The 70,742-nt window shown below is 43.4% G+C and overlaps 5 protein-coding genes across 5 annotated transcripts in view; 2 read left to right on the top strand and 3 right to left on the bottom strand.

Moving 5' to 3' along the window:
• The first annotated feature begins 11,926 nt into the window (after positions 1-11,926).
• Positions 11,927-22,629, top strand: mapk6 (mitogen-activated protein kinase 6). Its single transcript, XM_084541217.1, has 8 exons — positions 11,927-12,047; positions 12,969-13,904; positions 13,995-14,312; positions 18,626-18,770; positions 19,129-19,293; positions 19,423-19,618; positions 19,883-20,000; positions 20,173-22,629. Exons 2-8 carry the CDS (start codon positions 13,668-13,670, stop codon positions 21,259-21,261), a joined length of 2,268 nt encoding a protein of 755 aa, XP_084397343.1. The 5' UTR covers positions 11,927-12,047; positions 12,969-13,667; the 3' UTR covers positions 21,262-22,629.
• A 15,612-nt stretch (positions 22,630-38,241) lies between these two features.
• usp8 (ubiquitin specific peptidase 8) lies at positions 38,242-49,053 on the bottom strand. The gene is made up of 19 exons (XM_084541299.1): positions 48,769-49,053; positions 47,892-48,067; positions 46,964-47,108; positions 46,750-46,835; positions 46,327-46,462; positions 45,949-45,991; positions 45,645-45,816; positions 45,354-45,516; positions 45,120-45,261; positions 44,472-44,758; positions 43,901-44,377; positions 43,588-43,662; positions 43,151-43,449; positions 42,512-42,733; positions 42,205-42,415; positions 40,914-41,150; positions 40,513-40,655; positions 40,273-40,405; positions 38,242-39,909 (listed from the first exon to the last, which is right to left on the bottom strand). Exons 2-19 carry the CDS (start codon positions 47,993-47,995, stop codon positions 39,751-39,753), a joined length of 3,234 nt encoding a protein of 1,077 aa, XP_084397425.1. The 5' UTR covers positions 47,996-48,067; positions 48,769-49,053; the 3' UTR covers positions 38,242-39,750.
• A 6,536-nt stretch (positions 49,054-55,589) lies between these two features.
• Positions 55,590-59,415, top strand: hdc (histidine decarboxylase). Its single transcript, XM_084541250.1, has 12 exons — positions 55,590-55,778; positions 55,916-56,088; positions 56,217-56,330; positions 56,416-56,538; positions 56,649-56,786; positions 56,866-57,009; positions 57,399-57,465; positions 57,582-57,744; positions 57,826-57,916; positions 58,001-58,099; positions 58,239-58,340; positions 58,648-59,415. The coding sequence occupies exons 1-12, from the start codon at positions 55,751-55,753 to the stop codon at positions 59,410-59,412; spliced, it is 2,007 nt and encodes a 668-aa protein (XP_084397376.1). The 5' UTR covers positions 55,590-55,750; the 3' UTR covers positions 59,413-59,415.
• Positions 59,416-59,417: 2 nt separating this feature from the next.
• LOC311485682 (long-chain fatty acid transport protein 2-like) lies at positions 59,418-64,959 on the bottom strand. Its single transcript, XM_084541249.1, has 10 exons — positions 63,010-64,959; positions 62,182-62,391; positions 61,896-62,054; positions 61,546-61,670; positions 61,239-61,433; positions 61,038-61,128; positions 60,756-60,954; positions 60,402-60,499; positions 60,016-60,146; positions 59,418-59,923 (listed from the first exon to the last, which is right to left on the bottom strand). The coding sequence occupies exons 1-10, from the start codon at positions 63,473-63,475 to the stop codon at positions 59,750-59,752; spliced, it is 1,848 nt and encodes a 615-aa protein (XP_084397375.1). The 5' UTR covers positions 63,476-64,959; the 3' UTR covers positions 59,418-59,749.
• Positions 64,960-65,059: 100 nt separating this feature from the next.
• LOC311485681 (long-chain fatty acid transport protein 2) overlaps positions 65,060-70,742 on the bottom strand; it is a 13,428-nt gene continuing 7,745 nt past the window's right edge. The window contains exons 9-10 of the mRNA XM_084541248.1: positions 70,529-70,659; positions 65,060-69,687 (exon numbers count right to left, since the gene is read on the bottom strand). Of these exons, the coding sequence (XP_084397374.1) occupies positions 69,511-69,687; positions 70,529-70,659 (308 nt within the window). The 3' untranslated portion in view covers positions 65,060-69,510. The remainder of the gene's footprint in view (positions 69,688-70,528; positions 70,660-70,742) is intronic.

Here is a 70,742-nt window from a genome sequence, read left to right as displayed (position 1 = left end):
GAGCACAAGACACTACCGCAGAGATAGATATATAGATAGTTTCTTAAAGGATTTACACTAAGATAGAGGTTTGCATGAGTGAACACTGTATTTGTCAGATTTTTGACCATTCATTCATTCATCTTCTGTAACCGCCTGTTCTGTGAAGGGTCACGGGGGTGGCTGGCCTTTCCCAGCTGTCATCGGGTGAGAGGTGGGGTACACCCTGGACAGGTCACCAGTCTATCACAGGGCTAACACAGAGAGACAGACAACCATTCACACTCACACGCACACTTACGGCCAACTAACGAGCATGTCTTTGGACAGTGGGAGGAAGCCGGAGTACCCGCAGACACAGGGAGAACATGCAAACTCCACACAGAAGCCTTTCTGTCCAGTTGGCCTGATTCGAACCCGGAAACTTCTTGCTGTGAGGCATCCATGCCGACCACCACGCCAGTGTGCCGCCCAGATTTGTGACCAGCTTATACCTATATATTTTGTTCTGATTCAGAAGGTAACTGACACAATATATTGTTACAATATTACATTTAACACTGACTTGGTTCGTCTTCACAGTGCAATCGAGATAAAGCAATCGAGACAAAGTTCTGGTGCATCCTCAACATCACACCTCAAATAACAGAATCCTGTGGGTACTGGCATTTACTGCTGTTCTGTTATTCATGTGCCGATATTCTGCAGTGTTAATCTCTTCACCTCAGAAGGAGAAGACACGCTCTGGAGGCATGCACCGACTTATCACCTTAAAGGCACAATCAGATAAACTGCTTGGTCATATAATTCTAAGCTTATCAATAGTAGGTGTTCCACCACCTCCACCTCTGGAACCACCCTTTTTAACCTGTTTCAGCTCCATTCCTGGATGGACTGCTGTTGTTGCACGACTAGCAGGCGATGATGTAATTAATAAAAACACAGTGGAAAGTAAAGCTTTTTTGACCTGAATACATATGCAGAGAACAGACAGCTTATGCGCTACCTACTGTGCGCTGCAGGTATGTATAGCCTGTATAACAACAGGCTGCAACTCAGCACCATCAGTAGCATTTAATAGTACTGCACAGCATGTTGTAAGATGAGATAGTGTAGCCGGGTTAAAATAAATTATTATTATTTCTCTGAAGCCTTCTCCGTGTACAGCAGCTAAAGGTCTAAAATAACTTTAGACAACGAAATTCACCAGCGAATTGTTAATGTGCAGCCTCCTCTGCTAGCGTTAGCGGATGCCTTTTCAGATGAATATACATTGATTGCAGTAGCACTTTTGTTGTATTTCAGAAATGGCATGTCACGGTAGTATGGGCTTCATCTTTGGTGAAGTATTTCCACACACTTGATGAACCGCTGCTAGTTTGCTGCAATGACCCACTGGGCTCCTCACCTGTCTTCATGGAGGCGTCCATGTTGTTACTGTGATGTGATCAGGGATTAATCGACTTGATGCTTAAGGCGTCGACTAGTCGATGTAACCCCTATTTCACATAAACCCAAACAAACCAACCTGGGGGATGGGATAGTCATGAAAGACTGTAATAAAGAACTCAGGCATAAGGCATCAAGTAAAGATGAGAGAGTAAACCACGTTCCAGAGTCATCCAATCATTCTTATTTTGCATGTTTTTTTTTCTAGTCTGTAAATGTCAGTGTCCTAGCATGTGCAGATGGTACACACTGTTCAGTCTGTCGTGTGCAGCACATTAAAGTAACATGTGGGAGATCTGGCAGTTCTGCTCGGTTGCATGCACCGGCGTGAGAGGACGGTGAGGGCTTAGATGCTATGAGACAACCGCTGCACACGTTTTTTATTTTTTTTCCCTCATCACTGACCGCGCCACATTCACCAGCTCGCTCGCCGGTTCTGTAAAGTCTCACGGCAACAAGAGCTCAGGGCGCTCTGGGGGGGAGGAGGAGGAGGGGTATGTTCATCTGCAACAAAACAGGAGTAGCTCCCGGGCCCAGTGTACTCACCTCTGTCTCTGTTGTCTCCTGCTGGTTGCTCTGTGTGGCCCTCAGGTCTTCATTAGCGCTCCGGAGGTCACATAACGCACACACAGCCTGGAAAGCCGACCCATGGAATAACTTTGATTTATATCATGATCTGTATTATAGTCGAACACAGAATGTCAAGACACATGAATATATCAAGCGTTAAGGGTGTGCTGTGAAGTAAAAAAGGGTTATAAGATGGTGTCTTCTGATTTTTAAAATGTGTTTCCACATTTGAGGACAGGCATACACAACGTATTTGAGTTAGATAAAGGTGACAATTGTTAAATACAGCTTGTAGATAGAAAATATAGAGTTGACACGAATAACTATCTACCCAGTTACCACCTGCAGCTCAAACCTTCCTCAGTGACCCATGTATGCATCACTTTTTTAATGTTTCGGTTATGTGAAGATGCTATAAACTGCTACCAGATGATTATCTGTAGGTTTGTCACTTTGATATCAGATACACTCTCCTTGCTTGGCTAATTACATCTTACCAACATCACATTTCTGCACATTCAGTGGACACAAAATTTAATGGAAATACTGCAGAAATAAAAAATATATATATATCTGTTACAGCTATTTCCTCAAAGGTAACGTAGGAAATAGAGAGCAATAGATTTGCATGTGTGTCGCTGCAGAACATGAGCACAAGAAGAACATTTGTTTTCTCCATAAACCGTATCCCTTGAGTCCGTCTCTAGCCGACAGACATCCTCGTTCCTCTCTCTCAAACGGAACAGAGCATCATATTCCTTGAGATATTACGATGCAGAATCAGAGAGGTTTCTAACCAAGCCTCAGGCCCTCACAAAAAGCAAAGTAGATTCCTATTATCTTGACATGTCAGCAGAGAAACAAAGGGAGGAACCGAGCAGAGACAGAGAAGCATCGAAGAGACTTTTAATGGCTTCTTGAGGAAACAAGCGTCACCCAGAGCAATTTGCATGCGCATCTAAAAAAGTAAAAAATAAAATTGAGGATCCCACGCAACTTGGATTTCTCCTCCGTCTGTTTGTGCTTCCTGCATTAAACTCCGCATCAGACGCTTCTGTTGCTTTCCTCTGCTCTGCAAGCATGAGAAGGAACACAGCCTTCAGAGTTTAGCTGCTCAAGCGTGATTAAGATGAGTTATACAATTAAACAGGAGCATCCTCTCATATCTATCTGGATGCACAAAAGTGAATACAGTGGATTTGGATTACTTAACCAAGTTCTTTTTTTTTTTTAAACTGTCATAGCAATCCATGCTGCACCATCAACCCAGTCAGAGATGTTAACCACATTTATATAACCACGTCAAACAAAAAAAAAAGTTATAAAAACTAAAACTCACTAATTCACATGGTTTTATCAGTTATAAAACCATGTGAATTAGTGAGTTTTAGAGGCTGTGTTTCCAGTCTTAATGCTAAGCTAATATAACCAGCTGCAGCCTTACACCAAACAGATATTTAAGCAATGACCATCGTCTTCATTTAAAACTCAGAAAAGGTGTATTTTTAAAAATACTGAGCTGTGCCTGTACGGAGGCTGGGTGGTCTTTCTGGGCTCCGCTGCAGCTGTGCAATGCAGGCTTTACATAACTGTGGTCAAAATTCAAATAGATTTGAATCTAGATTTAAATATGCAGACGCAGGAACAAATTATCTTTAACGTCTCTAGCTTAGGTGCGTGCCGCCCTGAGCCTCTCCTCCCACCCTGGGAGGATTTTTACAGCAGCGACAGAAACAGTCCTCACTTGTTGCCTCTGCACTGGGTTTTATCTGAAAGCCCGGTCGGCCGTTCATCAGCAGATATAAATAGAAACATCCATGCACACTTTTCCACATGTACCGTACACATAGCCAACTCTGTGTATCGATCCGTCATTAGTGGGGCACTTAGGCTCTGACATCACAGGAGGTGTGTTCGTTTAGACAGAGAAATGGTTCAGCGGGATGTGCAGGGGGGCAGAGGGGAGGCAGTGGCAGAGCCTCCTCTGTCTTCTACTGTTACGTAACCATGGGAGTAGGATATTCTATCCCGAATTCTGATGCGCCCTTAAAGGGATTTCTGGGTGAACTCTGCACTGTGCTATTATACAATCTAATCCTTCCTGATATAAAGTGCGCAGGCTGCAAATAAGTATTCAACAAATGCGAAGAAAACCCCCCTCATCCTATTAGATTTGCATTTTTTTCTTTGCAGTATATTCTTCAGCACTGCCTGCAGAGGAGTGGAGATGAACTGAACTGCAATGACCTATCCAGTAAAAAAAACTTTGCACCAACCTATTAACCCACACTAGGGTGTACTGTGGAGCGTGTAGTGCAGCTGGGAAAATATATAAGCACATAAACACACGTAGACGTCAGTGAACACGCACCTCAGTTGGTCCAAGAGGTGGAGCATTCCAGGGTACAGGGTTACATGTTATTGCAAAACAAACCCAGAGTTCAGTGTCCTCTCATAGAGGAAGGATGCAGTGCAGAAAGGTGTTTTTCCACCGTCCAATCACATTCTGCCATAGTAGTACAAGTTAATAATTGATGCTTTACACAGCTCGGTCGATAGACTGCTGTCACAGACCTGCTGGTCTTGTGACTGGAAAATCCCGGTTTCAAAGCTGTGTCCACGGTCACTAGAGAAGAAGTCATATTGACTTTTAAACCCTGGCGTGTCTCTGGATGGCTCCTCTCAGATAGGGACCCGGTGATGTCACGCCAGAGATGGAGATAGCCAATCCGAGCGGAGTCATTGTGAAACCCTTTTATCCAATAATTTGTATGAGAGGGTGGGCTGGTGCCAGTGACAGCTTGGTCAGGTCAGGCCAAGATTGGCCAGACAGGCTCTCCGTTAGACCTGCCACTCTGCTGATAGAACTGAACATTGTGTGCTTTCCCCCCTTTGCTCTAGTGCTGCATCGATCTGCAGCGACAGACACACAGAGCCAGAGCATGGAGGCTGACGAAAGCAGCCGCAGCACTATTCACTGACTTTTGTCACATTTACAAGACAGGCCTGATCCCACGCTGGTCATCCTAGCATCGCTGGCTGCCGGCTGTCCATTATTGCTGCCCGTCACTTCAGCGACCACTCTGCAGTCCTCCTGAGTTAACCCGATGGGAAACCGAAGTGGGACGACACTGAGCCATCTCTGAGTTTCAGGTTCAGTTGTGATCAGTCTGGAAATAATGCTCCACTGACACACACACTGTGACAGAAGAGGGCCAATCAATCCTATACGCACACTACCGCATGATAGGAGCAGCATCATACACACTACTTGCACAGATAAAGTCCCGAGAGACAAAGACACCCTCTTTCGCGCCAGCGTTTACATGCAAACACACAATTAGTCATGCACTGACACCACACACATGTGCAGATAATAAGGTAAACATCTGATAAAGGACCAACAACATGCAGAAAACAGACCGAGGGAGACAAAAACAGGAGTTATGAAATATGTCCAGACAGCAGAGCGATGATAATGATGATACAGGATGTCCTTGATCTTATTTCAAACCCAAATATTATGAGTAATAAGACCGTGCGGACAGTGGAAAAGAGACTGAGAGGACGGTGTCGCGGTTGTAATATTACCATACATATAGGAAGAAGATATTACACACGTCATTTTTAATTGTAGGTGTTTTATACTGCATTTATCAAGCTTGGCCTATCTACACTATCTCTGCTGCTCTCTGCGACTCTCTCCTTTTATTGTAAGGCTTTAGACGGTGTGTTCTTGGTGTAATCGCCAGTTTTATGGTCCCTTTCAGACATTGAACAGTGAGTTTTTCATGGATTTGTACCATCACAACTGTGGAAGTAATCGCAATCAGCTTCTAACTTTGACCTCGTTTCTTTAATCTTTATGGTTTTATTGCCGTTAAAAGTGGGAGAAAAAGTTTCCACCTAATTTGGTCATCGAACTCTTTGGAACTGCGTCACCAAGAACTGGAAGACGTTTCTCCGAATGCTGCGTCTCTTGCTCAAGATGACGTTTTCTTCCTACGGCCGATTAATTCCTGCCTTCCAAAAAACACCTCATCAACTAATCTCGGAAACCGGGTCAGGACAGCGACTTCGATGGCATGTTTGTCAACCTGTTGAACGGATTAAAGCACATGTGCACCCAACGGTGAACGGCTCCCTCAGGTGCTAGTCCTGCCAAGAAACGTCGGGATTCCAAAGCTTGTGATCCTCTTGCATCATCACCCAGTTTTTTTTTATCTCTGACCCCATATAAACACAACCAATCACAGCAAACACAGCACACACAGTGTAATCTCGTAATCATTTCTTTTCGGAACATTCCAAGAAATTGCCATTTTATTATTTCTCTGGGGGTTGACGAGGCGGGATAAACAGATCACATCGTAGAAAGAATGACTCGTTACCCCAACACGCACAGATGGTGAGAGGATGGCAAAGCAAAGGCAGATGGTCCTCTACTCTCCCTCCCAAAAAAGTTGTGTAATGCAAGGATGCTGATAAAACAGGTTACAGCAGATACACACTGATCATGCATAACATTATGTGTGAGTCTCCCTTGTGCCTCCAAAACAGTGACTCATCAGAGAATGGACATGGGCCTTCTGAGGGTGTCCTGTGGTGTCTAGCAACACAATGTTGTTAGTGGGGGGTCTTTGAGGGGAGGGGCCTCTGTGGATCATCCCACAGATACTTGATCAGTTTGGGATCTAGTGAATTTGGAGACCAGGTCAACACCTTGTGCTGTTTTTCATGTTTTTTGAGTTCTTCCTAAACAGTTTTTGTGTGTGTGTCTGTGTCAGGCTGCATCCTGCTGGGGATGGCTGCTGCCATCAAGGAGTGTCATTGCAATGGGGTGGGGGTGCCTGGTCTGGTCTAGGTGGGTGCTACATGTCTAAGTAACGTCAACATGAATGCCAGGTTCAAAAGTTTCCCAACAGAACACTGAATTGTCACAAGATGGCCAGTGTCATGTACTTCTCCTGTCAGTGGTCATAATGTTGTGGCTGTTCTGCACAGACTCTTTGGTCATTTGGTTTCAGTACAGTGTCCTCCCTGTACTTAGAATTCATAATGACCATGGAGAGCCATTCAGCCGTCTCTGATAATGATTTAAAAGGAGGAAGACGCGCCGCTGCCGTTACATCTGTTTGCATTAATCTGCGTGACTGCTCACTCTCTGCCAGAAGCCGGTCTCATTTCTCTCAGACGAGAAATAAAGCGCCAATCAAAAGAGCAGGCTAATTCAGGCCAGCGATGGCGGTGACACTATTTTGTGTTGCATAATACCGCTGACATACTGTCACGTCCCGTTGACACTCTCCCCTTCAGAGTAAATCGTTCAAACGTCTGAGTGAGATCATCTGTCCTGCACATGAATGTAACTGTCATGCAGGCCCTTGTGCACATTTGCTGCTTCACCCGCTGATCTTCCCTTACCACTGAGCAGCAGAGCACTGACATGAAACAATCAGTTTACTCTGAGGTGATAAGGAGCGTGTTTTTTTCCACAATTTCGCCCTATGAGGGAATTGATCACAAATGAGTAGAACACCATGTGATAATTTCAAGATAGTCTTGAGGGTTATCTCCACACATGCAACAGCAAGTGGGATGTCATCACACAAACATGTTTATCTCCTGCACCTGGGACGCAGTCTGAGTGGGGAAAGTGTACTAACACTTGCTCTGTGCAGGCCTCTTTCACAACACTGTGAAATACCTGAGTTGCGTGGTATCTGACGTGAGCGAGGTTAACATAGCTCCCGTATGGGTCAAACGGTCATTCACGAGGGTGCAAGAATTCATTTTGATCCGTTCTGCACCTTGGCTTTAGGTCTAGTGGGATAGACTGTTATATAATGGCAGCCTCTGAACAACAGCAGCATCAGAGATCAGCGGTGGCCATTCTAAGTAAGATCAGACTCTATTCCTGCTGTAAGTTGTGTTATATAACGGTCTTTTACTGTACTCACTCAGGGAAATTAGTGGACAATGCATTAATTATTGTGTTTAACAACGAGTCTGGCGAAGCAATTATCACTGCAGCGTTGGTTACAGTAGATTATCTGAGCAGTAAGACCAAACAACCACACATGTCTACACTGCAAGTGCCACATGTCATCAATTAATCTCTTAGAAAGTAGTAAGGAATAAATAAAAGAGCCTCAAGAGGAAAAGCAAACCCACAGCTAGCCCTCATGTCCTCATACATATGTCCATTCAAATATTTTGATAACATACAGCCGGTCCAGACCCTGCAGCAGCCTGGTTTGAATATCAAACATGGACACACGCACACCCTTTCTTACAGTCCAAACATACCAGACTGTCAAGGAGCGAGTGCTGCCAGAAGGACCAGTCCCACAGGCAGAAAGTGGCAGACCCTGTGTGATACTGTGAATAGAAGAAAGCAGGTTTCAGGGAGGAGGCGGAGGAGAAAACTGATCGAGGGGGAAGGGGGAATCAGGCAACTGTCTTTTTCTACATGCATCAGCACGGACTCCTCTCTGGCATTTCACAACTTCATGAACCCCCTACTGATGCTAATCATTAAAGAGGACAATAAAGCACCGAGACAATGAGGTGCAAACACATAAATGTGTTTTCTTGTGCAGGCACACCGCAGGCTCCGTTTTATCCAAATCATCAAACTAACAGTGCATGCTCTATAAGAAAAAAAACTATAAATGTGTATTTTTAATACTTTTTTTTCATCCTTTTATCAAAGCTGACAAAAACTAAGTCTGAATTCAAGAGGGTCTCTCCCAGCACAGGTTGCAGAAGATTATCTTTTTTTTCCCCCTTTCTCACAAAACAATGGATTGAGTGAAGAACAGAAATTATTTTTCAAAAGAAAGAGAGAAGGGTAAGACAGGATTTGTGGGAGAGAGAAAAGGGAGAGAGGGAGAGAGAGAGAGGTGGTGGCAGTGGACTCTAGTTAGTCTGACACACTGACAGGCCAAGCCATACACAGAGAAGTCTCCTCCCCTCCCCGGCCTGGCCTATATTAACTTTCCATGGAGCTCCACCTCACAACCAGAGGCACATGGAGTAGGATAACACATCGCCAAGGCTCCGAGATTACATCCACATACCCGTAAACATACAAGATACTGGACCGGCGCTGAATCTCTTCACCTGTCTGTCTCTTTGGATTAGCAGCGTTGGATATGCGGCACACATTCTCCTGCATGGACTATTAACTTCTGCACAATGTTGCTCCGCTCGGAGAATTTCAGCCTCGGTAAGTGTGTGGATTTCTCTATAAAGGAACTAGAAGGCATGAATATTTTAGTTTTTGTGTAGAGTTTAGACATGAAGAATGGGAACAGGTGAAACATACATCATAAAGACACCAGCAGGTGAACATGGGTAAAGAGTGTGTGCACACATGAAAGAGATACTCTGTGCCCACACACAAAAAAAAGGCTCTCGGATTGCAACAGTATAGGGTTTGGTTTGAGATTACAGCACTTTTTATGATGGGAAGTGGCAGAAATAGGTGTCACTGCAATCTCAAGTTAAGACTTGACGTCAACATGTTGGTCTCACGATGTGACAACAGCAGAGGACGTTTTCATGTCTACTTCTAACCGGGGCAAAACGCGAGGTGATCAGGACCATCAGAGATGTGACTCATGACCTCGATTCGGGGATCTGCATCACAGGGCAAAGAGCGCTCGTGGGGCAGGCATGCACCTTACCTTACTAGTCTGATCCTTAATTATTACCACAGCTCGACTCTGAGCACCGTAGTAAAGGGAACTTCACTTCCTCTCTCTCTTAGCTTCTGATTTGTGGAGGATGGAGAGTGCCGTGGCTGCAGGGAAAAGTGCCAGTTTAGACAACTCAGCAAGGGGGGGACACGGGTTCAGGATGTCTCCTCATGAAACATCTGCTCAACTCGAATGCCTTTGAGCAAAGAAAGCTGCAACACTGAGCTTGGAGTAGAGAAAGGGGGATCAGATCTAAAATATTTACTAAACTGCAACCACATGAACGAATGCATAAAAACTGAAACTCATTTTAAATTAGTTAGTTAAATTAGTAAAACATTGCTAATGTAGAGCATTACAGATATAAAATGGTGCATTACTGACATCTCAAGTGTCTCTTTAAAATCATATCAGCTTATTAAATAGACTCAATATTACATAACTTGGTATATTTGGGAACATTTATGCATGGGATAAAAATAAACTAGGACATCCCTAAGAGCTGCCACGCTTCTCTCAATCTTTCTTCCCCCGCCTGATCACCTAGACAGAGAGTCCCTCTCGGACTCTGTCGCATCTCGCATGCAGTTTCTGTTCTCCATCGCAGAGCCCATCCCGGCCTGAGAGAGGCATCTGCATTCTCGGACACATGGGCTCTCACATGGTCTGCCTGCGGATGCTGATGTAGACTGCTGCGGCTGTGATGCTGCTGCTGCCTGCACACCCACCCACCAATACGCGTCCCTACATCCCATTCACAGCTATGAGACAGGGCCGGGCACCAAGCCGCAGTCTGAATGAGCGATTAGAGCAGATGGGGAAATAGTGGCTTCCTTGATCTCTCGACTTTGTTTTGGATGCGGAAGCCTCGCGGAGAGGTGCTGTGAGGGCAGAAAGAGAAAACACCGTGCTCGTTTTGGTGCCAGATGGACTTCCTAAATCCGCAAGCCGCAGTGAGTGACCCGTCCGGGGGATTTTCTCACTGACACGACTAATGCAATTCTGCGTGTCATAATCTGAAGACAACATTCCCATCAAAGGCAACAACAATAAACAGACAGGGCAGATAGCCTGGTGGGGCAATGCACAAAACAACAGCTTTGCACAGAAGAAACAAACAATTACAAAAAATGCATTATTGCGTCGAGATATTGACATACGTATTTTTTGTTTGGAAGCATGCAAAATGCTAATTAGTATATAGAAATAAAATATAAACATTGGAGTTTCATCTTGTCTGCAGCATGTTTTTTGCAGCATAACCAATCATGTTCCCAGCACTCTAGGCCATGGCATAAGACAGATACAGGATGTTCCCCCTTGTCATGGCTCATTTACATTTATACGCAGAAAAATAGTACAAAGTGGCAGAGAAAATGAGGTTTGTCTCTACTGGGACGGCACATATAAATCATTAGTCTAATAGTATATGACCATATCTGTGATAACTGTGTTTCCAGTCAGGCTGTAAATGAACTTTGTCTTAAATATGTTATGGCTGCACATAAAAATCATGTTTACTATAACTCATTACTGGCATTTATACAATGTTGTTATCACTGGGTCTGATTTTGAATCTACCGCTGTCGCGTGATTTCCAGCTCGAAATAAATGTTTTGAATGACTCTTGCTGCCTTCACGTACCGCTCGGAGATCCTGCCAAAGTTCTCGATACTGAGACAGGATTCAATATCTGACCTTTAGAGTCTTGCCACCGTGTGCAAAACTGCAAAATAAGCCTGCACTGTTAAAATTAGCTTTTGTTTTGTTTTGTTTGTTTGCGTACTGGACAAAATAACAGAATATGTCTAGGATGAGGTTGTAAAAAGTTTGCAGATATGTGGGGTAATGTAAACAATGACTGACTTGATAATTAAGCAGTAATTTTTTCACGTCTAAACTAGTTATTTTTCCTTATTGTTAGCCTCTAAATAACATTACCCACTAACACTAATGGAGGCTTCATAATAGCCTATTTGTTTTTTAGCTACAGACGATTATAGTCAATGTACCAATGTTCAAACTCAACTGTAAGTAATAGTAAGTTAATGTAAGTTTAAAATAAGTTGACTAATTTGTAATATAGCATGTGTAACAGGCCTAAATTCAGCAACATACCGCTAATAACCGCTTCCACGGATCATCTGTGAAGGGCTCCGACCTTAGTGGTAATATTTCCGACAACCCCTGAACGCGGCCTCCTGACGTCACCGCCGCCGTTCATAGCTCTGCCCAGCCTAAATGGCGATTGCAACAGCGCCGCAGAGCTCGAGGAGCGGACCGCACTCCATCCTTCGCCTGGGTTGTATTTAAGATATCTCCGATCTAATGCGAAGGATACGGACTGTAAGTAACGCGTTATACGTCGGGTTTACCTCCCGCACCGTGTGGTGTACGCTGTATGTAATTTTACCGCGGATTCGCTGCCGTTTTGAGCGGTTTAACCGTCGTCGGCTTTGTGCTGCTCACACGTAGAGCCGTACCACGTAGCCAGAAGAAGCCTCCGCCAACAACGGCTCCTTTGTTCGCGCTGTCGGCGGATTTCTCATCAACCATATGGTTGATATTTAAGAAACACATACCGTGTTTAGATTAATGTTTTCGGTTTTATTATCTGTGTGTGTGTTTATCTAGTGGCTGTGGTTATGTGCTGAATTAAAACCAAAGTCAGTAGCTTGCCGTTAGGCTTTCAGCCCTGGCTTTTTCCACCAGCCGAGTCAACAGACCGCCGGGTGAATGCGCCAACAAGACGGCGTAAACGGAAATTAAAAGCAACTCTTTGTCATTTTAATGTGTTTATTTATTCTTTTCCGTATGTTAATTTTAAAGTAAAGCATGTGTCGTTTACCTCGAGGGGGTGGAAAAATATCGATACCCAGAAACCGGAGTAGCAAGCGCATTAACCGGGCGGGGGAGGGGTTAGTTTCTCATAATGACACCGCGCTTCTTCTGAGACGCTCTGTTGCTTTGGTGAAATCCCCACCGCACATCTTTAGCCTTTAAAAACACTTCCTTAAGAAATACAAACCAACCTAGCTACATAGTCACATCATCCTTTTCCACAATGAGTTTTATCTTTCCATTCCCCTCTAATTCAGATTCAGACTATACTTTCCCTTGCTGTTGTTTTTAGTGTTTAGAGGACTGAGACAAAATTGCACCGTACAACTTGTGTTCTGCAATGACAATAAAGACTATTACTGGCCTTAAAACCCCACTAAATTGGCATTTTCTCACTGTTTTGTTCTGTTTGCTCTTGTCTTTCAGGTTATACCCAAGTAAAATGGAGGATAGTTTTGATTGCGACTGTGGCGAGCTTGAGCCACCTGATCACTGAGGGCAAACATTTACTTTGAAGACTTCAAGGCCAGACTCATTTCAATTGTAGAGATCGGGTGACTTGACCGGAATATATATATATATATATATATATTATAAAAAAATAAAAAAAAAAAAGAGAAAGAAGAAGAAAAAATAGTGCGTTACAGCACATTTCACATGAAGCTGCTCAGGACCAGTCATACACTGAATGTATCTGCACTGTGAGGATGCAACTGCGTGCTTTTATAGTTTAACATAGTCCTAGTGCTTTTTAATTGGCCTCAAAGTCCATTCCATTGCCGCCTATAAACACTAGTTTACTAAGAATTGCTTTGTTTAAGACATCCACTTGTACATGATTGGAGGAGTAATTTTGTCTTTTAAAATTTTCTCTCCTTATGCAAAATGGAAAGGAAGTTTGACTACACATTAGTGCCCCACATCTGACAGTGACGGCTAGCCAGGGGGACTCTGTAGTCTTCTGTGCAGGGGTTAGTTGGCGCATCCTCTGAAGCAGAGGGGGGAATTTGGTAAATTCCTCTGTAGGTGTTAAAGCTGAGCTTGAAACAGGCCAGAGAACAAGAGTTAGAATAGCAGAAGCTTGGTGGAAAACCCTATTTAAAAAAACAAAAACAAACAGTCGTCATGGCAGAGAAGTTTGAGTCGCTGATGAACATCCATGGCTTTGACCTGGGTTCTCGCTACATGGACTTGAAGCCTTTGGGCTACGGAGGGAACGGGCTGGTGTTCTCAGCGGTTGACACCGACTGTGACAAGCGTGTAGCTGTTAAGAAAATTATCTTGACCGACCCGCAGAGTGTGAAGCACGCCCTGAGGGAGATCAAGATCATCAGGCGCCTTGACCACGACAACATTGTTAAGGTAAGCTGCAAGGCCGCACCTGTTGTTAGTGTGTGTGAAAGAAAACAAGGGCATATTGGATTAATTTGATTTTTTTTTTATCATCATCAGGTGTTTGAGACACTGGGCCCCAATGGGCGCAGGCTAACTGAGGATGTGGTGTCCCTGACGGAGGTTAACTCCGTCTACATTGTGCAAGAATACATGGAAACCGACTTATGTCAACTACTTGAGAGGGGCCTTCTGTCTGAAGATCACGCCAGGCTTTTCATGTACCAGCTCCTCAGGGGCCTCAAGTACATCCACTCCGCCAATGTGCTGCACCGTGACCTCAAGCCCGCCAACCTGTTTGTCAACACAGAGGACCTGGTACTTAAGGTCGGGGACTTTGGGCTGGCGCGCATCATGGACCCCCACTACTCTCACAAGGTAGGACCAGTCTCTTGAGTAGCTGCTTCAAGTAATTTTTATTTGCGGAGAATTTTTAGAATTGAATTTTTATGGGGTTTCACAATAGTGGCTACAATTATTACACAGTCTGTTGGTTTTAAGTTCAAACGTCAGTGTTTGTACACTGTCTGCTCAAGGATCAATGCTCTGTTGCACCGACACAAGTTGTTTGTTGCCCAGTAATGTGGTGCTCCCCAGGGTGACGCAGTCGTTCGCTGCAGGAAGTAAACAAGACAGGATGTGGTTCCTTGAGAGGTAACGCCTCTGTTTCCCTTCTCAGGAGAAGTGAGGCTGGAAAACAGAACCATGGGAACGTTATTTTTTCTTTTCTTCCATTACACTATAAGTGTAAACGATATGAAGTGAAAATTAGTTATTTTTTTTGATCCCCAGTCAACTGGGGGTTTCTGATAATGTGCCTTTAATAAAGTTGAAGATAAGACGCATTCCCTGATGGAAATATTTGAGATTTGCATGCATAGATTATGTCTTAAAAAAAAAATACACTGCTTTCGTTGTGTTACCAACTTTTCCTTGATTCTCATCAGAAAAAGACGCGCGTTGTAAACCTGGGCATTAAAAGCCAGATGTCGACGTACTATTTAAAAGGCTCTCTGTAAACTGTTGTATTTTGTTTAGTGAAACGATGTAATGGCAGCAATAAAGTAGGTCTTTAGTATGAGAAGAGTATGTATCACCCTGTCTTAATTGTGGCCAGGTGGAGGGCTTGGGTTTCCTTTGTGTGTGTTGCTGTCACCTTGTAAAGGGAGGAGGAAATTCCAGCCGATGGCCATATGGTGGTATGATGTGAGGTAAATCTAGGCTGGGAAGTCTAAACCTCCCTCTGTCTCTGCATGTAGAGCACAGTCAGATGCTTACACGTGTCTCAGATTAGTCATCGGAGGGTTTTGAAGCGAACTCACGTGACGTGACCTCGCTGGCTGGCTGGCACGGCCTCATTCATATCCCTTACACAGCCAGGATCCTGCCACATTATACGCCGCTCTGACACAGACTTGCAGCACACCCAACGCTGCTGTTTTTTCCACGAGGCACGTCGCACTTTTCAGCACTTGACTTCTGTATTCTCATATGAGTCACGTCTTTGTTGAAAGACATAATGTCACAATGCAATAGGAAGAAGGAGGTATGGGCTCATAGTTGCTGGGAAGACGCGACAGTTTCTCAGACTGTTGCCAGCCGCCCTTGTTTTTGGCATGTGGCCGTTTTTCCTGATGGGGAAACGTGCAGGCAAGTGGTTATTGAAAAAGCTGCTTGCCTGGGGTCAGTTCTCTTGAGTTTGACTATTGTCTGCTGTAGTAGCACTGCAGACTACTGCTACCGAGTTGTTGTCTAGGACACAAACACTGTAGTCATGTGGTGAGACAGGCTCTAGCAGATTTTAGCAAAGTTCTCAGTCCTGAACAATGTTCCTGTGTTTTGTCTGTCCCCCACTGCGATAAGAATAGTGTGGTGCGGGAGGCTGAAGTTGATATCTCTGCGGACCACTTTTAAATGGCACCTATCGTCACCCTGATGTGTGTGTGTGTGTGTGTCTGGTGCCTCAGACTAAATGAGGCGTGTTTGATAGTGAACTCATCAGCCCCACAAGACGTTATGGTGCCGAATAGAGTGCGGAGACATTTTAAAAAAAACAAAACAAAACTATTGCTTTCCGCATTGGCTGGGAGCAAATTTACTTTCACAAGCACCCTCTACTTCTAGCAGGCAAGGGTGTGACACAGCAGCTGGGGTGGCTGAGTGCATGTTATTTGAATAACGTCGTTTCTAAATAAAGAAGCGCTCTATTCCAGCGAACCTGAGTTTCTGGCATAGTTTCAATTATTTGCTATGTGGATTTATTCATCAGAGACATTGGCTCAAGGGATTTGTTTCACCGGTTCCGCCCACATACATACTTTTTTTTGTAACGCTTGTGTTAATGAGACAAAACCTCTCATGTTTACCTTTTAGACTTTAATTAATCCGGCCTGGCTTTGTTTTAAGTGTGAGTACCTGTGCTGTCACTGTTTGGAAAAGGAAAGCCAACTCTGCCGGTGTGAGCGCTCAAGGTTGGGCCGCCGTGGTGGCCCGGGCTCAAGAATGCCAAGAATTCACGTGCACTCATCCAACTTCTCCAACCCCATGTTCCCCCTCCCTTTCCCAGGCATCTCTTTGTCTTGCTGTGGGAGCCTTTGCTCAAGGCCTTATTTGAAGCTGCTGATCTAAGGCTTGTGTTCGTTTTCCAGTTGTGACCCGCCCTTTAACACAAAAATAAAAACACAACAGAGATTGAAACGGCAGTAGTTTGACTGAAACATGCTGTTTTGTTTTAAATGAGAGTAGCTGAGGCCATAAGATACTTCTTTTAGTGGCTCTTAGCTAAATGGTATCAATTCCACTTCGTAGGTAAAAATCAATCTAACCTCAGCAGTGACACATTATTTCCTTAGAAAGCTAACATGCCCCGCCTGGTATGTTTTTTTTCTTTTCAGAAGTGAAAAACAAACTTGTCACTTGTCATACAGATGATTTACAGCTGCAGAAAAGGATCTATTTGAGGGTCACTGTGTTTGAGGTGCTGTAGGGATAGCTGACGTTTTCAGCACTGGCACACAAAGAAGAGTTCACAGAGGTTCATTCTGCCACACAAGCTCCAAACCACAACTGCTATAACACACTCACACATATTTGACCTAGTTGTTAAGCCAGCAACAGGCCTGCCTGGCACCAGGCTTCAGCAAAAAAAAACACCGGGCAGCTCTACTTAAGGCTTGATGAATTACAGAAGTGGTTTCGCTTATTTTCTGAAATGAACCCTCACTTCTTTTCACCCAGTTGTAGTTTATTTATCCTCTCCTGCAGTCTCAAGTATCCACAATACTGTGATCAGCCACTGACCAGGCTGAAATACGTTTTAAACTATGAATTTGTTTCAGCATTGCATTAATTTGGTAGAGGAGGAAGTCTGTTGCATTAGTAGTCACAAGCGTTACAATGGAAACATTTACAGAGCTATCAGTCTGACTCTATAATAGCCTCCGTTTCTGGTCAGACCTGCCTCCGTTTGCTGTGACTAACCGCACGTGGCGGACGCATTGAGAGCCTAGCATGAGTCATTAAGTGATGGCTTGATCTGATCGACAGCAGGTGGTTAGGTTATTCACCCACCGTTGCCTGAGGTGTTTTTTTTTTAGATGGTGTGTCTGTCTGTTTTCAGTGGTATACTTCCAAAATCGGTAAAAGAAGCGAGCTGCGGTGTTAACCTGATCCACATTATGCCCTGAGCTGATTTGGCAAACTTTAGTCTGTTACTTTTTAAGTTCAGAGTCCATCGTACACAGAATTGTGCTTATGCAACGACCTGCCGCCCCTTCAGGCTAACTTTATTCACATCTCTGTTGGCAATGCTCTGCTAATCTGGTTACCTTTTAACCATAACTACAATCACACAGATCAGCTTTACTAGCCGTTTCTCAGAATGGGTGCGTCAGTGTCATGTCTTTCTACTTTTTTTAAAAAAAATTCCCCTCAACAGATTAGCAGATTACCTGAAGGAAGGAGATCTATCTACGGTTTACGTATCATTTATGCGTCTGCCAAAACAAGGGCTTGCTGAGCGGTGATAGACTACAGGATAGTGTGACATCCAGATGCTAAATTAGGGCAGAAACAGGAGCCTCTCTCAGTGGTGAGATGACCATTTTGGTCCCACCACACACTACCGCTGCATGTGACTGCATGGGGAGGTGAGGGCGGCGGCAGCGAGGGTGTTGTTTTACCGCTTACCCTCCCCCAGCGTCCCAGAGTGAGGGAGAGAGAGGTCAGTTTCCTTTGTGTCCGTGTCCTCTTGGCCCTGTGACTGGTCAGGCACTGGTTGAGAGTGCAGGTTGGTGTGGCAATGTGTGGCACTGAGGGATTATCCTGCTCTCTCAGACTGCTGACAGGGCCTGCACGTGTCTGATCCCCCCCCCCTTTTCATCTGTCTTTTCTCTCCGGGGTCATTGTCTCCATGCTGTGTTGTGTACGGCGTCGGCACAAGGAGAGAACACAAGGTTTAGGAAGTTTAGCTCAGACCAACAGACGTGCTACAGATAGCAGATATGGAGGTAGTACATAATGTAAGGGCCACATCAGACTCATGAGCATCTTAACTTGAGGACAGAGCTGTTTAATAATCATTCATAACCAAGGGGAAGCATTTAAAAGAAAATTACAAAAAGTACTTTACTGTACACTTAGCTATTCTTTGTAAGTAGCTCCAACGCATGTCTTGTCTCCCACTATCGCAGGGCCATCTTTCCGAAGGTCTCGTCACAAAGTGGTACAGATCTCCTCGTCTGCTGCTCTCTCCCAACAACTACACCAAAGCCATCGACATGTGGGCTGCTGGCTGCATCTTTGCTGAAATGCTCACAGGGAAAACCCTCTTTGCGGGTAAGAGTTGTCTTAGTGTGTGTGTGACTCACCTGACGTACAAACATAATGGCAGACAGCGACTCGAAGGAAAATGTGAAGCATATTGTCTGATGAGACGTGTTTGTCTCGCTGGACATATCCTTCTAGAAATAATCCTGTATGTTCTTAACAGATATATTGACCAGAGTCAGCTGTTAATCACAGGAGAGCCTGACTGTTTTCCTTTGTTAAAACTGCCTTGAGCTGAGCACAAGGCAAATATCTCCTGTTCCCATGATCTGCCACGCTCGGCCCTCGATCGCACACTCGTGCTGATGTGGAATGTTTTGTAACTCCTATAAGAAAATAGCCAACGTTTGTCTGCCTGGTGTTTCAGGAGCCCACGAGCTGGAGCAAATGCAGCTGATCCTGGAGTCCATCCCCGTACTGAGAGAGGAAGATCGGCAGGAGCTCCACAGTGTCATCCCCGTCTTCATCCGTAACGACATGTCCAGCCCTCACACACCACTGGCCAAATTGCTGCCTGACGTCAGTCCACAGGGTCAGTAACATGTTATGAGTTCACAAAGAACTGTCAAAAACACAGACCAATAAGAACATACATAATGTCACGTCTGTCATGCATCTTCTGTAACCTGCTTGATAATTTCACTGTCTTGTTTTTCTGCAGCCCTGGATTTCCTGGAGAAGATCCTGACCTTTAACCCCATGGATCGTCTGACTGCAGAGGAGGCCCTGGCCCACCCCTATATGGCTGACTACTCCTTCCCCCTGGACGAGCCCGTCTCTCTTCACCCCTTCCACATTGAGGACGAAGTAGATGATATCCTGCTCATGGACCAGAGCCACAGCCACACCTGGGACAGGTGCGCTCTCTCTTTTATTCCCTCTCAAACACCTGCTCTCGGTGACCAGGCTTTGAGATCCCAAACTTTATAACATGGCACACATTTTTTGTGTTTGCTTTGCAATGATGTAGAAGTGACCTGACAAGAGAGGGATCAGGTGTATCCATTTTCTTTTATACTAATTTAATGGTTCGTTTGCGTAGTTACATCCTGTACAGGAAGATTTTAAATTTGTCATTTTCTGGTTCAGAATATTGAAGTTTCTCCTTTTCATATTCCTAGGTATCATGAAAGCCAGCTCTCAGAGGCTGATTGGCACTTGCACAGCACACACGACCCAGAAGAAGTTCAGGTCGACCCAAGGGCACTCTCTGATGTGACAGACGAGGAAGAGGTTCAGGTATGTTAGATGTTTTGAAAAACATCTCCTCACAAAGAGTTTCTCCTCTATATATTTTACTTCAAGAACACACAAGGATGCTTAAGTATTATATTGTTCTTGCATGTGAAATAGAAAATAGTTTTATCATACCACGTCTTGCTCTTGAATGACTTGACTTAAATTTTTCCAGGTGGATCCTCGTAAATATGCTGATGGAGATCGGGAGAAGTTCCTGGATGAGCCGTCCTTCGACTACTCAACTCTATTCCCACCGGACCGATCTTGGCAGGATGACCACCACGAGAACAAATACTGTGACTTGCAGTGTAGCCACACCTGTAACTACAAGGCCGTGTCACCCTCCTACCTGGACAACCTCATCTGGAGGGACAGCGAAGTCAACCACTACTACGAACCCAAGCTCATCATCGACCTCTCCAACTGGAAGGAGCAGCAGAGCAAAGAGAGGGCAGACCGCAAAGCCAAGAGCAAATGTGAGAAGAATGGGCTGGTGAAGGCCCAGATCGCACTGAAGGAGGCCGAGAAGACCCAGAGTCCGGTGGAGAAGGACAAAGTGCAAGAGAAACACCAGACAGAGAAGCCTCCGATTCAACAGAACCAAGGCTTCGACTTTGACTCCTTCATCGCCAGCACCATCAAACTGAGCCTGCAGCCGGAGCCCTGCCAAGAGGTGACCCTGCTCAGTGAGGTGGGCCTCCTGAACGAGCTCAACTCGTCCGTCTCTCAGCTGGAGGCCCCTCGCTCAAGCTCCATGTCCAAGTCCACGAGTCAGGAGAAGGAGGAGAAGTGCCTGGTAAACCTCGCCCAGTTGGGGGGAGGAGGGTTGGGAGTCGTCAGCGGGGACTGCGTCTGGCCCGCTCACCCCTGGGAGAGCTTCGGCTCCGGGGAGAGAGTCGGTGAGAGCGGCTGTTTGATTGACGAAGCGTGCTGGGACATTCGCAAAGAGGACCACCTCCAGAAGGAGAGCACTTACACCAGCTACCTGGATCGTCTGTTCAGCCGGAAGGACGAGGGCGTCGCAGAGACCGGGGCCGGTCCGGAGACGGAGCCCTCGGTGGTGAGAGAGCTAGACGAGAGCTTCCTCGACAGTAGCACAGAGATCGTGCTTAATATGCAGCTACAATCTCTGCCTGTCTTTGACAGCGCTGATGACTTGCCTCTAAAATCCATCCAGGCCTCCCTCACCCCCTGCGCTGTCAAGTGCTCCCCACAAATTGCCCACAAAACATACAGCAGCATCTTTAAGCATCTTAATTAAAGAATATATATCCTCCCTCACAGTGCAAAATCTAGGCAGTTTTGTTTTTATGTTGTTTTTTTTTTTATATATATATATATATAAATATAACATGATATATTACTGTACTTGAATCATTTCATACCTTTTTTATTATGGTTACTTTTAATAATTTCTTTTTTTAAGCGTTGAGATGGGTGGTTTATTATATTTGAAGAGTTTCGGTCATCACTCTGAGCCTTGATCACCAGGCCTTCATGGGTTAATGTCTACGCCCTCATTGCTAAACTGGCATGTCACTCGCACACATAAGTACTGTAGACGAAAGGAGATCTGGAGGAGAGAAGTAGCCGGGAGATAGGCGAACAGGAAGCGAGGATTCGAGAAGCAAGGTGTGACATAAGGAAGGAAGTAGACGCTAACATTGCTGTGGGCTTTTAAAGTGCTTTCAAACAGCCTTTCCTGGGATGGGGTACACAAGGAAAAAAAAAAAAAAAAGAACGGGGGGGGATGGGATGTCCTTTTTTTAATTTCTATGTTTTTGACTTTATAACATTTTCCCCAAAGAAAGCTTCCTTAATAACCCTTTCATACTGTAAATCTGACACATGATGCCAGCAGCAACCATTATCGTAGGCGTTAATGTAAATGTGTTATCTACCTCAAGGTAACAGCCGCGAGAGACACTCGAAGCCGCACTAGTGCTTTACACACATTGACCATCCTCATGCCATGAAATGAAGTGGTCGCGTAGATGAAATCTGTCTCACTTTAGCATTTAACATAGTGAGGTGTTTCAGTAATCATTATTTATTTCTAGCGGATGTGCGATATTTATTTTATCAAAATGTGTTATTTCAATGTGATTATTGAAGATTGAGGAGTTGGACAGACTTCCATTTTCATTTCGGCACTATATGGGCGTGCAAGTGTTCCTTTGTTTTACGGTAGGATGCAAATTCATGTGTTACGTTCTAAAAAAAGAAGTCGAGGCTTTCCTTTTTTTCCATCAACATTGTTCTAATGGATATCATTCTTTTGTTTTTTATTTATAGGTGCGTTCTGTCTTTTAGTGGAAAAACTCCTTTATGGTTTAAAGAAGCGCCTAAAAGTCTTAATTTTTTTCTATCTAAATGTAAAAAAAAAATAAAACACAATGCGTGCATGGAGGCAAGAGAAAGGTACATTAAAAGTAAAGTTAATGGTGAGTATAATGTACGTCAGTTTTAATTGTACATTTTTCTTTTGTTAAATTTCTATGTACTTTTTCCAGGCAAGCATGATGAATTAGGTTAAGGTGTAGCATGTAGAACACTTATGGACTTTTTTTGTAATCATTGGTTCCCCTGTTCTACAAAATATCTCAAAATAAAAATTTACTGGCAAAGACCTGCTGAGCCCTCTTCTCCTCCTTATTTCCGACGTCCTCTCGGATAAGTGGCGTTTTTATGCATTTGTTCAGGCGGCGCGGCTACAAGATCCTTGTTGGTTGGGGAAGAAGCGCTGACGCCATCTACATTCCGCTTTTAATGTCCAAGGAGGCGGACTAAATTACACTTTGAGTGCTGGAGACACAAGCTTGGACTCGCCAGCTAAATGTAGACCTGTCCATATTCCTGAGCTGTTAACTCCGCGCAGATTTCCACCTGCATGTGGTATAAAACGCTGAACATAAACAAGCACGAGTACATAACCGAGGTGTAGGTTTTTTTGTTTTACAGCTGCAGCCTTTTTGCCTGTTCTGCACATTTCTGTGAAACAAAAGCTCAGTTTCAGGACCCGTAACTTGAAAGTCAAATCTTTTAAGCTCGACTTGCATCGGAAATGAGGAGTTCTCTTAAGGTTGTGGTGACATTGTCAAAGTCACCCTGATAGTCGGTATGATTTCTTCTTACCAAGGTGTGTCCAGAGACACATTTGATAAGATGAATGGGTAACAAAATACAACCTTCTGGATCACACATTAAAAGCACTAACTCCATGTGAGGGTGGAGTTCGTTCATTTGGATTTAATTTGATTAAAAAAACATTATTTAAGCTGAAGTAAATTTCCTCCAGCGACTTTTTACCCAATTTAAAAACTATTCTTCAAACATTTTTACCCAGTTTACTGTGCACGTTTGCGCTAAATACCCTTTCTTTATGATAAATGTTTCTCCACATGAGCCAAACTTGTTGGAAACTCTTTAGTGCACGGTTCTCTGGCCAGACCAGAGGCTGCAATTTAAACGAACCTCACAATGAGGTTAGAAATCCCAGTACAAAGGTTGGAACCAGTTGTCTCACAATAATCAACTACAGCTGTGCTAGGGTTTGTTTTGTTTTTTTTCACCGCCGCTACTTCCTGATGGGAGAAATTAGGCCAGCTATGTGTTGTTTTTCTGCTTTTCTGGTAACGGAGCAAACCTCGACCGCGGTGATTGAACCCTGCTGGATGAAATCTGAGGCGCCCCATTTGGGTCTGTGACAGAACAAGAAGAGTGGCCAAAAAACGAAATGTAGGCCAAATACCACATCACGTATCCTCCATCCAGCTTGGTTTAAATCCGTTTCTGCAGCTTCTCTTTTCTTACAGTTCTTCTGCAGGGGTACACGGATCAGCCACAACATTAAAACCACTGACAGGAGAAGTAAATGGCATTGATCATCTTGTGACAATCCAGTGTTCTGCTGGGAAACGTTTGGACCTGGCGTTCATTCGTGTGGGCAGACATTTACCACCCACCTAGACCAGACCAGGCACCCCCACCCCATAGCAATGACACTCCTTGATGACAGCAGCTCATCCCCAGCAGGATGCAGCCAGATGCAGACACACACACACAAAAACGGTTTAGTGTTGACCTGGCCTCCAAATTCACTAGATCCCAAACTGATCAAGTGCCACAGAGGCCCCTCCCCTCAACTCATAGGACTCAAAGGCCCCTACTAACAACACTGTGTTGCCAGACACCACAGGACACCCTCAGAAGGCCCGTGTCCATTCTCGGATAAGTCATAACTGTCTTATACAGTATTAGGAAGGTGGTTTTAATGTAACGCCTGATCGGTGTATGTGATTCTTTAATTGTCTGCTTCTCTGCTTTAGTTTTCATCACCACACAGGCTGCTTCATCACCTCTGTCATCTGACCCGACTCCTCCATCCTTTCTCTTTGCTGCGACCTGATCCCCGCATTCGTCTGACTGCAAATATTGTGTAATCTTCAGCAGTCTGTCATCCCACATACCTCACTTTCTCACGTTACCTCCTCCCCCTTTTCTTAACTTCCACCCATACATCATCCTCTGAGGTCTTCCCCGTTGTCCTGGGCCTTTCAGGTTAAAAATAAAAAAACCCAGTGACACCAAGATAAGCAGCTCAGCTCACCGGCCGTCAGCTGACAGCAGCTTAACGCACCGCCTTCCTAATTCAAGGTCACGAATGCTACGATCTGTCCCGGGAGGCCAATTAAAAAGTCAAAAGCCGCTTTTAGTTTTCAGCAAAGTCCGGAAAGTGCTCGGATAAATGTCGCGACCCGCTCGGCAGAGGTCGCGCCGCGCAGTTCTGACAAACGCGTCGGGGCACAGGCCTCCAAAATGTATCTGCTGCAGCTCGAGGCTGCTCGTTATGGCTCCCCAGTGTCAGAATGTGTGTCCATATTCAGACCCAGAGATGTGCAGTGTACTAAAGTTAGAACACAAAGTGCCTTCATAAATAGACGCCTCTTTGGGACTTTGAAAGCTCCCTGCCAAAGATACAGAGCGTCCTGACCGACGGGCACAGATCAGCGTATCACTTTTTACACCTTTATAAAGCGAAGCACATTTTGACATTTTACTTTATTCTGCTTTCTTCACAAGTGGTGGCTCTTGAAGGGGAAGTAGTCCTCGATCTTCACACGCAGCATGGACACCAAAAAAAAAGATGGCAGCATGACTATATGTCAACCTGTTCTTTAACCTCGAGCATTAGAAAGTTCACCGTGATTGCGTTACCAAGGAGGGCTGCGTCAAAGGCTGATATATTGTATTTGACTTTGGAACAAGAGTAATCAGTTTGAGAGGAATTCATCAGTCAGGATTTACGACTTCGGAGCTAATAAACAACAGCGTCTAATGGCTGGTGTCGGCGCTCATTCAAATTAAATCCCCCTAAAAGCTTATTAATATTCGTCCTGTCCTCATAACACAATGTTCCTTGTGCCTCCAGAGCAGCAACAGCTGTTCCCACGTGAAAAAACATTTATTTATTACGCAGAGACGTCCAATTCAGCTGAAGAGTTTCCGGAACTTTTTCATTTTGCATTTATGACTAACAGAAGCCCTGAAATATGACATTTCCTGTCTTGTGCAATCAAAATACAATGATATATATATATATATATATATATATATATATATAATGTGTGTGTTTTATTACATTGTAGTCACAAGATCGTTAACTAGAGATTTATCTGCTGGCTCACACAGAATCCTGTTGCCGCTCCGGCTAAAAGAAAAAAACACAATCACTCCCCTGAGCAGGAATCAGCTGATGTCTGCTGGCTTAGTTGTTGGAAACACTACTACAAGACTTCAAGTGACCTCATGCATGAGTCTGATTAAAATGCTTTTTCAGGCAACAGTGCGCTTTGAGTCATATGATCAGTTTGAATCACGGTTTTGTTATTTCTGTGGATTTAGGATCATTTAAAACTAAAATCTACTGCATGATTTCACTCATGGTGACTCTCCTCTGTTTGACCGGTTTGATAGCACACTTTTGTGTCACGTGTTGTTTGGCCGTGACTCAGTGACTCACTGTTATTGTTCCTTTCAGGCTTGAGAGCACTTCACTCGTACTCACGTGAGGGCTCAGATCCACAGGTGTTTGGCAGCACCGGCCTGAAAAACAAAGGAAAGATCGACTTATTGATCTTCTTTTTCCACTTTGTGGCCATTTTTCTTTTAAAGCACCGCTCATAAAAAAACCGGCTTACATTCCAAACGCAATAACAGCTCCTTATGTTTTTCCAAAACAGAGATGACCTTTTTCAGGAAGTGGAGTTTTCCATTGCAACACTCTAAATACGCAGACGTTTTGGTTTGAAGCTAAATATACACCGATCAGCCACAACATTAAAACCACTGACAGTGACAATTCAGTGTTCTGCTGGGAAACTTTTGGACCTGGCATTCATTCATGTGGATGTTACTTAGACATGTAGCACCCACCTAGACCAGACCAGACACGCACACCCCATAGCAATGACACTCCTTGATGGCAGCAGCAGCCATCCCCAGCAGGATGCAGCCTGACACAGGAACAAAAACACTTTAGGAACAACTCAAAAACATGAAGAACAGGACAAGATGTTGACCTAGCCTCCAAATTCACCAGATCCCAAAGTGGTCAAGTATCTGTGGGATGATCCACAGAGGCCCCTCCCTTCAAATCATAGGACCCAAAGGCCCCCACTAACAACATCCTGTTGATCAGGAACCACAGGACACCCTCAGAAGGCCCATGTCCATTCTCTGATGAGTCACAACTGTTTTGCAAGAGGCAAGAGATGCAAAAAAAGATAAGATAATTCAGAAATCAATGGCTGCTGTTTTAACAGACAGGTGCGTCAACTTTTTTTTTTTTGGTATCGATGTGTATCTCAAGAGCATAGCATGTACGGTGCATTTTCTGGCAGAAGCATAATGTATTTTCCACAGAGCTCCCAGGAGACACCAAAGCTATAATTAGACTTGCAGTTTCACACACTCACGTTCAGGCTGGTACTTTTCCTTCTCATTTCTCATGAACTATAATCTGGTTCCAGGGGACGGCGGCAAAGAAGACGAGAAGACAATTTGTTCTGAAGGAATTTGGAGGGAAATGAGCGGCGTCGGCATTTTGGACGCAAGATGAAATCTGGCGACTCGGTGTTCTCGCCGAGTCTTCAAAACAAAATACAAATTTACCAAAGACGCAAATAACTACTTGTGTGTGCCCCGGTGCACATAATCAGTGTTTGTATGAGGAGCTCAGCCAGTCAGTAGGTAGAGGATAACACTGAGCGTGACTAGATGCGATTATGGGGAGCCTCTGTGGTGTGCCGTCAGTTAGACTATCTCATGTGACCTTTCACAGGTTGTTAGCAGAAGAGATGAGGGAATGTCAGCAATTACGGTTCACCTCCGCTGGCATCTTTTTAGTATTTACTCTTTGTTTTCCACATGATACTACTTTATATGGCATTTTCAGGAAAAAAAATGCCATGCTGGGAAGGATTGCCATTACTCTGGGGTGGGGGTGCCTGGTCTGGTCTAGGTGGGTGCTACATGTCTAAGTAACATCCACACTAAAGAATGCCAGGTCCAAAAGTTTCCCAGCAGAACACTGAATTGTCACAAGATGGTCGATGTTATTTACTTACTTTTGTCGGTGGTCATAATGTTACGCCTGATCAGTGTATAGACACTTAGTGAAAACGAACAGCCCCGCACTAAATCCCCTTTCAACCTTTCAATACAAACTGAACATTATAACAGACGTGAAAGTGTAAGAATGGTAGTAATTCACCTGTCTGGGCCTTTCGGAGGATGTAGTCAGACAAACCAAGGCATTTGTTTGGAGCCCTGTGAAAAAATAAAAATAAAATAATTAAAAAGGAGGCCCCCACATGGCTACACGTTGGCATATTATGCAAAGAAAACTAAAGACCCCTTTGAACCTATGAAGGCCCTACAGTGCATCAACAATACGCCAATAGGGGCCCCTCTTTCTATCTATAAACACAAGGGTGTTTCTGTTATTTAGCCTAGTCCACTGACTCAAATGGGGTTGTCAAAATAATAGAAACGTGTATGGGTACACAACACTACTGCAAACCCCAGCCTCCCCAATGAAAACACGGTTGAATCAACAGCTCTCTCGGTTATTTTAAACAAATACTGAGCACCATGAACCCATCGGCTGACTCTGGCCCTTTCTGTGTGGAGTTTGCATGTTCTCTATGTGTCTGCGTGGGTTCTCTGGCTTCCTCCCGCCGTCTAAAGACATGCTCATTGGGTTCACTGGTGATTCTAAATTGTCCGAATGAGTGTGAATGGTTGTCTGTCTCTCTGTTTTAGCCCTGTGACAGACTGGAGACCTGTCCAGGGTGTACCCCGCCTCTCGCCCAGTGACAGTTGGGATAGGCTCCAATAAATGAATGAATGAATAAACACCATAACCTTCATGGAGATAATATTCAGTGCAGAGCTGTTACATTAGAATGCATTCCTTTTCACCAATGTACTGTACAATGAACTGGCCAGTGAGTATGTTTAAAATTCTACGGAAGAAATTAACTTAATTTGTCCAACTTAAGACATTTTGGGGTCTTAAACTGAGACAGATCAGATTGTTGCAGAATCTGCATTTTGTGGGTGAATGAATCAGCGTGGATTAGCCTTGCATGCGTTTCCTCCTCTCATATTGGCTTCTGCAGATGACAGGAACATTTAACCGAAACCATGGCGTGCTGTTTCTCTGGGCCCTGTGTGTTTTTCTTTTCAGTCTCTAGTAGTTTCACAAACAGAAGATAAAAAGGACAAAACAGCTCAGGTGCCAGCATAATGTTTTCACATGCTAATTTGATTACATTTTATCGTATTGTACTGCAAACCATCGCCTACACGGCAGTTGTATTACTTCAGACTCCTACATGAAATAAAATCATCACCCTTTCTTATTCATTGTGTGGGTGACAAGGACTGGCCACTCAGAGGCTGTAGCACATCCAGTACCAGCGGGAACTCGATTATGTTTCCTCAGGTGAATGAATAGGTTCTTAGATTAGAAAAGCTCAAAGGGTGCACTGGAGGAGAGAAGATGCCCTTTGATATTAACGGTTTAACATATTTTGAGCTTGAAAGTGGATTTGATTTATGCAGGAGAGCTTCCAGAGCCCTTGAGGTAATTGTGTGATTCTTCCACCCCCAGTGACAGCAGGCAGGGTATTATGACAACACTGTGCTGCTGCTGCTGCTGCTGCAGCACATACAGGAGATTTGCTGTGGAAAAACACTGCTCAAAAATGAATGCAACCAAGGCAACGCGTTTTTCAAAAACTATTTTCAAGTAACAAGTAACAACGTTATCTGTCGGACGCCTGCCGTCTGCCGTCTGCGGTGTATGCAAATACCTGATGAGGGCGCAGGTAAATTGCCAAGCAAACTTTGAACCTGATCATGCAATAGCGTGATTGTTGTGAAATGAAGAGTGGTGCTCTGGAGACCGGTACCAAGTTCACTCATGAGGAAATGCTTCTTGTTTTATGTCTACACTGGCAAATTTATCCGCATTTTTACAGCCAAACAGTTTTGAATAATACCCGTGTTGATGGATTCAAGCTGATATGGCGATCAGCCACAACATTATGACCACTGACAGTAGAATAACATTGACCATCTTGTGACAATTCAGTTTTCTGCTGGGAAACGTGGCATTCGTGTGGATGTTACTTAGACATGTAGCACCCACCTAGACCAGACCAGGCACCATGACACTCCCATCCCCAGAAGGATGCAGCCTGAAACAGGCACACACATGAAAACAGTTTCAGAACAACTAAAAAAAAAACATGAAAAACAGCACAAGGTGTTGACCTGGCCTCCAAATTCACTAGATCCTTAACTGATCAAGTATCTGTGGGATGATCCACAGAGGCCCCTCCCCCTCGACCCACAGAACCCAAAGGCCCCCACTAACAACATTGTGTAGCCAGACACCACAGGACACCCTCACCCTGATTTGGAGTTGTGGTGAAAGGGAAACAGAGACAGAACTGCCATTAACTTATTTAATAGTCATTAAATACGGACATGCTGTGTCCCATCGTGCACCACATGCAAGTAAGAAAAGTAGCAGTAGCAGCAGTTTGGACCTACGTTGATGTGTGCTATCTACAGGCGAACAAACCTTTCCAATCTAGACGTGTCAATGCAAGGACTTTTTTTAGTTGCTATTTGCGTACGTGAGCATTTGGGGATTTATATGTTAAATTTTAAGCCCGCAGCCGTTTGACCGGAACAACTGAGAGCAACCAGGATGCAGACGTGTTAGTCTACATGACTTTCCTCCTTCAGTTTGGAGAGAAGGTGGGGCATGAATTAAATATCCTCAAGGTGTATAGCTGGAGGCCCTCTCTCGCTCCAGAGCTGCGTGTTTCTGATCTGTGGTTGCAGGCCCAGGGCTTATATCTTAAAGTTGCCCATTCCTTACAAACTGTTACCCACTATGTATGCATCACGCACCCCCTACTTGTCTCTATACAGTGCCGTTTAAAAGTTTACGCACCCTTCAGCATTTCTGCAAAAAAAATAACACAAAACATTTCCACAGAAGTCATGCAACTAGACCAATAGAACCCAATCAAACAAATGAAAAAGTAATATTATTCTTGTGAATTTATTTATTCACGAAAAAGAGCCAATATTACATTTATGTGAGGTAAGTGCACCTCTGGGATTACAAGTTAATTTCAAGGCAAAATTAGAATCCATCTCTTCAGAAGTGGTTTCAATCAGTGTAATGAGACTCTGGTAGTGTTCACGGCTCTGTTTTGTTAATAATAATAATGAAAATAAATCAAGGATTAGTCAGAGTCTGATCTTCAGATCTTGTTTGTGGAAGTGTGTGATGGCACGGACAAAGGAGCTTTCTGTGGAGCTCAGAAAAAAGAGTTATTGATGCTCATCAGGCTGGAAAAGGTTACAAAGCCATCTGTAAAGTAAAGAGTTTGGGATCCACAAATCCACAGTCAGACAGACCGCGAACAAAAGGAGGAGATTTAAGACGACCGTTAGTCTCCTGAGGAGTAGTCAGCCAACAAAGATTACTCCGAAAGCAAGACACGTAATAGTCTGAGATGTCACAAAGGAACCCAGGGTATCATCTAAGCACAAGTGATTAATTTTCTTGAATAAATAAATACCCTCCCTTTCTCTGTCTCACCTCCCTTTTTTTTTTCTGTCTCGCATCCCAGCTGGCCTCAAGTAGAAGGGTCCCCCATATTAGCTGATATAAACTTATAAAGGTTTCTTCCAGCTTACCCAGGAGGGTGGGGGCAAAGGTTCTGTACTGTAGCTTTGACTTTATTTGTCTGCATTTGAGGCGACATCATCCCCTCTACAGCTCTAAAGTGATAGCACCGTTACTCATCTTTCCTGTAGGTGATGCAGGTTGCCACCCTTGAGCAAGGCACGTAACCTTGCACAGCTCCGTTAATGCAGCTCCCCGGGCCGACGGATCCAGCGGCCATCCTCCAGGTGTGCTTCTATGAGATGCCAAGACGGAAGCAGACAGAGAGGCAAAGTTTTAAGCTGCGTGGATGAGGAAAACACCGACTGACTAATTGCTTTAAAATATGCATTCTGTATTACATGACAGGGCATTCTGGTAAATTTGATTAATTATACATTTATATCTCCAGGAAACACGATAACTTTGTTATGCCACACCAGCACAGAGCTCCACCTCCAGGAAGTTTAATCAGAGATAAACAAAGCTTTAAACTGAATGCAATCAAAACACAAACAGGTGCAGATGTGATGCTGGGACAAAATCAGTCACCCTCTCCCACGGGTACTTTGCTTCCTATATCTTATATCTTGAGATATGGTACATTTACATACTGTAAATGTACTACATTGCTCTACTCTGTTCAGCATCTCCAGCACTTCAGTCTCTGAAGAGAGATCCCTGCTGTGTTGCTTCTGCTCGAATCTCTTACATTTTTCACACCATTAATGTGTGTCTAGCAGGAGAGTTTAATGTAACGCAGATTGTAACTTGATCTAAACATGCCCGTGCTTGTGATTGCAAAGCCAGTGAGGGGCTTCTGTCCCAGCTGCTGCTCTAGTGCCTCCTACTGGTTGGTCACGACTCCTTCATGGAGTGGGGTGGGTGAGACCTGGAGGTCATAATTAGTTCTACATGACTTATAGCCGCAACAGCAGTGTCAGGAGTTGAGCAGAGGACTTTGCGACAATAAAAACGTAAAATAAGGCGTTGCACTCTTTAGATAACTTTGAAAATCTGCATCTATGCTTGCTTAGACTTCAAATAAAGACTGATAGTGAGACTAGAAGACAACACCCACCCCCCCACCCACCTCACCCCACCCCAATAGCTTTTAAATGGTGTGCTAAAAGTGAAGACAAACCTCTTCCACACAAGAGGAAGAAGTGTGTCATGAGAGCTGCCGCATTGAGGTCAAAGTGTTGTGTTGACGCGTTGCCAAGGCGTCGTTGTCTGGCTACGGTGGATCCCTGGTGATTTACCTTAGCAGCAGAGTCTCATGTGTTTAACCTGAGAGAAGAGGGACACTCGCGTACATACAAACATGCCCAGTACACACAGTTTGTCAAACACCCCGTAGAACAGCAGACACACTTCCAGTACACCGTGTTCTGTGCCTGGTTATCGTCTCCTTTTGTCCTCAACCTAAGACGACCTGCAGGGAGGAAATTTTCGTGCACAGCAGTCCTGTTTGTTTTTGGGACCTGCTCCTTGTCACAGTTGGTTTGAAATGTGACAGAAATTACCACTATCTTGAGATGGCTTTTTCTTAGAGCGTGCGCCGGGGCTAAGATGAAAGCCAAGGCTTTGTCAGTGAAGGAGTGCACCTGGATGTCAAAGGAGTGCCACCTAGTGGATGAGCTGCATGGAGACGTCCAGAGAGACAACCTTCGCCTGCCAAACATCTTCAGGTCCAAAAAGGTGAAGCCTCTCGCCAAGACTCAGACCAGCCCCTCTTACCAGGTTTACTACACAGCCAGAGAGCTTCTGCTGGAAGTGTTGGACAGAGAAGCTGTCCGGGAGCTGATCAGGAGGGCTGCTGGAGTGAAGGCAGGAGCTAACCGTCCGTCATACAGCCAGAACAAAGAGCAGAACGCTGATCTCACTGAGGAGGGCTACGCTGAGGCACTAACATGGTTTTCTATAGTCCTACAAAGTGGTTTGTCTGTAGGAGAGAGCAGCAGCTTTGGCTCAGAGTTGACGGGAAAACTAGATGGATTGCAGGGCGTCCTGAAGAGAAACAGCATCCAGACAAACCTCCTGTCTCTGAGCAGACTGGAGGATGGAGACAAGCTGGAAGCTCTCTCTGTTTTCTGCAGCCACTTAACCAGGCGCTACCAGGCCCTGCACACACCTGGTCCCAACCTGGCCGTGAAGAAATACAGCCTTTCCTATCAGCAAGGTCCTTGCTCTCTCCATCTCGCCCTCCTCTGTGACGTGAGCTCGGGGTTCATCTGTAACATGTATCTGTACTGTCCAGAGCAGCTGCAAAGGCAGAGTAGGAAGCCGGTTGTTGAGCAGGTGATCAAACACCTGCTCAGACCTTTCTGCAGCCACAGACACGTGGTTCAGCTGGACAGCTCTGCCTGGATGGAGGGCAAACTCAAAGACATCTTCTCAGGTATAGGGCTCAATATTCATTTTGTCCCCGCTGCTAAAAGGCCGGCAGTGAGGCCGACATCGTCTTCGTCGCCACAACAAACATCTGAGGACTCCATGTCCCGACTTGTGGCCCACTTGCAGGGCTGGACTGGGCCCGCTCTGTTGTCTCAGTCGGACCTGAAAGGATCGGCGGTCGACGTGTTTCTCCCAGGACTCTGGGCGACGCTTCACGTGATCTGCATCAACACATTCGTGCTTCACACTCTGCAGAGCCGGGGCTCGAGCAGACAGGTCAACCTGACGGAGTTCACCAAGGCCCTGGCCTCTCAGTTGGCCTCGGACAGCAGCGTCACGGTGCCCGCGCTGCCGCGACTAAACAGCTCTTCATACCAGGAGACAAATTTAACAAATCTTTCTAAGCAAACGTAAGTGCACACATTTGTTACACAACATTACTTTTTAAGTTCGTATTACAGCATATAATGAAATGTTATCAGAAAACAATAGACATATGGCCAAAACGTAGCGTATAAGCTACCAATCTCTATTATTCCAGACTCTAATGGTACAATTAACATTACACACACACAGTGCAAGTGAAGAATAAGATGTTATGTACATACTGCATGTAAAGTAAGCAGCCGATTAAGTAGGGTAATGAGGTTTTACTGCTATATACTTACATATATTATTAATATTAGAACTGAATCTGAATCTCATTGTCATCAATAATTGATAAAACGGCAATTTGCTCAACTATTTGTTTAAACATTAATATTTTAGAACAGAGCTGAAAAGCCCACCCCCTTCCTTCACCGATTTATTTAATTTACATTAAAACAGGTTTAATGCTATATGTTCAACTGTTACCAACTAATTGTTTAAATTATAAAAAACATGTAGGGTTTTTAAGTTGTGACAGTGTTCATTATTGCACAGCAAATGATTTCTGTTCTGTATATATATATATATATTTTTTTTTTAGCTGTGATCAGGTGATAGAAACCGAGAAGCACAGCTGCAGCCCTGCAAAGATGCTGCACACCAGGTGGAACAAGCCCGGAGTGTGCGGTTTGGACAACGCCGGCAACTCCTGCTACTTGAACGCCGTGTTACAGTGTCTGTGCTCCACTGTCCCCCTCGTGGAGCACCTCCTCAACAAGGACACGCGCAAAGAGCTGACTAAGTGAGACCACCCTCTACCACGTTTTCTGACTTACTTACTTACATGTGAGTCATGTTTTCCGAGCGGTAAAGCCTCTGTCTGTGCAGGTCCAAGTGCCGGGTCGCTGTGGTGTTCGGCCGCCTGCTGGAGGAGATGTGGCTGGGAGGTAGCTCCAGCTGTGCTCCTGTGGAGGCCAGGTCTGTGCTGTGCTCCATCCTCCCCCAGTTCAACAACTACTCCCAGCAAGACGCCCAGGAACTGCTGCTCTTCCTCCTCAATGCGCTCCACGACGACCTTAAAAAGGTGCAACATGTGTTACATCTTCACTGGCACTTACGCCGATCAGGCATAACATTATGACCACCTTCCTAATATTGTGTAGGTCTCCCTTGTGCCTCCAAAACAGTTGTGACTCGTCAGACACGGGCCTTCTGAGGGTGTCCTGTGGTGTCTGGTAACAGGATGTTGTTAGTGGGGGGCCTTTGGGTCGTATGAGTTGAGGGGAGGGGCCTCTGTGGATCATCCTACAGATACTTGATCAGTTTGGGATCTAGTGACTAGTGCCTGGTCTGGTCTAGATGGACGGTACATGTCGAAGTTACATTGAAATGAATGCCTGTCAGTGGTCATAATGTTATGGCTGATCGGTGCATTCTACAGTTGTCTTTGTGAAACGACACACAGAAAAGAATAACTGTGTTTGGGTGTTTGTCCCACAAGGCTGCAAGACGCCAGGCGCGCTCCTCACTACAGCAGTCGAGGCAACAACACAACAGAAACTTGGCTGCTGAGTGCACCATCGTCTCAAATCTGTTCGAGGGCCAGCTGAGCTACACCACGCTCTGCATGCACTGCGATCTCCAGGCGCACAGCACGCAAACCTTCACTGTGCTGTCACTGCCGATTCCAACAGACATGGCCAAGTGCTCCATCCAGGTGACCTTTCTTTTTTTAAAACATCAAGCGCCGTGCACGTTTCAGATAGTCGTGGTGTTTCTGCTCTGTGCTTCCTCACCTTCATTCTGTCTCCGTTCTGCTCAGGACTGCCTTTCACTGTTCTTCGAGCAGACTATCCTGACCGGGGGAGAGCAGATGGAGTGTTCAGCGTGTGGCCTGAAGAGGGAAACGACACTTCTCACTTGTCTGGACAAACCTCCAGAGATCCTCATGTTGCACCTGAAACGGTGGGTAGAGGTCATCACGTGTTAACTCCTTAAAGCAAAAGTTCACATTTAAGTAAAGAATCTTTATTTGTTAGGGCCTAAAAGGATATTGCATTCTCACCTGAAGGTCCACTTAGTAGGACTGTAGCTGGTCTGGGGCTTTAAATATTCATCAGCTGATAAATTTTGCCAAACACCAAAGATTCATACATTTTCAAATGCAGTTTTTTTGAAAACACTTTCTAGACTATTAGTCCATGTTGTCTCCCTGTGTCAGGCTGCATCCTGCTAAGGATATCTACAGTCATGAAGGAGTGTCATTGCTATGGGGTGGGGGGGCCTGGTCTGGTCTAGGTGGGTGGTACATGTCTAATTAACATCCACATGAATGCCTGGTCCAAAAGTTTCCCAGCAGAACATTGTATTGTCACAAGATGTTCGACGTTATTCACTTCTCCCGTCATAATGTTGTGGCTGATCGGTGTACCTTATGGACCAACATGAGTTACATATTCCTTTATGAAGCACTAACGCATATAAAAATCAGGAGAGATGATGTCATTGTTAACTGGAAATAATATCTTTGTATCTCCTTTGCAGGTTTGGCTGTAAAGGGAAGAACCAGGTGAAACTGAGGACCAACGTCGCGTTCTCCATGCAGCTCGATCTCACCCCATTTCTGTCCAGCTCAGTACAGAACGCCACACGGTCTTCATACCACCTGTATGCCGTTGTGGTGAGTAAACACGCACAATATGCAAATATACACTGACCAGCCATAACATTAGGACTTACATGTCATAATTACTGGCCAAGGGAATAACACAGATTATTTTAGAAGCAGGGTAAAAAGGACAAGTGGAAGGACTTGAGCGACTCTGACCAGGGCCACATTGTGATGGCCTGACTACTGGGTCAGAGCAGTCTCCAAAACTGCAGCTCTCGTGGGGTGTTCCTGTTAGGTAATATCAAAAGTGGTCCAAGGAAGAAAAAGCGGCAAACTGACAAAAGGGACATGTGTGACCAAGGCTGGTCTGCTGGACGAGCAGCTGTAGCTCAAATTGCTGAAAAGGTTCAGACTGCTTCTGATAGAAAGGTGTCATGAATCACGTTTCCTTTTATATGAAGTGGATGGTGTGTGTGTGTGTGTGTTCATGTACAGCTATCTTTCCGAGGACCAGTTTGAGTTTTACGCCAATCGGAGTGAGGACATTTGTGCAAAGTGAGGACATTTTGGCCGGTCCTCGCTTCTTTACAAGGCTGTTGAGATGGTTAAGGTTAGAGTAAGGGGCTAGGGAATGCGTTATGTCAATGAATGTCCTCACAAAGAGTGGTGGTTAGCACTCATGCCTCACAGCAAGAAGGTTCTGGGTTCGAATTCACCGGCCGACTGGGGCCTTTCTGTGTGGAGTTTGCCTGTGTCTGCGTGGGTTCTCTCCGGGTACTCCGGCTTCCTTCCACCGTCCAAAGACATGCTAGTTAGGTTAATTGGTGATTCTAAAATTGCCATAGGTGTGAGTGTGAATGGTTGTCTGTCTCTGTGTTAGTCCCGAGATAGACTGGAGACCTGTCCAGGGTGTACCCCACCTCTTGCCTCATGACAGCTGGGATAGGCTCCAGCCCCTCCAGAGAACAAGCGGTTACAGAAAATGAATGAATGAATGAATGAATGAAGGATAGCCATACAACTGTGTGTATGTTGCTTATTTGGGGAACACATGGCACCAGGATGCAAAGGCCGCCCCCTGGTGGTACATGTCAAATACAACATCCACATCAATGGCAGGATCAAGTATTGCAAGATGGCTTTTTGTCACAGGATGGCAGTGAATTGTTAGGACAGAGTCAGATTTGTGGCTTAGTTTTGTAACTTTTAAACTTTCTGCCCTGTGATTTGTTTATTCTAATTAACTCTGTCCTTCTCCAGAACCATATGGGCCATCTGAACATGGGTCACTACACGGCTCTGTGCCACAACGCTCCGGCCCGGACCTGGCACTGCTTTGACGACTCGATCGTCAGAGAGGTACAGGACAGCCTCGTGCAATCTCCAAATGCCTACATGCTGCTCTACACCTGCAGGCCTTTCCAAAAGCCAAAGATCCACGGACTCTAAGAGCTCAACGCTAAATCCATGAAGGAGGTTTATTAAGCGTCTGGTAGACCTGCTTTCAAGCAACATGTCTGGTGCTGCCCACTTCTCAGAATCTGTACTTCAAATAGATAAAAACACCTAGCACTGTCTTGTTTCTTACTGTTATATGTCTTTATGAAGCGTTCATCCATTGTATTGTCTTACAGCTGCACCAATAAAGGGACAAGATGATGAACCGGCAGGGTATCAGGCTGTCACATCCTTTAAAACACTAATTCACGCACACAACCACTAATTTTAAGCAATTTTAATAAATAGTCATATGAGTTGTTTGAGGTTAATATAATCGTTATATCTGAAACAATTATTTTAGAGCATTAGGAAATAAAATCAACATGTAAAAGTCAAAAGAAAACAGATTCTGATCTCATGCTTGGCGATGAAATACTCAGGAAGGAGTCATATCCCGCCGCTTCAGATCCCTGGTCCATTCAGAAGAAAAAAAGAAAAAAAAAAAAGAAATATTCATTTAGTTTGTGCTTGCTCTCATCAGTCGGTCGGCCCGTCGCTCAGGCAGGCAGGCAGGCAGCAAATGTTGACACCAACGCACTCAAGTAAGTGAATAAGGTCAGTTCTTCATGTCCTTGAGTTCTCCGGCTCAGAAGCGAACTCAAAAATGAAACTAAACCAAAAACGACAAAACCAGCATCACTGGTATAAACCAAGCAGAACGTCAACGTATGCCAGCAAGATTTCCTGTAAATAGTGTTTGCGGTTGATTATACTAATGTAAAGTTTAACTGATAATAAACTTTATAGAAGCAGAAAGGGTTTTTAGTCACTGGCTGAACTCAGCAAAACGGACAAGCGTCTGCATCGTTTTAAAGCGCTCGGAGTTGAGTATTTACGTCTGCTGTTAAACAATGTGATCCACACAAACAACTTAAATTGATTGCATATTGTATAAGTGCAAGAAGGTGACTAATATGAACAAGCAACAATCTAAGTTCCCTCCACTCCTAAGGAAGAATGCAAAAAAATAAAAAGTCATTCACAGTCACGTCCATCGGCCTTAATGTAATAAACATCAGAAGGTTATACAGTTAAACCTCTAAAACACATTGCTTGTCTTTATGAATATGTTGATATTATGATGGCTGCTACTTCAAGAAAAAAAAAAAAATAATCATTTGGTCACTTAACAGATAAACACTTTGCCCTCGGGTATTTACATTTTTGCATGTGCAACATCAGCATCGGTAAGTATGTACATGCCGTCTAACTGTTAATCCTGTGCACACGCAGTACAAGAAAGCCGAAACTTAGTTCCGCCAATACCGCCAACACCGCCATCCACACCGAGCGCAATTCACCGTCAGCCCTACACGTCAGATTAAAAGGAGCATCTGTTTAGTCTGCAGATGATCAGTAATGCGAACAGACAGCGTGTTTTAACAGCTATCAGGAGCTCAAGTAGCTGAAGCATTGCACCATTCCTGCACCATTCTCCCATCTGTGGATCTCGCTCGAGTGTGCGTCCTCCCGTGCACATACGCGACCAGTCAACCAGCGCCCACGTGCACCAGGTCCTCAGAGCAGTGATTTGTTTAAAAAAAGGAAAAAAACAACCTCTAGGCTTGAGCTTTGCTGCTCTGGAGTAGTGTTCTCTCTTCACGTCCTACACGCCATCACAGGGTGGAGTAAAACAGGATGTAGGCCGCAGAGGACTTGACTGAGGAGGTCGAGATTTCAGACACCTCGTGGTCATCGAACTTGTACCAGCGCTGTTTCGGGGCGTTCTTACAGTAGGCTGTGTAATGGCCGCCGTCTAAACCCCCATAGTGGTTCTGGCAAAGAAGAAGGTTGAGAGCAACTCAGCAGACATATACAGGCATATTTAACGGTTACATTTTGAATATGTGTTTAAAAAATAGATAAACTTGTTCTCACCTAAGCTTTTCTTTAAAAATATTTTCATGATTTTTTGTTTTTTACTGTAAAAACACCACTAAGTTAATGGTATAGAAGCAACTTGGCCAATAAAACTAATTTGTTTACTGTTTAAGCCACAGTCTCTTCATTGTTACTGTAACACATTTATTCATTTCTTTTTTATATATATAATTAATTTAAGCACAAATAAAAACATACTGATATAAAGAATGGGTGTTATAATTTTCAAAAAGAGCATTCAGTTCCTTTCTACTTACAGAAACCCCATAAAGGTTGTATCTCTTCAGGCTCTGTTTAGGTCCAATGACATACTGGGCCAGGTCCAGACTGTCCAGAGGGAAGTCTACAGTTGTCTGCAGCTTCTGCTTCCATCTGCCCTCATAGGAGAACCTGCAGAAATTGCCCCCATTCAACAAAAGAGTGTGAAAAATCTTATTTAAAAGTGAGTAATGTACCAAATAAACAACATATTTTAAAGGGAAAACACTTTTGCAAACCGTTTTAAGTGCACCAGGAGAATGGGTGGGACCTTCCAGATCTCCAGTTTCTTGGTGGAATCTCTGTGGGCCCTGCAGTGTCTGCAGAACACCTTATTGTTGTCGGTCAGTCTCTCTTCTTTGGAGAATAGCCTCAGACAATCCTGCCAAAAAAAAAAAAAAAAAGCAAATATTTGTCATACGGTGTATGCACTTTGTTTTTAATTTACATACAAACTGATGTATGCTTATTAGACGGTTGTCACGAACAGTACAGCATAACGTTTGATTTACTTTGACATCAAACTTAACTATCAATCTGAATATATTTTTTCAAATGAGGACAAATTTGTTCATTCTAGCAATCTTAAACTTTACAATAACTACTAGGGAAAACTCCTGCTGTTGGATATCTGACCGACCTGCAGAGAGCACTTGCTGGTGGAGGCCAGGGGCAGCGACAGGTACATAAAGGTCTCAAACGTCCGTGACTTGCGATGGCAGGTCTGACACTGAACGGTGGACTTGAACTGTCCCTGGAACAGCGCCACAATAATGGACTCGTTCAGCAGCTTGTGTTTGCTCCAGGCCTGGTCAGCTGCCATCTGATCATCCAGATGGTCGTTCTCCTCCTCCTTGTACCGCTTCCTGTTGTCCGCCTGACAACAGAGACGGAAAAACAACATGATGGCACAACAAGGACAACTGCGACTTCAGATTAGCAACTTTAATAATCCTACTAATTATACCACTCATAATTATAATACTGCAGGTAGCAGTAAAAAAAACTAACCAAAAAACAAGAGAAGTACAAACCAAATTTCTAACTGATTCTTATTTTTTTGTATTTAACACCTATCTAATATCTTTCAGCTCCATTTGCATGCAGTTCAGGCAGTTTGCTTTCTGTATGATAGGCAGGAAGATATGAGTGGCAGGTTAATTAATATCTCATTAATTAGTGTGACTGAATTTTCAATTATCCTGGAGAGACAAAGTTGACTGGGCCAGTATGATGGCAGACAGGTCTGAACATCACACAAAAGGGACGTGATGGGATGGAGTGTGTTATGAGAAATGCACATCACCAGCTACTCACCACCTTACCCTCTCAGTTTTAAAGGGTCAATAGCTTTATAATAAAAATGGGGGGGTGGATGTATAACTCAACCCCAGACGGAGACATTCGACACAGTACTTCTAAGCTGTCGGTTCTCATAATGAGTAATCCGGCAAATGAACTAGTAGTCTTCAGTAAGAAAAAAATAAAATAATAAAAATCTGGGAAATTATCTTTTTACTAATTCACCTTTCCCCCCGTTCAAATGCACATGAAGCCAGTCGAAATCAGTCGATACAGGCAATGAGCATGTCTTGGGTCTACATGCACAGAGGTTCTGACAGAGCATCAGACCAGACAGATGCAGACACACCACACTCACACTGCTGCAGGAGGACCAAGGACACACAGCTATTTACTTACTCTCTAATTTGCCATCAAAATGAAACCCAGTGAAAAAACAGAAAGAAGGAAAATGATGAATAGACTAAGTTTTTGTTGTTAACACGCAAATGTGCAACAGTGCGCAGGGGTAATAATTATTATTACTCAGTATTTAATAACTTATTTACTTTATTTCCATTTAAACCATTGTAGATTTTATACCACACAGGTGTTTATGTAGTAGTCAGGACTAAAAGCGCGTGCACTACCTTGTTGAGGTCCTCGTGCAGCCCGTCCATGAGGAACAGCAGCAGCTCCTGGGAATCTTGCTGGTCGTAGCCAGCAAACTGCTCGTTGATCTTGCCTATAGTGATCTTGAAGTCTCGTGGGCTGATGCACTTGTACAGGCCGGCCCACAAGGCCTTCATGATCACACCAAACTCCTCCGCCACCTCCCCTTTATGGCCAAGAATGTTGTACCTGTGAAGAGGAAGACAACAGATACAGAGCTGTTATATATCTACCTTATGTGTGATTATTTTCTGCTAAGTAGTAGCCACTAATCTGGAACCTGACCTGTTGATGTCCTCCATGTAGTAATTGTTGTTGAAGTAATCAGCCATGGCAGGAGTGTTGCAGAGACACTGTAAGATGGAGTTCATATAGCACGTGTTGCCGAGGTTACGGAGGCCCGTCAGTGATGCGCCCAGACCCCCGAATGCAGGATTCAGGTTGCGAATTTTGGCTGCGGAAGGCCGCGCTATCTCCACTTTAGAATAGACTTTAGCGTTGGCAGGTCTGGAGGAGAGAGGAGGAGCACAATGAGAGAATACTGGACTAGCTTCTCTAGAAAGAAGATTGAAGGAAATGCAATGGTTTTATTAGCAAAATATATCCAACGACTGTATGCCCAAGTAAGGCCGAATAGATATTTGGCTAAAAATTCTAAATTTAGACATGTAGATTACAAATTTCAGTTGTTTCAAAAGCAGTATACACATAACTCTTTCTTCTGACTATTGTCACTAAAATGCTGATCATACAGACTAATACACCACATTTGGCCTTTTCATCTAGCCAATCTTTTAACTGTTAAATAAATAATACTCAATCCTGGAGTCTTTAACCAAGAGCCAGTCGAAACAGGAACCAGAACTTTGCTTGCTGTATTTTATTTTAATATTTTGCAACTTTCATCAAGTCTATGTGCCTTACTTGGTTTCTCTGTTGATGGTGGGTATGACGGGAGCGGTTGTTGGGGCAGTGGCCTTCTTCTGGACCTCCTCCCTCAGGTCCTGGCTGATGTCAGGGGAGGAGTAAGAGCGTTTCAGCTTCGACTGTTCCCGCTCTCGCTCGCGGCTGGTGTCTGGCTCGGCGGGCTGCGGCGTTTTCTGTTTGACGGTCGGCGGCGTGGATGGTGGGGTCTGCGGAACGGTGACCTCGGGAGGGTACAGGTGGACACGGTTGGTGGGGGAGTGGTAGTATCGGTAGGTCCCGGTCACTGTGTCGAGGAACTAGGCAAAAACAGAGGAGGAGGGGAAAGAAACAAAGAATTAGGAAAAGAATGTTCTTCAGTTAAACCACCTTTAACCTTTTATTCATTAACTTTTAATTTTCAGTTAATCCAACAACATTTTAAATATCCTGAATACCTTCATCCAGCCATCTGGAAGGCCTGGCACACTCCTACCCATCTCTTCACTCCTTGCTCTGGTCAGGGGCTCCCTCTATGGAAATAAACACACAAAGCGACAGTTTCATGTTAACTGAAGGGATAGGTCTCCTAAAGTCATAGACATACCTGACCTCCTTTAACCTTTTATAGTAGAAATGGTTGTATTTCTCTGTAAAATCATGCATGATTTGGGTCTGTTATGTTCTCTACTTGAAACGATAGTGTCACAGGTTCAACAAGTTTTGTTTCCAATCATTTTGTAAATTGTGGCAGTGACAGTAAAGTCTCACCTTTATTTCACTAACTATATGGTTGGGAGCAGGCGAATCCAGAGACATACTCTTCGGTGGGGTGTCAGTGTTCTGCTCCTTCCCCCTCCTCTCGTCCCACACCCTGTTCTCTTTGTCTTCCTCTTCTTCCGCTTTCTGCCTTTCCAATTTCTTTTTCTCCTGTTGCCCTTTCTCCTCCTCTTCCTTCCTCCTCTTTTCGCTTTCCTCCCTTTCTCGCTTCTCTTTCAACTCCTTCTCTCGCCTCTCCTCCTCTAAACGACGCTCCTGGATGCGCTTCTCCTGCTCCTGCTTTGCCTTCTCCATCACTGCCACCGCTTCAGAGTGTATCTGACTTTGTTCTTCTTTAGACAGAGCAGTGTTGGGAGTGAAGGCTGGTTTGCCTGAACGGTCAGGAACCAGTGGTCCATTCTGGATGGATCCGTTCTGGTTGGGCTTAGGCTCATCCACCCGGCCGAAGGGTTTCTTGGCACGGTCAAACTGAGACAAGAGAAAAGGCAGACAAAACAAATGTTTAATCAGTTACATTTGAGGGACTCCAAAGGTTTAATACTAATTAGGATTGATACCATACCTGTGGGAAGGCCTTGGCTGGTGCAGGCGAGTGGCTGGACGTGCCTGCCACATTGCCCTTCTTATTAAGGTCGAGCTCAGAATTTGTGGAGCTCGCCGCGGGGGAATCGACAATGTCTGGCAACGTATCAGGAACCGTGGAAGTTTTGGGTGTGGGGGGTGCTGCTGGTGCAACACCGTTCACCAGCGCAGGGGCTGATGGTGGTTGAGGCTCAGATGACACCTCAGGCTCTGGCGGAGGTGGGGTCGGAGGCTTTGGTTCCTCTAGAGACGGGTAGCTAAAGTTCACTGTGCAAAACATCAGATCAAGGAAATGAATACGTCTACAGGAGGGTGCAGCTACACTTGATGAATAATGCAAGAGTAATATTTAATAGCAATATACTTGTTTCATTTTCATCTTATCTCACTGTAATTAAGGCAGGACTTGACATTCAACATTTATTATTATTATTACTACAGAGAATTTAGGATGTGTTGAACACAAAATCTGAGTCTATGACATTTTGCTCAAATCTGGCTCTTTATAAAGAACACTTTATATTACCAATTTATTAATTTGCTTCTACAATTTCTTAGAAATGAATTAATTCAAACCAAATACAAAAAGCCAAAGTTGTAAGGTGCATGCTGAGCTCACAATACTCACACTGAGGAACAGTGCTGATAACAGTCTGTCTGGGAGGTCGAACTTTAGCGTTGGTCGTGTACATGGGGTAAAACAACAGCCAGTTCTCATAGCCCCCCTCCAGCACCAGCGGCTCACTGCGCAGGATGGTGATGCTGTCCCACTGAGGAGTGTGCAAACACATCAGTCTACTTCACCAGGAAGATGTTACTCAAGCACGAGGTAGTGCACAAATCATGACAACCCAAGAGATACCTTATACAGTGCATCTTTGAGGCTCTGCAAGGTGGTTCCCAATTTCAGGTCCGTGACAGAACTGAACCAGTCAAGTAGGATTATATAATCCACAAATCCTCTTCGCCTCCAGAGTTCTTTGGACACATCCGGCAGCTTTGCTTCAATCTGATTCACAGTGATTCTGAAAAGTCAGAACAATCCAGTAGATAAACTTTAGGACTTAGCATAATATATTAAACATTTACTCAGATTACTACTTTCACGTGCAGCGTCAAATAAAATGATCAGGTATAAAGCCTCCTCTCTCACCCTGGGCTAATGGCCTCCTCAGGCACGCTTATACAGTTCTGGGCTGGGACCTGAATGTGGGACTCCTCAAAGTCTTTGTGGCTGCGGGCATCCATGACAATCATTGTAATCGTCTGGTCCTTCATCATGTGGAAAAGTTTCTCAGCCGTGATGCCACCAGCTGGCTGTGCAGCTATCGAACAAAGTTATTAAATCAACTGTACAAACAGCGTCGCACTTACAAAACACAATGGCAGCAAACTGCAGAATTTATAAAATGATTTTTAAAACGTTGCTTCTTCTTCTTTTGTGTTATTCAGCTTACCTTTTGAGACTACATTCTTGAGTTCATTCTGTTCTCCTTTCACCTGATGCACATACACAAAAACAGTAATTTCAGTACAATTACAATTACCATATTATTATTCTCCTCATATAAAATGACCTACTTAAGTTTATAATAAATTAAACCTAATAAAGAAGTTAATAAAATCATAATACAATTTATTTAGACCTCTGTCAATTTATGATTTTATTTACATAGTTCTGACAGTTGTGAAAGGATTTTGGTGTATAAACTGAGCCTTAATTCAACACGCACTGAAATCACTGGACTTGGCTTAGATTCAATTCAAGCACCCACATGATGTGTAAATACTATGTACTGTACACACACTGACTGAAATGAAAGTAAAGGTCCAACCTTTTTGCTGTCCTTCTTGTTTGCTGCTTTCGGAGAGCCCCGACCGCCATCTTTCTCTTTTATTTCCTCCCTCCTCTTCTTCTCCTCTTGTCTTTCCTTCTCCTCAAGTTTCTTTCGAACCTCGACTTCTTCATACCTGTTTGAGGTTTGAACCCAAAGAAATGTGCTTACATATGAGTTCTGGTGTCTACTCTTCAGCTTATGTGGTAATAAAGTGCATTCAATCACACCATTAACTGCCAGTGCCCACACTTGCTGCTCATGATCCATTTACTATTCAACTTATGAGCAACCACTGAACTGTTTGCAAGCGTGTCAAAAGCTTGTAAAACCAAAATCAAGATTAAATTCAACATTGTATCAATTACTCTGTGAACCTGAACAAAATATAGGTGAGAAAGCACAATACCCAAAGCCTCTAACCTGAGTTTAAGGCTTTCAGACAGCTTCTCAGCTTCTTCAATGGCTTTCTTAAAGCTGGTTGTCCCAAGCAGTGTCATGTAATAATCCTATGGATATTGAAAAAGAGAAAAGTAAGTCAGAAACAACAAACTTCAAACATTAATACATTTCCACTGGTCTAGATGCCATCACGTAAGAAAAACTACATATTTAGGTTAAAAACAAGTAACTTTACCGGCTGCTGCTTGAAGTCTGGTCTTTTCTTGATGATGTCATATACTGTTAAATACTTCATGTACAGCACGTATGCTTTCTCCTCATCTCTGTCCAGGCGACATTCCTCTGCCGCCTTGAAGATTTTGCAGGCACTCTGAACATAGCTGCAACACAGCAAATAAAACATACGTTCATCACCACGTGTTTGCAATGTCCTCAGTGATGCTGCAGAGGCACTGAAAACGTACAGCTCCTCCGTATTTTGAGTAGGGATGTGCCAATCAAGTTTGTTTTTGCCCCACGCCCTGAGTCCTGATACGACCTTGCCTGCGGTTTATTTGTGTAGGTGCCGAATCAAGTCGGTAATATTGGATGACGATTTCGACTAGCGCCTCACAAACACATCCACAGTGCACAATTTATAAATCGTTGTCTGACTTGACTTCATTTTCCAGAGTAAAGTACTTCCACACAGCAGACATGTTTAGTCACATAATCTTGCTTCTTCTTTTTAAATTTTTGGCAGTTTTGACACTAGCCAACCGCCACTTAAACCAGAAGAAGAAGTTGTAGTTTTGTATTATGGCAGACCAGAAACCAATAACTACAAAAGACTGGGTTTTGCTGAAGCCCATCAAACCGATAATGCCAAAGTCCTCGACTGACCCAGATACCAAGCTCCTTGACATAGTTTTAGGTGCCTTTTACAGGTCATCTAATTAAATGTAGATCAGATTAGATTAGATTCAGTTTTATCGTCATTACATGTGTGCAGGTACAGAGCAACGAAATGCAGTTTAGCATCTAACCAGAAGTGCACATGACAAAAAAAGTGTGGCGTACAAGCAGTATGGTACAGGTTGTTTTTACAGCATATGGACAATATTTACAGATCATATAAAACTATGTATCACACTATGCTGATATTAGTAAAAACCCAAAGTTACCTTCTGGTGCTTGTCTTGTCTGGCTTAATTTCAGCTTTTTTATTGAGGTCACCCAGAGATGTGGACAAATACAGCTCCTTGACCCCGGTGGATACTGCAGGCATATTGGCGGATGTGTTCAGTCACAGCTCACAGGTTAGCGACCAGTCAGTGCTGTACACAAGCTCTGGACATCTCTGGAAAGGAAAGGTTTGTGGCAGCAAAATGACGTAAACACACGCTGCTTTTGTGACACCAAAACAAACACTTCCTGTTCCCGTTTGTGATGTTAGCTAGCATTGTAACCAGTATTAGTCCTGTTAATAACTATAACGATAACGATAAACGGTTACTCGACAGGTTTCACTTTCTGTTAGCCGTCGTGTAGCATTTAAAAATGGCCACATTAAACTGAAAACATGACAAATTAATGATGCGGCTCTTCTGTTTATCACCGCTAGCGGATTAGCCAACATTAGCTAGCTTGTATCTGTAGTTAGCTGGCGCAGGACATGTCAACACTGACAATATTAACTAGTTTTCTGGCTAACGTTAGCAGCGATATTCTGCCGTGAATGTTTGTCTGCTTGCCAGCGTAGAGACGAATAACCTGACGCATTTAAACGCAGAGCACAAACCAGTTACCGGTTTATTAGAAACAAAGTTTAAGCTCAGTAAATATGAACTCAGCTTTGCTACATTCCTGGTTAGCCTGCTAGCTATGTTAGCCAGCTACGCTCTGAGCTCACGCAGTTACGCATTAGGTTAGCTATTTAATTACTGTACAGGTAGTTCGGCTTTACTCACATTTAGCAGCACAGATATACTATCAAGTGATAAAGCTGACATGTGCACAGCGACAGATTGTTTTATAAGATGTAGTTAACTTTAAAATTACCTCTTTCTGATCCGCTGCTTACACTTTAGCTACTTTTTTTTGACAGCTGATTCTTGATTTCTTCTTCAGCTTCCGCTTCCTGTTCCGCTTATTTTTCTTCTTCGTGGGTTTCCTTGATCTTTAGCAGTGCTGCCCCCTTATGGTATTTCTGTTCACCACCATTTTCTTGTAGCTGACAAAAACTGAAGAATAGTTTCCTGTAGTGTGTAGTTATAATAGCCAATTTTGTTTTGTTTATTTTTATTTCCCTGCACGCTTGCACTACTTTATTTTTATTATTATTATTATTATTATTATTATTATTATTATTTTTACTACCAACCTGCACAGCTGCTGTTGTGAATTGACTTCATTCACAGTCCATGTGTTACCTAATCCTCTTGTTTTGTTTGTTTGCCTGACCCGTACTCAACTCTCGAGGTTAAAACAGAGGTTTTTTTTTTCCTTCTACACCCATCAATGATCAAGAATCTTGTAAATCTCTTCTGTACATAATTTATTGCATCTCGTAGTCAGACTTCTCATGGATTATCCTAAATCCATTGCCATTTATGTTCATTTTAGTTATTTATCTTTTGTTACTTGTGAATTTGCACAGTCTGGATTTGCAGCAACCTCATTTCACCGTTGCTGTACCTGTACATTATGCAAACGACAAACAAAAAATCTTGAAACCTTGATATTAATGTATTTTAAACATGAAGCTAACCTTTTTAAGGACTTCACACTAATAATCAAGGATTATTCACACGAATGGTCAAGTTAAATATTTTTTAATAAGCAATTGCTGATTACCCTTATTCTCTGTTAAAGTAAAGCATACTGCTGTTGTTTAGGCCAGGTTCCTGATGTCTTCATATTGTTTGGTAGCTATGGTTAGCTGCTGAGCGGGCCATACAAGCCAGCAGCGTTAGGTTAGCTTATATTTCACAAGGTTTGAGTTAGCGTCTGCTGCTGAGCGGTCCATACAAGCCAGCAGCATTTACTTAGTTTATTTAGATTGTAGGTTAAGCGTCATATTGTATGACTGTAGGTTTGTTAGGATTTCTCAGCTGGACAGGGCCTCTAAATGTGTTTTGCCTGGGATTTTGGCACAAGGGATTGTTACATCTAATCCTGTGTACAGTATTAATGAACATGAGACTCCTGATGCTCCATCATTTTGTCTAACATGTGTCAAATGGTGACAGCATCAAGGACATATTGAGTGGATGATAGATAAACAACTCCATGTGAGCACTCTTTTTCAGATGTAGGAAAAACTCATGAAGGTTTCAAGAGAAATTGCATCAATTGTTAAGACACTGAAAAACATAACGTTTGGTTCTCTTTGCTATACCCCGACGTCAGCTAGACCCCCTTTGCAAACCCACAGACAATGCTACAAAATATGTAGCTATTATAAGAAACATCAACTTTTACAATGTTTTTTTTCTTACTTTTATTCACTATTCAATAACTTTTACATTTGTTTAGCATAAGTGCTGCCTCATATTTTCTGATTTTAGTTGGCGTTCTTAGTTTTTTTTGCAGCAGTGTCGTCCACAGCAGTGCTGTTGGTCTGTTCCTTCGGTCTCTTTCTTGTCAAAAGAATGTCCATTTTGCGCTAGCTACACGCAAGCTAGGAAGGAAGAATTAGATCATATTTTATAATAAAGAATAAAAATAATTACATTATATTTTTTATTTTTGCAATTTTTCTTATCTTCCCTCCAATTGTTTGAGGCCCCCCTAGCGCCCCCTGGCGGCTCCCACTTTGAAAACCACTGAGCTAGAGGACATCATGCTATATCAGACTTTGAATCTTTTTTTGTATGTCTTGAAAAGAAAAGAAATTGTGTGAGTGATTCAGTCATAATAGTTATAATATTGTGCATGATAAGGTGCAATACTATACAGCACAATGTTTATGGCGGCCAAAAGTAGATGCCAAGTAAATTTATTTATTGAAGTAGGTTTACACAGCAGTTAACATGCTATACAGTAATAGCACAGAATTGCATGACTAGTAGTAGATAGGAAATTAGAGGGCAAGGGCTCTGTGCCAGAGAAAAGAAAGTGGAGGATACGAGAGAGGAGAGAAAATAGAGAAAGACTTGATTATTTTTAAAAGCATATATATATATATATATATATATATATATATATATATATATATATATATATATATATATATATATATCATTAAAAAAAAACAAAAAAAAACAACAACTTCCCTCTCACCCACTTGGGGTGGTATCTGTGTCATTCTCAAGCTTGGGTCCTCTACCAGAGGCCTGGGAGTTTGAGGTTTCTGTGCAGTATCTTAGCTGTTCCTAGGACTGTGCTCTTCCGGACTGAGGCTTCTCATGTTGTTCCTGGGATCTGTTGGAGCCACTCCCCCAGTTTGGGGGTCACTGCCCCAAGTGCTCCCACGACCACAGGGACCACGCTAGACTTGACCTTCCACATCTGTTCCAGCTGTTCCTTTCAACCCTTGGAACTTTTCAACCTTTTCGGGTAAAAAAAGTGTGCTTTCCTGCCAATATGGCGGTGTTCAGTGCTATGGCCTGCTTTTGTGATACCTGTCTGTCTGATTTGTCTGTTACTGTTGTGTGGTGTTGTGTTTCAGCTGTTATTTTTGAGTGACGACATGCAAAGTCATCTTACAGCTTGGGATAAAAAATCCCCCAGGGGACAATAAAGTATAACTGTCCAACAAAGTAAGTCAGAGCAACGTAAGGATATTTACATATAGCCTATACATCAATCAGCCACAACTTTAAAACCACTAACATGTGAAGTGAATAACATTGATCATCTGGTTACAATGCAATCCACTCCTGGTGAACCAGGAACACCCACCCCATAGCAACACTCTCCAACTCCAGCACACAACCCCAGCAGAACAATGCGCCTGGCCTCTACTACTAATACCCTAATGCCAAGGCACCCTCAGAAGGTCTGTGTCCATTGCCCAATGAGTCAGAACTGTTTGAGAGGGACAGGGGAGACCTACACAATATTAGGCAGGTGGTTTTAGTGTTGTCAGTGTTGTCATTTGAATATCCATAAAAAAGGTTATACAGTATGTAGAATGGTAATTATGTGCACTGTGAACTCTTGCAAAACATGGTGGCTGTAACTGACATGAAACTGAAATAAAGACATTATATCATAAATGTTTCACAATCTGTTGTGAGTTGAGGTTTGATAGCACAGTTAAACTTATTTTCAATAAAATTTGATCATAAAACACTCACTGCCCAGTACACTCTCAGATTTACACTGGTAGTTAACAAATCAGCCATCCAGTCGGAAAATGAATGAATTATATTTTTTTATTTTGTCATTACACACAAGAATTACTAAAAACCATGAAGGAACATTTCTAAACCCACGCTCAGTTCCACCTTCATTCACAGTCTCATGAGCTGACGACAGGACAAACTAAGTGGCCACAATCTCTTTTCTTTTGAAAGTCATCTGCTTTTGACTTTTGGTTTGAAACATGAAGCCCCACGGGTTTGTTCGTGATGGGGCGGATGATACGTTGGTTGTTTCTCATTTGAATAGAAACAACAGAATTAGGCCCGACCTGATGCACTTTGACTTTGATGTCACAAGGCAGCGATCACTCTTCAATTGCACAATTATGGCTGAAGCTGCTTTCATCAGGCTCAGACGTAAAGGCACACAAGGAGCACAATAGTCACAGTGTGCTAGGCTCCATATCACATAACACTTATTTCTGTGTATTCTATCGAATGCACACACGCCTACCATTAGTCATTGCGTGCTACTGGATGTCTTGTCGTCAGTGAGTCTCAGATATCGCTCAAATAAAAAAAAAAACTTGCATGGCTAGTTTAAAAGCAAACTTGAGCTCGACCTGCGCAACAGACACGATCACAGCTGCGGAATGTGTGCAATGCGTCCTAAATAAGAAGTTGTCTTTTTGAAATAATTTGAAATATGTTGCTGTTGCTAAAATTAATTAATGAAAATGTATGTATCATTAAAGGCTATAGAAAATAGACACTGATTTTTGGACTGAAACAAGCATGCACACACAAAATTATTGAAGAAAAATTAAAACTTCATTTGAACCTGTACCCTAGTCAGTGTTCAGAAACTATACAGTTATAGCGTGCAGGGTGCAAAATTAGCACCTGAGTTTGTCACGTCTGCAGTAACAGAAATGCAGATTCCATACGGGTTAGATTATCATAAATTACGGAATTAATTCTTTTAATTGTCAGTGCAAAAATTACCACAAAATTGGGTGAAATGTCAGTTTTGTTCTTTTTTAGGAGGATGCAACAAACAGTAATTCCTACTATCCCAGCATGTGAATAAGCGTGTAATGTATGACTTTTGTTGATGGCACTGTTGTTCTTATTGCTTTTATAATCAGGATTCCAGTTTGCTATTACATTGACAATAGTTTTAAAATATGCTATTATATATATATATATATACACATACACACCAATGAGCCGCACCATTAAAATCACCTGTTTAATGTTGTGTCCCTTGTGGCCCTGCAGCAAACGAAACTTCTGAGGGTGTCACTATGGATCAGGCTTGCCCCAACACATCCTGCAGATACTGGATCAGTTCACAGGCCTAGGTCAACACCCTGGGCTACTTTTTTTATTTATTTTTTTTAACTGCTCCTGAGCAGTTTTTACTGCATTGCTGAAAGACTTCCTTGTCCTACTGGGGATGCGACGGCGGTGGAAAATGCTACAGGAATATGCTACTATGAATAGCAATATGCAGAATACTCAGCGTGTTATTGAGTCTGGAGCATGTGGCATAATACAATACTGAATCTAAGAACACTGACTTTCAGTATACAAAAACTTGAGGTCACAGTCGAACGATATTTCTGTTCAACGTCTGCCATGGTTGAGTGAATTAACTGCTCTGGGACTGCAGTTCTATTCCAAGTCAGTTTGTTCTCGATTTGAATGATAAACATTATCGGGTGCTGTGTTAGTTGCAATGAACCGGTTGTTTCTTGTCTGTGTCCCTCCGGTATAACACCTATGTGTGTTTGATGTAGCTGAATTGTGGTGAAATTTGCCTTCAATTATGGGTTTTGCCGCAGGACCCCTTGCTGGCTATCACATGTCAAAACACAATGCACGGCAAATAAGGTGTAATGTGAAGAGTCCAGGTGCTGCTCAAACCCTTTTGTCTCAGTTTAAAAGGGAGCGATAAGCTCTGGCGCAGATGGGATTGCCCTCTCCATCCTATTACCATTTAGTGTGTGTTTATTCATTGTTCGCTTTTTTTCATGACTCACTGTGTATTTTTACCTCTAGATTGGTTTGAGAAGAGTCATCATGCAGTGCAAATATTGCTTTGTCGCTCCGACCGTCGTCATCTCCTGCGATGCATTCATGCAAGAGGAGGCGAGGAAATGATTGTGAATGTGTTGATTATGTGAGAATTATTACTGTTTTCTTTCCGCCCACTTAGATGGTAGTGGTGTAATAACATTTATATCACTCAGCTAGCTTAGCTTAGCTTAGCTTAGCTTAGCTTATTGTAGCATAAAAACTGGAATGGAGCAGCTAGCCTGGTTGCTCAGTTTTTCTCAGTGGCTTGTGTAATAAGCATAAGTCTACATAGGAAATAAGAACAATTTAAGTTATACAGAATGTGCAAAGAATATATGCTGCATATTTAATTTATTTGCTCTCTGCTGCGAGGACATTATGTTTCAAACAAGCCCAGTAAGTTTCTGGATTCTCTAATTACTGCTCAACAAACAGTTCACTATGTAAAACAGCTAAAAGTGAGACATATAGGGTTTTCACAGTACAGTAGTGAAAGCACCGGTGTATTAACAACGCTTTGCTAGTGCACTGTCATAGTTTAATGAGACGCTTAATGGAATTAAGTTAGTTGATCAACTCACTCTCCCTGCTGTGACAAGATAAAATGCCTGCTGCGAAAAAGGGTTTATAGCTCCTGATTCCTGGTAAATGTCTACCAAGTAAATAACTCCAGTTCCAGGAAAGCAGGGCAAGCAGGGAAAGGAGGCATAACATTATGACCACTGTGGGATAAATTAAAGGATTATCTTATCTCATCTTATCTTAACATTCCGGCAACAGGATGTTGTTAGTGGGGGCCTTTGAGTCCAATGGGTTGAAGGGAGGGGCCTCTGTGGATCATCCCACGCATACTTGATCAGTTTGGGATCTAGTGAATTTGGAGGCCAGGTCAACACCTTGTGCTGTTCTTCATGTTTTTTTGAGTTGTTCCTAAACCGTTTTTTTTTTTTGTGTGTGTGTTCCTGTGTCAGGCTGCATCCTGCTGGTGTCATTGCTATGGGGTGGGGGTGCCTGGTCTGGTCTAAGTGGGTGGTAAATGTCTAAGTAACATCCACATGAATGCCAGGTCCAAAACTTTCCCAGAGGAACATTTACTTCACTTGTCATAATGTTATGCCTGATCGGTGTTGAATATTTCACCAACAATGAGAAAAGCCCAGAAAAACATGCAGCAGAACTTTGTTTATCTTTGTTTCCTGATCTTTTCAATCATCTCACAACCCCTCAAATTACTGTCATGATAATTAGAAGAAGGCCTGACTTCAATGTTGGGGACATAATAATCCACAAGAACATAATCTTACACAATTTCTCTCTATATTAAGAATATTTTCATTCTCATTGCAGAGACAAATATTACATTAACTATTAGTTACACTGTTAATAATATCGCTCTCTTCAGATATGAATAAATAGTTCATTACTATGAGAGGAGGGTAAATATTTATTACAGATGTGGAGTCAGTGGGAGATGAAAAGAACCCATGGAGGGCATTTGTTCGGTGGTTCAAATGCGTCACCCATCTAGGGCGTGTTCTTCAAAGCAGGGTCTATATAGTCCTGTGATCTCTGCCACTGAATACACAAAGCATCACCGCAACCACCTGTCACACACCACAACAAATTAACCCGAAGAGGTCTCATCCCCAGAAATGCAGCCTGAGGAATACAATCGCAGAGGTAATCATAGGATCCTTTTGACTGTACTGACTCAATTTGTCTATATTTCACTGCAAATAACTACAAGTAGACAATAAGCGTGATGCATGTCGATGGGAATATCATGACCGCTGTTACCGAGTGGTGTTTCTGATCAGGTAAGGAGCTGGTGGACTACATCACGAAGTACCTGGGCTCCATCAGGGAGAGAAGAGTCATTCCAGATGTGAAACCGGGTTACATGAAGGAGCTTATTCCTGATGCTGCACCTACAGAACCAGAGGACTGGGAGAATATCTTTAATGACATTGAGAAAGTCATCATGCCGGGGGTAAGTTCCTACTATCATCAAATTCAAGTTTAAATTCAGCTTTCTTGCTGCAGTTGACTGAATCTTTAAGGAATACAATTATGACACAGAATTGTATTCTAACCCTAATCCTAACTTTTTGTGTCCAGGTGGTTCACTGGCAGAGCCCTCACATGCACGCCTACTACCCGAGTCTGACCTCCTGGCCTTCTATGCTCGGAGACATGCTCGCCGATGCCATCAACTGTGTGGGATTCACCTGGGTAAGGGGACAGCACCTCAGAATAGCAAAGAGGTCACATCCACAAAGCACTGATAACTTGTACTGTCCTTTTTGGTTTTAAACAGGCATCCAGCCCAGCATGTACGGAGCTGGAAATGAATGTGATGGACTGGCTGTGTAAGGCGCTGGGGCTCCCGTCTTTCTTCCTGCATCACCATCTAGACAGCAGAGGTGGAGGTATACTGCAGGTCTGCAACACATTCATTTTAAACTATTTTAAACTCCAACCCTTTAAGGAGAGTCCACTGCAGTGACCGAGAGCTCATCATCTTTCTCTTCTGCCTGCCTTCCCTGTCAGAGCACAGTCAGTGAGAGTACACTGGTTGCTCTGCTCGCAGCCAGGAAAGACAAAATCCTGCAGCTGCGGGCGGAGCTTGACCAAGACGTGGATGACTCGGTCCTGAACTCACGACTGGTGGCCTACGCTTCAGATCAGGTCTGTGTTCCTGCATCTTGTCCTATCGATCGGATGAAATAAACCGTGAAACTGACCCGATGTGCCACTGCTTTTGTAGGCTCATTCCTCGGTTGAGAAGGCAGGACTGATCTCTCTGGTGAAGATCAGGTTTCTGCCCACGGACGAGCAGTTGTCTCTGAGAGGAGACACCTTGAAACAAGCCATACAAGAAGACAGGAGGATGGGACTGGTCCCCTTCATGGTACGTATTTGACACTTCTGACACCACTGCAGTGAGTTGTTTCTTTGTTTTAGCTCACAGTTGTTGACCTTTATTTATGCTACTGCCTTGTGGAAACACAGATGTAAGCAGAAACTGTTTTGCAATCTCTCTCGGTGAGTGTATTCAAATGAAATTAGTATGTGAGATTTGAAATCCAGCGGTCAAATGGCAGTTTCGTCAGTGTAAGGGGGTATGAAATTAACATAGCCTTTTCTCGACATCCATGTTTACCTCCCTACAATTATATAATTAAAATCTTTTTACAGAAAATAAACCTACAGACCTATCAAAAACTAATTGTGGATAATTCATTAGAGCAAACACGTGAAAAAAGACAATAAATTTTCCGTCTCATCTCTCTTGTTCAGCTCTGTTCAACTCTGGGAACCACGGGAGTGTGTGCCTTCGACAAGCTATCCGAACTGGGACCAGTTTGTGCGTCTTCACATTTTACTTCCGAATACGTCTCTTTCTGACTCTGCTTGTAGACGTAGTGTTGTTTTCCGTGTGCGTGCATTATGAGAAATGCTAAGTACTAAACCTTTTTACAGGTGAAGAAGAGGGAGTCTGGCTGCACGTTGATGCCGCGTACGCTGGATCTGCATACTTCTGTCCAGAGCTGCGCTGGTCCCTGGAGGGAATTGAATTTGCAGACTCTTTCGTCTTCAACCCTTCCAAGTGGATGATGGTCCATTTTGACTGCACGGCTTTCTGGTATGTCCACTACATCAAAACCTTATCTCACTAATCTCTATATGTTATCTTTGAAATCTTTGAATTTGGTTGTTATTTCAGGGTTAAGGATAAATATAAGCTCCAGCAAACCTTCAGCGTTGACCCTGTTTACCTCAGACATGAAAACTCACAGGCAGCCACTGACTTTATGGTAACGTTTCATCATGTCTTCACTGAAGTCCAAGATTCAACCATCTCCATCTCAATGATGCACGTCTTTTGATCCGTTTTTCAGCACTGGCAAATTCCGCTCAGTCGCCGTTTCCGTTCTCTTAAACTCTGGTTCGTCATGCGCTCCTTTGGACTGAAAAACCTCCAGGCTCACATCAGACATGTGAGTGACACTCTGTTCTCTTCTCTGCTAATTATTTCACGATAAAACATCTGTTCATAGTAAGTGTGTTTAAAAAAAGTGTGTTTAATCTGAGACCTTTTGTTCAGATTCAGATCTTTTTTTTTCTCGTTATATTCAGGGGATTGAGATGGCAAAGCTCTTGGAGTGTCACATAAAAAGTGACCCAAATTTTGAGGTTCCAGCCAAGAGGCACCTTGGCCTGGTGGTCTTCTGTCTGAAGGTACTTGTAACCGAGCGGAAAGATATAAAAATGCATGTGTTAGGTCATGTTTTATATTTGTCGAGAAAGACTTCTGGCTTATCATCGTTGAGAGTCGCACCTTGTTCAAAGGTGAGTTACTCGAAGGTCATACAGTGTTATCATGTCCAGGTGAAGGTTAAAACAATATTTGGATTCATTAACATGGTGAGACTATGGCTTTTATTGTTTGGCATAAATTATATTTATTACAGAGAAAGCTTTTATGTTGTTCGGAAGGTTTTGATTTTTGGCTCTGCAACACACTGTTGTATACTTTCTTTTCCAGGCAGGAAATGCTTTGACCCAGGAGCTGCTGAGGAGACTGACCCGGTCGGGGACCATGTATCTCATCCCTGCAGACATTCACACCAAACGCATCATCCGGTTTACCGTGACCTCACAGTTCACTACTGCAGACGACATCCTTAAGGACTGGGGCCTTATCTCTAAAACAGCTTCCACTCTTCTGGCTGAGATGCAGGCTTTGAATAACGCCGACCAGCTTAAACCAGGGGATGACGAAGTGATAGGAGGCGAAGAAAACCAAATCGCCAACCCAGACGCCAATTCCGACGAGAAAGAGGATGCCGCCTCCACGCTGGACAAAGCTCAAGTGGAGCTGTGGATTGACAAGGCTTGGAATCGCTCTCGGAGACCAATGCGCTCTCTCAGCTGCAACAGCGAGCCTTTGCCTTACACATACATTGGTCCGTTGTCAGGCTATGACTCTGAAGATGCTGCAGACAGCCTCCCCATGCCATCAACAACAGGATCTGGTCCTATGTTTAAGATTACGGAGGTGCCATCAAACCTTCTGGGCAAACAGGTCCTGAAAAAGCTGACAAAGTTCTACAGCGTGCCCAGTTTCTGCAACCCGTGGGTGCAGTGCAGTCGGCACCAGCTGTGCTGTCCTCTGAAGGTTACGCAAGCAGCTCAAAAACACTTGTCCTCCACCTGCATTAGAATGAACTGTATGTCTTCCTCTCCCGCTGCCAACACTCCTCCCTCTCCCACCCCGCTGGAAACCGCCACAGCACCAAAGCTCCTGTAACAATCCCGATAAACCAACGTACATACTTCACCACACCACACAGTTAATTGGTTATTGATAATTGAGCAGTTTACTTTTGCAGGATCTCTGCAAAGAGGTGCAGAGCCGGCACAGGGAGCATCTGACAAATTGAAGTTTGCAGAATGACAACATGGGATCACATATTTACAATTTAAAAAAATAAAAATCAAATATCAAAAAGATATCAAAAGGTAATCCAGCTTAATTAGATTTGTGTACGCGTGGTTCAAAACAGAAGGTAGAGTAGCTCATGAAACAGTTTATGCTCAGTGTACAGTTTGGTTTATCTATATGTAATGATAAACAATGAACCCGTTCAGAGTCTGACTGTTCCCCCTAAAATGGCGTCGAACATCTCCCGAGTCATGGGTATGTAGCCCTTATTGTCATCCAGGTAGTACAAAGCATCCTGGATGACGGACGGGTCGAAACCCTCCTCTGCCAGCTTCATCTTCAACTGCTTAAACGTCCCAGTCACTGCCAATGCATCCTGCCAGAGGAAAATAAATTGTGATTCAACAGTTGATTTTTTATTTTTTTTAAAAATATATAATTCATTAAATTCAGCGGGACTTTATTCACCTGTATGCGTATGAAGCGCGGCCGTGCGTAGCTGGGCAGGTAGTTTTTGACATGCTGAAACACAGCTTTGCCGTCAAAGTTCATGTTTTCTTTCAGCTTCAGCGCCGCCATTCCGATTCTCCCCTCGTGTCCTGGTCAGTCGAGGTCAAATTAAATACGGGACGTGAATTTAAACAGCTCTTTACCTTTTCCTTACTGTAGCGATGCAGGGATTGACTCGTGACAGGTAAGGAACTGGTTCACGTACATGATTTGTTTCTTTTTCTTTTACATTTATGCTTTTCTTTTGCTATAATAACACACTAAATGTAGTAAATGGGATCTTGTGACCTAATAAATCTTAAATAACTGCTGATAAATTATTATTATTATTAATTATTATTTACCTGGCACCTTCACACCGTAGACATTAGCCTCTTCAACAAAGTCCACCGTGAGCAAACTATCAGCCACCTCTGTGGTTGCCACATTTTCTCCTTTCCACCTGCATTTGATGACAATATGTACAGAGTGTTAGTTTTCAGCTGAAGGAAATTCTCTTAGCACAGGTGGACAGTTTTGTTCTTATTCAAACATTCAGGAAGAATTTTCTTCAGCATGAAAACAAATTATAGAAAACAACGAGATTTTGCATTCTGGTGTAATGTGATGTTTTGTCACACATACTACATCTTCATGCTTTCTGTGGTCACTATATGGTCACTGTTTGCCGAGACTGTCCACTTTGTTCCTCCACATACCTGAAAGTGTCTCCAATGCGGTCCTGAAAGTACACAAATCCCTCTTTGTCTATCTTCAGGAGGTCGCCACTGTTAAAGTAGAGGTCTCCCTTCACAAACACATCCTTCAGCTTCTTCTTCTCAGTCTGCTGCTGGCTCTTGACATAGCCGTTGAAGGGTGTTTTTTTTTCAATCTTACCCACGAACAAGCCAGTTTCCCCTGCGGGCGAAAGCAAACAAGAGGATTCGTAAGAACTTAAAGTCCAAGAGCTCTGGCCTTAGGTCTGGAGAAGACAAGGTTACCTTTTGGGACTTTAATACAGAATCCTCTGGAGTCTCTGACTGGCTCCTCTTTCTCTGTGTCATATCTTATGAGGGCATACGAATGTCCCAGCTGAAATTTCAGAATAAAATGGTCTTTATTTGCACAAAATTATATTTAATCTGTACATTGTGATGCAAGCGCGCCTGTAAACGAGAGCAAATAAACAGGATTTATCTTACTTTGTGGAGAAAATGTTCTCTGCCCATGGCTCCAACTTTGCCAGTGTAGTTGATAAAACCGATGTTTCCTTCAGTCGCCCCGTAGCATTCGCAGATATGAATGTTTCCAAATCGCTTCAGGAATTCAGCCCAGGTGTCTGCCCTCAAACCGTTCCCTACAGCCACTCTGACTTTATGATCCTTGTCGTTGTCTCGCTGACGGAGGGCGAAGGAGAGGTGAGACAAGGGGAAAAAAATTTAAACATTGCAACTTTAATTGAAACTAATTAAGCTGCTGACAAATGAAAGGTGTCATGCTGATGTTTACCTTCGGGTTGTTGCAGAGGTAGCGCATAATCTCTCCTATGTACTGAATGACAGTCACATTGTACCTTCTACAGTCATTCCAGAAGTTGGATGCTGAGAATTTGCGCCTTAAAACAACCGTGATGCCTAGACGCAAAGAGAAACAAACTTCAACAAATACACAATCTCACGCTGAAAGGACTGTCGTGCAATCTGAACTTTGGGCCTTTGAAATACAAATAACGAAGAGCAGAGCCTGTTGTTTGAGGTCATATGTCTGTTGGTTTAACCTTTGATATAAACCCAGTGTTACCATCAGGATGCGTATTTTGTATTTTTGTAAGTTTCATTTTTTATTTTCTCATGCTTTACCATTGTTTATGGCCCCAAAAAGCCCCATCATACAAGCAGCGCTGTGGTAGAGAGGCATGTTTATGTAGATGACATCGCTGGAGCGGACAGAGGCAAAATTCTGAACAAAAGATGCCAGCCATAGCTTCTCGTGGGTAACAACAGCGGCCTTGGGAAGCCCTGAAAGATAACAAAGAAGTTGGAAACTGAGCGTTTTTATTGTCCTACATCTGCCGCTCAAGGCCCTGCGCACTAAAAAAAAAAAAAACAGATCAGAAGTCAAGGTCAGATACGCCTGTCACATTACCTGTGGTTCCTGAAGTGAAGATGTACAGCGCGGGACTCTTCACGTTACAGTTGGCCCTCAGCTGAGGCGACAGAGGCAGTTCTGAGGCCAGCTGAAGTTTGTCGCAGAGGCTTTCGATGCCATCCACATCACAGTGCTCGTTGAGGACAAACACAAGCATGCCCTGCTCCTTCAGGGATGGCAGCACCTCCTCTATAGCATCTAGGATGTCTGAGGAATCGAATCAAGTCAAGCTTTATTGTCATTTGACATACAGACAGAATGAAACAGTTTCTCCCTGAGGTCTGCGACTCGGTTAAAAGTCTTAACTTAAAGTCTTAGTTAAATAAATAATGCAGTATAACATCGTGTGGAGAAAAACAGTCTGTAAGAGAAGCAAAACAAAAGAGCTAAACTCCACAGGGGTCCGTGCAATCACAACAAAATGAATGGGGAAAACAACCCAAACAGATGTGGAGACCCGTTAAAACAATTTTTTGACAAACGGAAACCAGAAAAATACACCAGCCAAAGTAATAGGTTAAAATCTTAACAACACAATTTGGTTTCTTTGTTCTGATTCAAAGTTTTAAACTGAACTGAATATAACATGCACTGGCCCCGGTCACACCATTCAGAGAGCAAATTCACTAATAGCAACGAGTTTGACATCACTGAGAAGTTGTTTAAGTACAGAATGATTTATTTCAAGACTCCTGCAAGTATTCAGCAAACAGTACATGCAACTAACTGCAGGCTTATTTTGCAATATAGGCAATTACTGACTCGGGGAATGAGGTCTGGAATTGCATAAAACATAACAGCAATTTTTTATTAATCCTAACTTACCAGCACCAACGATCAGGACCTTGGGCTCGCAGCAGGAGATGCAGTGCAGCAGGGATTTGGATCTGATGTTAGAGTTGAGGAGAGACACCGTGCATCCCAGCTTGGCCACTCCCAGCAACGTCCATACAAACAGCGGCTCGTTGTTCATGTACAGGGCCACCGTGTCCCCTTCCTGCAGGTGGGCATGCGCCGACAGGGCCGCGGCCACTCTGTTGCTCTCCTTGTCGGCGTCGCTGTAAGTGTAGGAGCTGTCCTCGAAAACGATGAACTCCTTGTTCGGGTGTTCCTTCACCTTGTCCAGAAAGCAGTCCAACATGCTGTGAAACTTCTTCTTTATTCTGGACATGTGTATTGCGACTCTAATCGCAGTGAAAGAGTATTTCAAATCTTTCGGTAAATACGGGTTCCGCCAGTAAATAAATAAATGCACAACTGCCAGAACGGTGCAAATAATTATTGCAATCATTATTATCGGGAGACGTGTGTAAATCCTGATGCTTTGAACCTACAACAGCTTCCAAAGTGGATCTATTCCGATTCCGCCTATTGAACTTCGAACTATATTTTTCCCCCTGTGATCGTGCAAAATGCTCTGCGAGTTTGTGCGCAGTGCTCTGACGGGCCTCATTTAATCGCTCCCAGGCTCCACCTCAACACCCTTTGCACTCATAGCCGAAGAGGAGAAAGTCCCAGAAACTTAAGCCTACCCGTAAAGCCAGTCACAGTCGCTGCTCGTCACCGTGTGACACCCAGCAACAATGAGCAGAAAACCTGCACGAGTTGTCTGCTGTCCAAATTTACACAAGCAGACTGTTGGAGAGATATCTGGAGGGGTTTCAGAACTGGAAATGTGACTCTGAACCTGTTGGCTGAGTCCATACAGTATATACAGTATATACAGTAAACACAGAGACCTGGCCCACAGTGTAGGTATTTGTGTCCCGGTTTCCCTGGGGCCAAAAGATAAAGTCTGCAACTACTTTGTAACCTGAGAGTCTTGTTGGCCATTTGCAACTCCTGTTACATTCATCCCTCCGTCTAGCAGATAAAGAACAAGTACTTCTGCAGAACAATGTGTTTTGACTACAGTGTCTTCTACAGAACAGAACAATACTGTTATTAATTTCATCTGCATCTGGCCCACCGAGCTACACCGATCAGCCACAACATTAAAACCACTGACAGGAGAAGTAAATAACTTTGACCATCTTGTGTTCAGCTGGGAAACGTTTGGACCCGGCATTCAGTCGTGTGGATGTTACTTAGTCATGCACCACCTAGACCAGACCAGGCACCCCCACCCCATAGCAATGACACTCCTTGATGGCAGCAGCCATCCCCAGCAGGATGCAGTCTGACACACACACACAAAAAAAAACAGTTTAGGAACAACTCCCTCTCAACTGATAGGACCCAAAGGCCGCCACTAACGTCATTCTGTTGCCAGACACCACAGGACACCCTCAGAAGGCCCATGTCCATTCTCTGGTGAGTCCCAACTGTTTTGGAGGCACAAGGGAGACCTTCACAATATTAGGAAGGTGGTCATAATGTAAGAGATCACATCCAAATACACCGCAGTTCCAGCAGTTTCAGCAGTTCAGACGCTGACCATTCAGCAGCGTCTGCAGCTCCCACTTTAGAATTTGATGTCCAGCAACAGACCTTGACCTGTGACCTTGCAAGCAGGATTCAATCTCTTTGCGAGGTCTATCGGGAATGGTATTTTATTAGGTGGTATGTTACAGGAGTGATAGCTGCAAGGACACAGAGGGAGAAGAGTATCTCCCACTCCTGGTCCGCACAACATCAAATCAAATCAAGTTTATTTATATGGCACTTTTCATACCTATTAAAAGCAATACAAAGTGCCTCACAGAGGCTAAAAACAGCAAAAACAGAACAAAAAATCCAACCCTCCCACCCCATAAGAACACAGAGACATGAGACACACACATACCCCCCCCCCCCCACACACACACCCCACCCCCAACACACATACACACACACACCCACACACACACCCCACACACACCCCGCACAAGAGAGACATGGCTAGACAGCGAGACCTGGAGCAAGGAAAGAGCCACCTTTGGGGCCCAACCACACCAAGAGGGCCTCCAGCCCACGACTACAGGGAGCACTGCCATAGAGAGACAGCCCCGACCCGGGTCGACAGGAGGCCCCACACCAAGGTGCAAAGCCCTCCAGCCACCAGGGCCAGAGCCGCCCATAGGACAGCACCCCCGTGAGTAGACCAGCAGCAACTCCCAGTGTGGTCGGCCCCCATGAGGAAACACTGGGGCTAAAAGCCAAGGACTAAAACTGTAAAATAGGACAAAATGACCAATGTAGATAAAAATGCTTTTCAGCTCATAAAATTAAAACATGTATTTGTAACATATAATTAAAAATTAAAATGGAAAAGAAAATGACAAAAAAGTCTGATAAAAACTACTAAAAGCTAAAAATTGCTAAAAACTGAGGGACTAAAACTAAAACTGTAAAATGGGATAAAAACGTACGATATAGATAAAAACATGTAGCTAAAGCATATAGTTAAAATGTAAAAGTCTGATTAAAAGGAGGAAGATAATAATTTAGAAAGTCAATTAAAAGCCTGATTGAAAAGGTGGGTCTTGAGCCTCTTTTTAAAAACATCAACAGTCTCTGAGGCCCTGAGGTTCTCCGGCAGGCTGTTCCACAATCGGGGACCATAATAACTAAAAGCCGCCTCCCCGTGTGTTTTGGATCTAACTTTAGGTATGGTTAAAAGGCCAGTGCCGGAGGACCTCAGGGTCCGCGAGGGTTGATATGGTAAAAGTAAGTCAGATAAATAAGAAGGCCCAAGACTGTTAAGACACTTAAAAACAAGCAAGAGAACCTTAAAATCAATCCTGAAGCGCACGGGAAGCCAATGCAGCGATTTTAAAACAGGTGTAATGTGCTCCCGCCCTCTGGTCCTTGTCAGCACTCGTGCAGCTGAGTTCTGTAATAGCTGGAGATTAGAGATACCTTTTTTGGGAAGACCAGAGAGCAGGGCATTACAATAATCTAAACGACAAGAGATAAAAGCATGCATCAGTACCTCCGTGCTGGCCTGAGAGAGAAATGGGCGGACTCTGGCTATATTCTTAAGATGGTAAAAACCAATCTTTGTTATGTTTTTGATATGTGGGATAAAACTGAGCTCAGAGTCAAAAATCACGCCCAGGTTTTTTACAATTTGAGATGGTTTAAAATCTTGTAATTTTGTTAAAAGTTTCTCTCTCTGGCCTTCAGGACCAATGACTAAAACCTCTGTTTTGTCCTGGTTGAGCTGCAGGAAATTCGCTGCCATCCATGACTTGATATCTAAAATGCAATTAAAAAGGGCATCAATAGGCCCTGTGTCATCAGGAGACACGGCCATGTACAGTTGTGTATCGTCAGCATAACTATGAAAGCTGATGCCGTGCCTCCTGATGACATCCCCAAGGGGAATCATGTATAGATTAAAAAGAATTGGACCTAAAATTGACCCCTGGGGAACCCCACACTTGATCTCATGGGTTCTTGAGGAACATGTATCCATACTCACAAAAAAGTGGCGATCTGTGAGGTAAGAGACGAACCAGTTGAAAACAGTACCAGAGAGGCCGACCAGGTTCTTCAATCTGTTTAATAAAATGTGATGGTCTACTGTATCAAAGGCGGCGGTTAGATCCAGTAGTACCAAGACTGTAAGTTTATGCTTATCCAAATTGAACCTGATATCATTTAAAATTTTTAATAGGGCTGTCTCGGTACTGTGGTTCATCCTAAAACCAGACTGATGCCTCTCTAAAATATTGTTTGACTTTAAAAAATAATTTAATTGGTTAAAAACCAGTTTTTCTAAAATTTTACTTAAAAATGGTAAGTTGGATATAGGCCGGTAATTATTAAGAATGTTATGGTCTAGATTGCTCTTCTTCAGAAGGGGCTTCACCACCGCCGTTTTGAAGGAGGTGGGGAAGACACCCGTCTGAAGAGAGCAATTCACAATGTTTAAAAGCTGTTCCTCAAGGAGCCCATAAAATGTTTTAAAAAACGGTGTGGGAATTGGATCTAAAAGGCAGGTTGTGGGGTTTACCTGGGAGAAAACTCGACCAAGTGTCCTTGCATCAACCAGGACAAAACTCTCCAGTGTTTCCTCAGGTAAAGTCGAAGATCCAGGTGTGGCGACAGTTAAAATCTGTTGAGATAAAAGCCTGGATCTGATATCATCAATTTTACTTCTGAAGTGGTCAACAGTGGATGCACAGCAAGCATGGAGTCTCCCTTTAGGACCATGAGCCGCCGCCCATGGCTTGGACTTTGTGTGAGTTGATTATTATTGTCTTGTGATTGCCAGATGCCCTGATGCCATTTCCTGCTGTCCTTTTGGTTTGTAACATTTGTTTGCTTTTTACCTTTTTACCTAGCCCTGTTTGTTTTTTTTTTGTTTTTTTCTGCACAAACAGGGCCCTTAGACCATCTGCCATATGTGCCACACTTTTAATAAACATGTAAATGTCACATGTAAATCTGCATTTGTCTATAAAACAGATTTATTTAGTGTTGGACCTGTAGTTTGAGCGTCACCCTTTTTATTTTTTATTTTTTCCTTTCTCCCAGTTATCTTTTATCTTTATGTTCACTTCTGTGAATGCTGATTTCACATAGTCATTCAAATAAATTGTGTCTCACAAGACTTAATAGCAGCATTGTCCTGGCCAAATAACACATAAGGAAGAAATTCAGTTAAATGTGAAAATTTAATTTCTTCATTAATCATAAAATTTGACTTTACAAATTATAGATGTGTCGTTCCCTTTTTGCAACACATATGTCTTGAGTAACTTGACTGTTAGTTACCCTTATTTGTGACTTTAGGAAAAGATGACTCTTACATTTAAAACCTCGGAATGACCTTTGGGGCATGAGTTTAGCCAAGGCAGCATAACTGAAAACATGATCGTTAGGTTTAGATTAATCAGATCAAACATTAACTTCCTCGTGAGGCTCTTCGTATTGTTTCATATGGAGCAGCAAACTGATAATAAAGGAATAAAAGCATCTCAGGTACAGTATACATTGCACAATACACTCACAATACACTTGAGAGGTTTCAAAGGTTTCAAATGGAAACAGGGGACAGGAGACAGGGAAGAGGAGTCATTGTTATGTCATTATTCTATTAGATCTGTTACGTTTTGTCTCTTGTTTTTTTCGGTGCTTGGATGACTTAACGTTTAACTTTAAATTAGCGTTTAACCCAGTCCAACTGCATAATTTCGTGACTTTATAATCATTAAAGCTGAGGGACGGTGATGCCCTCTTTATATGAAGGATGTGAAGATACACTGTGTAACATTTCTGATGTGGTTTTCACGGTCTGGGCCACTTTGGTGCTTCAGCATACAAGAATAGTTTACCTTTCGAGTGAACTGGAACACTGACTGGGAGCCAAGATTTATTGCTCAACATCAGTGTAACGCACGATATGTATGAAGGTGAGCAAATCGTTGTCGTCTTGTAGAAATCGTACCTAGGGAGGAAACTAAAACTGTAGATTAACGCACATACCGTGTTATGTATTTGGGTTTCTTCTTTTTCTGTGAAGGGTCAAGGGGGTGGGAGGGCTGGAGCCTGTCCCAGCTGTCATCAGAGAGGGGGCGGGGTACACCCAGGACAGGTCACCAGTCTATCGCAGGGCTAACACAGAAAGACAGAGACATTCACACTCACGGCTTAAGAGTGGGACAGTGGGAGGAAGCCGGCAGGCACAGGGAGAACATGCACAGATTCGAACCCGTAACCTTCTTGCTGTGAGGCATCAGTGCTAACCACCACTCCACTGTGCCATGTACCCAAATACGCTTGTGGAATAGACTCTAGGTAAACTGAGTGTTTGTCGCCCCCTTTTGACTTTGTCAGGTTAGTACACGTGGAATTTGTTTTGTAGTTTTTAGCCCGCAATGAGCAAAATCAGCAGACATACTCATGAAATGTGGTGGTTTAACGGCAAGAATCACTTTAATCTTTAAGAAAGTCGTATATATTTACATATATAAAATTCATGTAGTGCCGTTTTCTACGTACATTATTTTCTAAAAGCAAATGATTCCTTCTAACACATCAAATACCACATTATTTATCCACTTTGCATGTTTGCTGTGATGTGCGACACTTTTCATACTGAAAAGCAGCCTTCATGCTGGTAAAGAGTCTACACATCATCAAATGCCAGTAAGTACATAAAGCACATGATTGAAACCTCCTGCAGGGCGACTCCAGGCTTTGACATGAATCCTTACATAACCTCCTTCAGTGATTTCCATGTACTGCTTTTTTTTAAAAAAAACAAAACAAAAAAAAACAATATATCAAATGATATGAGTATTATTAAAAAGAACGGGTTATGTCCCTGAGGAAGTGGAAGTTCATAACTGAAAGTATCAATGCAGGCAGACTAAAAAAAGAAAAAGTTAAAACTGCTCATAGTTTGATGTTTCCTGATATGATGGAGTTGTAGACCTGAGCAGTAAGCGGCACATAGCTCTTCGCATTATCGTCAAGGATGTAAAGAGGGTCCTGGATACGTCCTGGATCGAAGCTCTCCTCCACCAGCTTCACCTTCATCTGCTTGAAAGTCGCCGTCAATTCCACGGCATTCTGGGCGGGAGAAAAAAAAATGAGTTACAGAGTTTTGAACCGCTTCTCGTCCATCTGTGGAGTTTGGTTCTTTTTGTTATTCCTTGGCATCTGTGTGATTCCGGTGGCTTTACTTCCCTTCCTCATGAACCTCACCTCTGTCTTGTCAGCTCTCCTTCCTTGTCTGCGGTTTGCTTGCTCCTGTTTGCTTGTTTTACTGTTTGATATCTGCCTGGAAACTGCTGTACATGTTCTACCAGATTCTCAATGACAGTGTTGGGGAAGCAGCACGAAGAAGAAGGGCATCTCGCGGGAGGACAAACTGATACAGAAGACAGGCTCTGTGGTAGGGGCAGTTATCTATCTATCTCTCTATCTCTCTATCTATCTAGCTATCTATCTATCTAGCGATGGATGTTCCTGTTCTTCCCCATTTCAGATTTCAGATTTCAAAAAACTTTATTTGTTCCCAATTCAGGAATACGTGAGCAGCATGGCGTGTAAAACAAGAACACTTTCAAAGAACAAGAAATAGAATAATACACAATACGATGAAACTGAGTTTGAAACTTTCCAAACCGTCCTTAGAGGACGTAAACATGGCTGTATTTGTCTTAGCCTCGTGTGTTTTTGACTCTTACTGATTCTCGGATGACTTTGCTTGTTCTGTAGGATTATCTTTTGCGGATTAGATCTTTTTGTTGGACTTTTGTTGTGTTATTGGATTTCATGCATCTGGGTCCTACCGACCTTTAGTTAAACCTCAAATGTGACACTTTCATGTCAAAATGTATCATAAACATGTCTTATACTCGTTTTTTGAGATGTGAAATTGCGGTAAAGTGTGTGTGAATTCACTTACCTGTATCCTTATAAAGCGAGGTCGTGCATACGAGGGCAGGTAGCTAACCACATGGTTATATATTTTGCTTCCGTCAAACCAGGCGTCGTTCTTCACCGTGACAGCCGCCATTCCTATCCGCCCCTCGTGTCCTAAGAGACAAACACATTAAGCAGTTCATTAATAAATAAATGCGTCTCTTCGATGCGTTAACCCTTTATGTGTTTAGAAACGA

This window comes from Chelon labrosus (assembly GCF_963514085.1).
Source record: "Chelon labrosus genome assembly, chromosome: 3".
NCBI classification, from domain to species: domain Eukaryota; kingdom Metazoa; phylum Chordata; class Actinopteri; order Mugiliformes; family Mugilidae; genus Chelon; species Chelon labrosus.
The sequence above is the reverse complement of the archived record's forward strand: the minus strand, read 5'-3'. Positions and strand labels throughout refer to the sequence as shown.

Coding starts and splice junctions, on each gene's coding strand:
- mapk6 (XM_084541217.1), top strand. CDS start 13,668: ATGGCAGAGAAGTTTGAGTCGCTGATGAACATCCATGGCTTTGACCTG. Junction 19,294..19,422: donor GCCTGACGTCAGTCCACAGG/GTCAGTAACATG, acceptor GTTTTTCTGCAG/CCCTGGATTTCCTGGAGAAG. Junction 19,619..19,882: donor CACAGCCACACCTGGGACAG/GTGCGCTCTCTC, acceptor TCATATTCCTAG/GTATCATGAAAGCCAGCTCT.
- usp8 (XM_084541299.1), bottom strand. CDS start 47,995: ATGCCTGCAGTATCCACCGGGGTCAAGGAGCTGTATTTGTCCACATCT. Junction 45,262..45,353: donor TCAAAGATGCACTGTATAAG/GTATCTCTTGGG, acceptor CACACTCCTCAG/TGGGACAGCATCACCATCCT. Junction 41,151..42,204: donor TGCACGAGGACCTCAACAAG/GTAGTGCACGCG, acceptor CTCTGTTGTCAG/GCGGACAACAGGAAGCGGTA.
- hdc (XM_084541250.1), top strand. CDS start 55,751: ATGCAGCCTGAGGAATACAATCGCAGAG. Junction 56,331..56,415: donor ACTGTGTGGGATTCACCTGG/GTAAGGGGACAG, acceptor GGTTTTAAACAG/GCATCCAGCCCAGCATGTAC. Junction 57,466..57,581: donor ATCCGAACTGGGACCAGTTT/GTGCGTCTTCAC, acceptor ACCTTTTTACAG/GTGAAGAAGAGGGAGTCTGG.
- LOC311485682 (XM_084541249.1), bottom strand. CDS start 63,475: ATGATTGCAATAATTATTTGCACCGTTCTGGCAGTTGTGCATTTATTT. Junction 61,129..61,238: donor GAGAACATTTTCTCCACAAA/GTAAGATAAATC, acceptor CTGAAATTTCAG/CTGGGACATTCGTATGCCCT. Junction 60,500..60,755: donor CGCATTGGAGACACTTTCAG/GTATGTGGAGGA, acceptor CATCAAATGCAG/GTGGAAAGGAGAAAATGTGG.